We start from the raw sequence: 72089 nt of genomic DNA, 5'->3' as shown, positions 1-72089 counted from the left end.
TGACAAATCTTTGGGGCAAACAAAATGGTCTAATGTAAGGAAATATCTTAGCATATTCCAAAATGACATTTTTAGACCAAACATGTGTTCAATTGATTTGCCTTCTCCAGAGATCACTTTTGAATCCAGGCCCGCGATAAGTAGGAGGGCAGGCTCTCGCTGAAGGCCAGGCGGGTCAGCCGTGCTTCCGCTGGTATTTCCTGCGCTGCAGAGTCCCGTACCTAACTGTACAAATAGCTCCACATGGCATCCTGAGAGCGTGCCAGGGAATTTTATGATCACATGCCAAGTATGGTTGTCAGGTTCCACTCCACTGCTGTGTGTGTATGTGTGTGCTCATATGTGTGTGTGGCTGGAGCTAACTTCAGACTGAGTAATTACCATAATCCAAACAGGGCCTTTACCATCTTATTTGCATTCAGCCAGCAGTGCTGTTTTTATCAGCACCACTACTGAATTGTTGCAAAGTTTTAATTATCTTGACAACTCTCTATTTTTTTTTTTATCTGTTCCTGGTTTTGGGGTTTTTTTCTCCTACCCCCCTTGGGTTGTGTTTGGATTTCAGCAGTCACCCCCCTATGGCAGCAATCACATTTCACACTTTTTCTTCTTCTAGTACAATCCACAGTAACCACCTCAAAGGCTCCTCAGAGTGGGGACAGAGGCAGAGGGAGGTTGTCTTTACTAATTAATGCCTAATATTCTTCACAGCAAAATTCACTCCAAATGTCTCTTTTTAAATTGTATTTGAATCCCTGGTGTAACTTTACATATGTGTGTAGGCTTGCTGAACTGAAAGAAAACATTTCCTATGCAGAAAGCTACCGCCTTGCATATATGTTTGCCAGACTAGAGCTTTAGTTGTCATGTTTTCTGTATTTCCATAATCTTTTGATTTAGGATTAGTATAAAATGTATCATGTCACTTACATTTGCTCTTTCTCAAACACTCCGTATTTTCAGTATTTGAATGCAAACTTAGGCAGATTCAACCTTGAAATTAGACACCATTTTTTAGCAGTAAGGGTAATTAAACTCTGGAAGAGCTTGCCCAGGAAGGAGATGGACTCACCATAGCTTGGAGTCTTTAAAAAAAAGATTAGTCAACTTTCTGAAACACATGATTTAATCCAGCTTCTGGGGAAAGATTCCAGTGTATGCACACAGGAGGTCAGACGAGGCAGTCTCTGAAGTCCCTTTTGACTTCTGAGCCTGTTGGCCTAGAAATCTGGGTTCAGATATGTTTCGGTTCACATTTAAAGATCAGTTGTAACATCTATATACAGAAATTATCTCCTGGGAACATTAAGACAAAATATTATTCAAAAAGGTGTTGTCTGCTGAAGACAATTAGGTTTTGCTTGCTCAGTTTTCCATTGACTTTTGCTTTTATAAGTAGTTAAAAATCACAAATATTAATGCAGATTACCATACTCCAGTATGAGATCATTATGGAGGAATGGAAGGCTTTAAAGCCTAAAGATTCACAGAACAAATGAAAAAGTCATTTTTAGTCTGTTGGATTCTCAGGTGCAATAAAAGTTTTAAAAATAAACACCATTAATATTTTTCTAACTATAGAATACTATGATTGTATTTAGCTTCTCATCTCTTATGAAGTTTATGCATCAGATTCAATATAATTGCTACCAAATGGTATGGTGGTATTCTGTTATCCTGAAAGGTAAACAAATTTTGTTTAGCAGTTGTTAGACATTTGTTTCGCTGCAGTTTGGTCTTATGAACACCTTATCATTGTTTTCCCTTTAAAAGGAAAAAAAAATAAAGGTAAGAACCATTAGGGATTTCTCTTTAAATCCAGCAATCTATGCATACTCCTAAGAATCAATGCTCTGTAAGCTGTCTGGTGTTCTGCAATAAATTCTAGCTTTTATAGACTTTTGCTAGGCCAGGTAGCTGCTAATGCCATAGAAATTGATTATTTGTGGTGTTCTTATCACTGCTTAAAATATCTAATTGCTTTTTCTCCACAGATTTGGATTTGGCTTGCTTGATGATGGGCGATTAATGAAGGAAGCCCTAACTGGACAAATGTTAGTCTCCTGAGACAATGTGTTGTTGATAACAGGCCTGATTTGAGCAAGTTTAGTCGAATTCAATTTTAATAGTATTTAAAGGCACAAGCAGGACACATATCGCTGAGTTTTGGGCTGGTCTGTTTGGCTTTTAAGTCCGTTGTGCTGCCAAAGTTTATTCCCATTAAGTATTAAGCTTTGCAGAGCTGCAAAAACACATATGTCTCAGCTGTAGAGACACGTAATTTACCTCAGTACAGCAAGTTTTGTTCAAAATTCACCTTTTTCCTTTCATACTTATGCAGACTGGGGTATGTAGTTGACCACTGTATGACTGTTCCTGTGGAGGAATTATTGCACTCTGATTATTTTGAACCCTAAAAGTTATTGATTGAGGTAAAGAAGAGACAAGAACGTATTGCAATCAGTTCTCAATCTAGTGAGGACAGCCTTCTTTAAAGGCAGGTAATCCTTAGCCGAAAAGCTGTATGCAGTTGCTGCTGCTCCTGTAGGATTTTTCACATAGCTGCGCCTGCGTCATTTATGTGAAGTTAAATATGAACCACTTTCTACTGCACTACCAAATCAAGATAACCACCAAACAATAAGTCACTATCTTACTGGATCACTGCTTTGAGCATGAAATTCAGCTCACAGCTCAGTCACAGATCCAGCTGAGGAGAAAAGACATCTCCCATCCCACCAGAATACTGTACTCCAAGACATTTCCCTTCTTCATCAAGATGAAACAATGACATCTAAAGTCAGTAGAATCTAGAGTTCTTTCCTCCTTCCAAGAGCTCCCATTTTCTAGAGACAGGTAAACCAGAAGGAAGAAGGGTTTGCATTTATGCACCTTGTGCGCTTGCTAACCCCGGTGCCAGTCTTTCTTTCTATGTCCCCAAAAAGGGTTGTTAAAAGGAAGTCTAATGGCTAGCTCCCTGAAGGTCTAGGCATGGCACTCTGCATTGATTTTAAGCACCAGCCTGCAGAAGTGACTGCAGACACCTGTGTTTGTTGTCATTTAAACACTATGTGTGGAAAGGTGGAAATCTCAGAGTGGGAATCAAACTGGCTGCGCAGAGAAAGGCTCAAGCATGAGGACTGTGCTCCAGCAGGTACCTGTAATCATAGCCCCTTTTAGCAATGTGGCCCCAAGCTGGCTGGAGTCCTCTCCTCAGGCTGACACTAACAATATTTGATTCAAATAAATCGATAAATCCACTCTTACATTTTGCAGTATTATCACAATCATAGCAGTGATGCTGTAAGCCAATCTTTTACATAACTGCCTTGTAGGGGTTTAGGCAACGTTTCACATATGAGGACAAACTACAACTCTCCAGACCCAGGACTATTAGCCTTGTCACTTCTGCCTTGCAGGGACACCCCTTAGACACAATGTTCTGAATCAGAGTGTTCCCTCTCTGTTGGAGACATGCCACACTTCAAGAAGCAATTTAAGGTTTATTGGTCTAGTGAAAACAAAAGAGGTATCATAATTATTCTTTTTCTGCTATGGCAGTTAGAGAGCAGTTACCTAGGAGGAACCCATCTCACAAGCCAAGGCATGTCATCACTTATCTATTTTAGCCAGATTAATGTTAGTTAGACTATGCAAATGCCTCATTTTGTACAGCTATAGGTTAATACCTTCTGCATGTTTTCCAGGCATTTCTATTAAAAGGACAGGAATTCACTAGAAATGTTCAGTCCTGTGGAATGGCTGCTTCCCAAAGATGTCTCCTCCATGCAACCCTGCAGTGATTCTCCAGCAAAGCAATGGCTGGGAGTTACACCCCTGAGGAAGAGGGGCACTCTCCTTTTTCTCTGGGTCAATGTTCTCATATAAAAGGCACAGCAAGGAAAGCTCTTTCCCAATATTGTACATACTAGAGGCTCCTGCAGGTGTGATTAATTAGGCGTGATTAATTAAACCACAAATCATGACCTTTTTTTTCCTGTCACATTACTTATAAGCAAGGAGCAGTCCATGAAGTTAAATGGTATAGGATAGTACATTTTGAGGAAATAGAAATGAGTTGTGTTGCGTGTGGTCAGCCTATGGGATTTGCTGCTACAGGTGACCATCTGATAAATAGGGTTCCTTGGCTGGAAAGAGTAGTTGTTAATGCTATTACCATAATAGATGGAACCAATCCTATATTCCTGGGACTTTTGGGTGAACTGGGAAGGCAGAAGTGACTCCTACTTGGCTAATAAAGTAAGACCAAATGCTCCACATGCTGGGAAGTCAGGCAGGAATATTGTTCTCCACGGACAGCAGCACTGAACTATTAGCTTGATCTATGACTTGCCATTTCGTGGTTTGGCTGTTTGCTTATTTGTCTGTCTTCTTAATCCCTCCAGAAAATGCTATACTGGGTTTCTCTGTTGACTGAATGACTAGGCTTGGGCAGAAGATATAGCTGCCTTCTTCTTTGACGTTTATATCAAAATTGATTAACAATAATTCTTTTACAGAAAAAGATTGACAATAAGGAGTGGATGTTCATCTTTAATGAACAAAATTATCGTCTTTACCAAAGTGGGAACCAGCTAACTTTGATGGTGTGACTGACCACCTTCTTAGCAATAGCTGAGTGTTTGCTTCTTCTTGAAATGGTAAAGTAGTGCTGTTTCCATGAAGAGCCACCTGTTGTTCTAGTCATTTCTTTCTCTCCTTCGTATGATTTCTTGGGCCTTTCTCATTACTTGCAGTAGCAGGATGTGCTGGGTAGTATTTATGCAGTCAGAAATTCTAACTTAGAGCCTTTACAATCCTGTCAAGCATTCAGAATTATGTTTATATATTTTAATCCTTGTAAGGTAAGGAGTCCATTCATAATCTAATTGGTTTTGTTTATTGTTATGTTTGCCATTTTACAGAATAGCTCACTGGAAGGTGCCTACTCTATATTGTTCTCACTTCTTAATAAAACGCCTTACCTAAAAGATTCTTTCTTTTCTTTTTCAATTATGAAAATTCTTTCCTGATCTCATTAAGCCCCCAAAAAGATGAAGTGTTATTTTTCCTTTTTTATTTGTGACAATAAATTTAAGCACACCTGTGGCAAACTAATTACTATGTCATGGGGGGGGGGGGGGGGTAATACAGAGCAAGCCTGTTAACTGTGAATGCGAAGAGATGAAGTAAGCAGAAAAACAAAGAGAAGTGTGGAGAGCTTTGCTGCCATATTGTCTATGACACCATCAGCTCCTACCTTTAGGATTGATGAGTAAATAGGTACGTAACAGAGACACTATTATTCTACAAAGAAGGATATTTCAAATGAAATTTAGAAAATGTAAAAGGCTTGTAAACACATTCTCAGACACTTTATAATGGCAACATTATAGAGGGAGCTTCATTTGCTTGTCTTTTAATTTCAGATCCTTACAGTGGAACAATGTTATGCAGAGGTCTAAATAATAACGTCATTGATCTTAGCAAGTATTGCCATAGCACTAGTATTGCCATTTTCCTGATGAAAGAAACCACTCTGTTATACCAGTTAAAGATTCACGTTGTAGCCTTCATTTTTGTACTTAAACCAGATTTGGGCATTTCAGTGTTCATGCAAATTGCAGTGTCTTTCAGAGTTGTGCACTTTATAAGACACTTTGTTAATTACAGAGGTAATAGACATCATCACCTTTGTTTAACCATGAAAGTGCTGATTTTCAAATTACTTGAAGTTTTAATTATTGTGATTATAACTCAGTACTGCCTCCATGACATTTCACATACAGACATTACTTCAGTGTAAACCACTTAGGATAACAGAAATAAAGAGTTTTTTTTCTGTATATTCATAGTATACTGGAAATTGAGAGGCCAGGACTTCTTACAAAGACTATCCATTGCTTATTCCCCTCTGCAGACATCCATGCTACATTCCCTTCCTCCCTTACGTACCAGAGCAAGAAAATTGATTCAGTCACTAGCAGGGATTCAGTGGTCTTCTTTATCACACATAAGTTTTAGTGCTGCTCAAGAGTGACCTTGAAGAAGACATGAAGGATGTCTGGAATATGCTCTGTCTCCCATTCCTTCTTTTACCCAAGGCAAGGGAAATGCACTTGTCCCAGGGGCCATCATCCTTTCTTTCTTCAGGCCTGGCCCTGACGGACAAATATAGACATAAACTGGAGAGTTCAGTCTCTCTGAAATCTAGTCTGTTCGCATAAAATAGCCTTTGTCAACATTAAGTGCTGGCATTAAATGCCAGAAGTGGAGGAGTTTTGGAAATAGCAGTAAAAAGCCCCAGTAGATGAATCTGTACCTTGCAGAAAATTCTCTTCAAAAAGATACAGAAAGGGACTAAACAAGGGAGCAGGAGAAGCAAACACAGAGAGAAAGTAATGGCAAAAAAAGTCAAACATTAAATATTCCTTTTAACTGCTGTCAAAGATGGAGATTATACTTGACTAAACATCTGAATCCTCTACCACAAGTCAGGACTAAGGCCGACTTCATCTTTAATTTCAATGGTCTCTATAGAAAGGAGCCAGTCAGTTATTCTGTGTACTACCATCACTAATAGACCAAGCAGATGGTTTTGGTTTATTGCCTGAATGCTGAAATTTTTTACTGTAAATATATAAATAAGACATTCACTTGCCTTATACAAGTTCCTTATGTACTTTATAATAAACCATTTTGACAGAAAAATGTTGACCAGCCCTAGCCTAACGCCATTCAGACAATGAATTCAATACTGGCACAAATCCCATCCATTAATAAGTCAATGTTATTACATTTACTTTTACAATTTGAAGGATAAAGGCAAAAATGCAAGAGATGGAGCAATAAGAACCATGTGGTCCCTCCTTTCAAGGGTCTCATCCAGAGCCCGTTAAGTTAATGTACATACTCCCTTTGAATTTAATGAGCTTTGCATAAGTCAGAAATTATTGAAAATGAATAACAAGAAAAAGAACCACCCTGTTTACGTTTGTTGGATTATATCCATAATAAACTTGTAAAAAATGAAAACAGTAGAAAACGTTAAAGCATATCCAAATACTAACTTTATTTTAGAATTCAAGATGATATCGTTTCCTGATCTAACATAAGTATGTGATGTCACAAACATCAGATTTTTCCCAAATCTTTACTGAAAACATGCCGCTCCCCATCATCAAATACTTTATCTTGGTTTCTTCTTGTAGCTTTTCCTTCTAGAGATGCGCATCTTTGTGCAAGCAGTTATGAATATCAGGCAGCAGTCTGGAGCACACTACCACTTGGGACATCAAAGGATTACAGACTGCTCTCACAGGAACTGCTGGAAGGGAGATGGTGATGGGTCAGAAAAGTGTCCAGCCGAAGCAGAGAGCCTGAGAACACCCCAGTGATCAGAAGCAAGGCCAAACACCACTCTTACAAACAAAGATTTCAAAACTAAGTGAGATATTTCATTTCTGCAGTGAATTTTATCACAGATAAAATCAAGCATGCAAAAGGACTGTAATATTAAATCCGAATTCCCTATTTCAGCAAAAGGGAACAGAGGAAAAGACAGATGGAGTGATTTGCTGGGGCAGGAAGAGCTGTAGGTGGAACTAGATCCCCTGTCCTCTTCAGAGGCTGCCTTTTCCTGCTTGTGATGTGGAAGAAATATAGCCACTACCAGGCACCTGCAAAAGTCTTCCACCTGTTTTCATTCCAAGTGACAGAACCCAGAGGACTAAGTGCATGCTCCCCACTAGTCTGTAGGGAGCGTGGTGTAGCTGATGCAATTCCCAGCGACAGCACACCTGCAAGGTCTCATTGATCTGCTGCTTGGTGCTCTGAAAACTCAGAAATCTATTATCAGTGTGAGCATGTGCTTATTGCTCAGATTCCCTGCCTTTGCTCCCTATATGTACCTAATTGTACCAGTGTACGCATGCACACACACCTAAATATGCACACACATATGCATATATACAGGCATGCACACGCGGGTTATTAGGATGAGTGCATGTTAAAAGCTTTACATATTTTTTTTACAAAACTGCACATAAATAAAAGGAACGGACCTTCTCCATGAAACGTGAGCACAGAAACACTCGTAAGTGGCCAAGAGCTGCTAAATAATTAATCAATAGAGCAGTGTGGCAGTTTGAAATGTAAATGTGATGGATGAAGGTGTGATGCTTGTCATCAAGCAGAAAATGATGTGACTAGAATGGATAACCCACAGTACCTGCTAACCAGCAAAAGCTTGGACGCAAAGATGAAGTAGAGCCATCAGAAAGCAGCCTCGGCAACCCCTAATTCTTGCCTTTGACCCACAATTCACTTTCATGTCCCTGTCCCAGAAGAGATGTTTAAAAAAATGATGAAGAGAGATCTTGGGGTAGAAAAAGGGAGAGAAAAAAACCATCTGAAGAAATGCTACCTGACAAGGCTGCGGGCTACATTCTTGAGAACACCTTTCTTTTCTTTGTGTTCTCCTTCTCCTGTTAAATAAAAATGCAGCTCCTTTTTTCCCTTTCCTTTCTTCCAAAACTCTCCTGAGCCATTCCTGCAAGTGGTTCTGTGACTCGGGAGCTGACAACAGCCACATGCAAAGGAACAAAGAATGAGAGTGACAATTCAGAGTGCACGCAGGTGAGAAAGACACCTTTTACTTATCAAACTAGGCTGCAAAAAAATGCTCTTTTTACTCAACGAGCTAGAAATAGCGGTGATCTAACAAGGCACTGATCCAAATTCTGTATTTGTGCTGAGATGTAATGCTAACAGGATTTTTAGGTTGACTAGTAGTCTGTGGCCCCTCTGTTCAAATAAGGAAGCGTTCCTCCTATTTGGAAAGAGGAAAATCCATATAATTATTGTATATTACGTGACAGGAAAACGTATGTCACGATGGTAAGGGGTGACAGCAAACGCCCATCAAAAAATTTGTTTTCAGGGACTTCCTTTACCAGTCGTTGCATTCTCTCTGTGGGGAAATTCAACACGATGAGATTTCTGAGAGAAATTAACCTTTAAAAATAAAATTAAAAAAAAAGGATTCTTTATTTTCTTTTTTTTTAATAAAATTGTAAGCCTGCAAGTCAAATTTAAAAGTTAGATGGCTCTTTCTCCCTGCAAAAGAATCCTGTTTCTCAGTAAGTACCATTTAGCAGCTTGTCTTTTTTCACCTCTTACATTATCAAAAGCTTATTCTATTCAGAAAGTGAAAAATGCCATGGTTTAACATTAGATTTCCAAATGCCCCTAAATATACATTAGCAGATAACCCCTACAAAAAGTGAAAGCTACATATAGATATATAATAGTGCTTTGGGACACAAAATAGATGTTTTACCATTTCTTAGACATAAAAATCATACAAATACTATCTTAAAATCTTCTGGGGTTTTAAGACCTCTATACAGATGAAGAGGCATAAAGAAGTGGCAGATGTCCAGGTGAGCTAGCCAGTGTTTTCATACTACCCCAACTGATTATTTTTATGTGGGATTTTGCTGTGAGTTTGGATTGTTGTTTTTTTTAACCTCTATGTTGCAGTCATATGAGAGGCAGTGAGAAAACACATATTTATACAAAAATAAATGTGTTAAAATGAATTTTAGAAGTCAAGAGTTAGAGCTTACAATAAAATAGAATCCTAGTTGTCCCAGCTCCATATTAAATAACCTGTTTTTAGTCTGGGACAGGTTACAGCTGTAATACTATTGAAGGAAATCTTCCCTGTAAGTTGGCTACCTGGATAAGCTTTAAGCAGAGTGCCAACTGTCTATGTGTACAGGGAATCACCCCATGCTAGAAATATTTCCTATTTAGAATGACAAAACTGTGGGCCAACAGGTAATTCAGCCTGAATTTAATTTCTGGGGCATTTTAAGTTGTCTTTTCAGATTTGTACTTTAGGAGCTTTCTTCTAGCTCATGCCAAGGCCACTCCACTGCATATGTTTACTTTCATAGCAGGTACATTCATATTAATTTTTAGTCCTTTTGCATGCCTTCAGGAATGCAATATTATTGTCAGTAGGAATTACACCCTAGAATTTGGAGCAATCTGTGTACACTAGTCTGCGGGATGGAAGAATGATCCCACACCTTACATCTGGTGTGTTTCTGGTAGATGTTTGTCATTTTTGAAGTAGTAAAAAGGAGAATTTGGTCTACTGGATCAGAGACTGATGCTGAATACAAGCAATTATATTGCAGTAACGTAGCAGTATTTATTACTAGTAGAACTTCTATTCCCCCACAAACCACTGTAGAAGTGGAAAAGGTGCCATGCCAGGACTATGATGTCTCTAAGTTCATAGAAGTCTATTCCTGTACCTTCAGTCTGTCTCAACTACAGAGGGGCTTGTAATAAGGAAATGATAGATCAGTCTACAAATATGCAAGTCATCCCCAGCCTCTGGGAAGGAGAACCACACACTTAGGCCAGAGAGACTGTGATACACCCTGTCTTGTGCCCAGTCTGGAGGACCAGCTCACTAGGACTTGTGGGACATAACGCCACATGAGCCATGCACTGTGAAATATATAGTGCCCACATGTAATGTACAGGTGCCTGCCACCCTAGCAGTAGGAGCAGTGGTTCACCACACTAGGGATTGTACAGATACACTATCAACTAGCCACTAGTTTCTAATATAGAAATATAGAGGCATCAGCACAACTTTGCTTTCTTCCCCCTTTAAATTTGCTAGGTACATAGAGAAAAGGAACATAAATATTGTCCTAACAAAGGCAGATCTAAGAACCTGTGTACCTATGTCTTAACACCAACAGTAGCACCAGCAGCTGCTTACAGAAGAGGAGAATAGGGCAACCTCATAGCAGGGTGCCCCAGACCACTCTCCCAGCCTCCAGCAATTAGGAGCTTGGGGACTTCCAGAGCTAGAAAAATTTGCCTACCTTTCTGTAATGATGGTAGGTAAAATATGCAGCGATGACTCTCCCATACCAGCAAGGCTTTGTTTCACCTCAAGTGTTATGCCAAACTAGTGGTATATCATCATGAAGAATAACTGCATTTCCCTAGTTGATTTCCTATGGCACATTTGACTTAGATACTTTCTCAACACCCTCACAAATATGCCATAGATCTAAAGCACAATCTCCTTTTCAAAATGAATGAGTCTGATTACAGGCATATTCATTTTGTAAAAGGTACAAAAGGATACAAATGTGCCTTTCCATCTCACATAATGTCAAAGTAAGACCCTTTTGCCCTTTTACTTCAATCCCCGCAATTTGAAAATAAAAAAAATGACTTGATTATATGTTTTTTACCATTAAGTGTATAATTGCTTTTGTGTTTTGACATTTAATTCCTCTTACCAAAATACACGGCAGGAATTAAAAGTCAAATCTTTTGTGTATTTGATGTACAGATCCTTCCATGTATTTCAATGAGAGAAACAGAACAGTGAAACCTTACAACAGGTACAGTGAAGCTACATAAAAATGAAGTCACTTTATATACTGGAAATCTGACTGTGGCCCCAGTTCTGCCCTCCCTTTATCTAGGTCAGTGGCTTTTTGAAATCACTGGAAGGTATGAATGTGTCAAAACTGAGCAAAACCTGCAGAACTTGACCTTTAAAATAGAGCTGGGATTATACCATGCCCTCTTGGGCAGATTTTGAGATTATGGTCCAGTCTGAAAATTACTTTTGAAAGCTATAAGACAGGAGCTGGCCAGACACTCAAATGTGCTGGTCTGGCATGAGATGACAATAGTGAGGAACACAGGTCCCAGTAGGGAGGGCCAGGAGCAGCCAAGGCATCAGCCAGGGCATCAGCAGGATGCTCTAGCTGGCCCAAGGCCAGGAGGGTTTTAGCACTACGAGAGAAGTCGCACTCTGTGGACCAGTGAGAAGACATGGATGCGTGCAAGGGGACCTGGATGTTACCTGTAGATGTTTCGTGACCTTTTTTTGTCTCCCCTTTGTCTCAACTTTCCCCAGAAAGTTTTTTTCACCGCATGTACTGCCCTTCATTAAGGGCAGCATCCTTCTTTCCATTCTACTGCTTTACCAATCCTTTTCTCCTTATCTCCACTGCATCTCCCCCTCTCTTTTGCATATTTTTCATGTTTCTGCTTTTCTTCTCTTCTTCTATCTTCCTTTTCACTACCTCTGCCCTTTAACTGAATTCTTGCTCACCTCTTTCTTCTCTGTATGGCGTGCCAAATTCTTCATCTTTAATTTCTGTTCATAGTCATCCACAACCTACGTGCTGAGATTCTTCTGGCTGTATTTTCTCCCACTGGACACTCCACTGTGATTCATCCCCACCCAGTTAAGTCCTAAAGTGACTTGACCCTACAGCCATAGCTGAGATTAGATTACATAGTGTCCTGAGATTCACAGTTTTGCTAGACCACTCCCTGCAAAGTTTTCTGCAGTCTGGGAAGTAGAAGGTAGCAGGGGACTCAGGTGGACTGAGCTTTGAGAGGTTGAGCCGTGAATGGGAGTGGTAGGTAGTAAAGATAAATGAGAGATCAGGAATGCTCTTCCCAGTGTTAATATTCTCACCCACAAATTCTATCATACTTTTGCTATACCCATTAATAAAAACTGCTGCTCTAGGTGAATACACTCTTGGAGTAAGCTTCATGCTGTCTTTCTCTTTTTCCCAAAGCCAGGGATAATTTTTTTCCTTCTTTCATTTCAGGAAAGACACCTTCAACAAAAGTAAAGAGCAATGCATAAGGCAACCAAAAAGAGAAATGAAGGGGGCAGGAAACAGTTGCATCAGGAACAAGCCAGTCAGAGAGAGAGAGAGACAGCTGAGTATATCTCCACACAACAGTTGTAGTGTCACCATATCTCACAGAGACACACTTAGCTTTCCATAATGAAAGCAGCTTGCATTGCATGGGTGCCAAGTGCATGGATGCTAGAACTTGTCTCCCTTTGGCCATCACATACTTGCACTTTGCAGGGGGAAGGAGACAGCCTGGGGCTGCTGCAGCCCAGCCATGGCTTTCAAAGGCCTCCTTTCCCAGCATCCCTGCTGCATCCTACTGCTGACATGATTGTGAGCATGAAGCACTTCTCAGGTATGTGTTAAGCGTATGTTTATACCCACACACATGCATACACATGCATGCACTTGCACATTTTTCCCATCACTGTTTGCACACACAAAAATTGCAAATTAAAAATTAAAAGGGAATGTAAAGCCCACAACAAGTAAATCACATAATCGGCCGCAGCCCGTATCTTCAGGAGAGGCAGAAGGTAGGACTTGCAACAAGATAATGGAGTTTCTGCTATTTTGCTAAATGAGTAACTGCAAGTAATAAAAGTAGTAGATTTATACCTGTGTGACTCAGTCTTTAAAATCCCTTGATTAAAGCTTAAGGTCACACAACCAGAATATCTTGAGTTTGTTCTTGTGAGTAGCTATTTTACCCGCAAGGTGGGTGCCATTTGAAAAATCTGTATCTTTTGATACAGAGTATGTTTGCTCAAGGGCTCTGCTCCACTGTTTCAGGATGGTAATCAGCTCAAGATGCTTTAAAGTTAACCATTTGTTTTTAAAGTAATCATGCAAACCTGAAATGGGGAGGTTCGAGACAGGTGAAAATTACAACCCTCTTCCAGTTGAGGGTGATCAAAGCCTTCAACAGGTCACCTTGGATGTTACAGTTCTTCAGAACACACTTGCATACAGCCAAGAATATGAACTAATGCTACTCATGAGATTCTGTGTTCACACTGGTTACAGAATTGCTTTGGGGTCATTTATGCTGCCCTTTTAAATATTTTTTTTTATAGCAAGAATGTCAAACAACTACAGAATTTACTGCTGCTTAGTCTGAAAGGGAGCCGTTTCTCAGAATGGTGAACTTGGGGAAGATGTTTTCACTCAGCTGGAAGCTTTATGGGGCAAGATTTCATCCATGGCCCGGAAGTAAATGTCAGCTCACTTGAGATTTTGGAACTCAATGTGTGTTCAGACCCAAAAACCAGGTGATGAACCAGAACTTCAGACCCAGAAACCAAACATTTTCTGCTTCTGAGAGATTCGTTTGTTTTTATGTCTTCTCCATTTTTTCTCCTTTTTCTTTAATTTTGATGGATGATGTTTTGTTCTGCAGTGAGTTTTAATGCATGTCGTAGAGCAACAATTTCAATTGTTGGAAACAACAACAAAAAGCAATATTTCAATATTTCTCAAGAAAAGGCTTCAAAGGTTTCAGATCTTTTTAAAATGTTTCTGCTTTATTTTGACATGGCATAAAAGTTTTGTATGCATTCTCGCATCCGCTTTGTGACAGCTGTATTTAATGAGTGCAAAATGATCAGAAAAACATCCTTTACTGTGGGTTGCCATTGCCAGCAGATGACAGGGGAGAGGCAGTACTGTAATAATAGAAGCAATGAAGTAGTTCATACTACTACTGATGAGGTATTTCTAACTCAAATGTCTAAGTATGTCATTTGAAAATAATGCATTGGTCACATTACTTGATATTTTCTTGAGATTCAGTTTCTGAGTGCTTTTTGAAATAATACTGTGCAACCTTAGCCTCATGTCACGAAGTGGTTGGTTGTGACATATTACTTGTGGATAACACAGTTGGTTTCCCTAACATGAAGAAAAGGTCCTAGTCTAGTCTAAATACAGGCCTTTCCATCAAACTGATGCTAAGCATTAATTGCAGATCCACAGATACACTAGAAATGAAACATTACACAATACTTTTGCTTTCTATTTTATATACATATTTAATGTCAGAGTATTCTAGTCCAAATTAGAGACAGTATAAAAATAAATCTAAATGGATTTGAAAGGCAGGGTATTTCTTTTTTCAAAGCTTTGTCGTTCCTGACTTCCTCTGGTGACTGCTAGCTTATCATGCCTTTGTACAGGAGATCTAAGTATTTCACTCTCTCTTGTGTCTCCATATGGTACCATTTCCCAGATAGTCTTCCTTTGGTCACACGATGACAGTGAGAATGGATTGTCAAACTGGACCACTATGACAATTTACTCTGGGGGAAAAAATCCTGCTGGTGTTTAGAAGTTTTACTAGAAGTTATATGTGATTAACTTATCCTACTACTGACAAATAATTAGGTCAGCAATTAATTTCAAAATGCAAATGTGCTACAGGCCTTCATATTTTAAGAAATTCCCTTTGTCTTTAGTTTCTACTTGTTTTAAAGTCTAATGGATTTAGCTGGATAAAGGAAAATATTATGTTTTCTAATACTTTATTTACTAGGTTGAGTGGACTTTTTTTAGCAAATATTGACTGCAAATGTTTGTTCAGAAATTATCGTGTGTGATGCCATTTAGTGGAATAAGAAAACAGCAGAGTAATGATGAACCACTCATTTAAAAATATACATATTTTCACACTTCTACTGCAAAATATTTCTTTATCTTCATGGATTAGGGACAGAAAGGCAAACCAGAAGGTTGGGGGCAGACCATAGTAACAGTCATTAGTACCTGCTTAAGCAATCTAAGAAACCAGGGTACATCAGAAAGAAAAACATGCTTAATATTGCTACAAGTGTGGCTCAAAGAAACCTATCTACGAGCCTATCTGTCTATCTCAGGGACTTTATTATTAAACAAACACAGATTAAAGGCTCAGTCCTTCCCAAAGGAAGCTCAAGGGAGCTTTCTGTTGACTTTATGGGAGTGAGGCCCCTAAGTCTAAGTTTTCTGTGATTGAAATCATGCAATATTTTAGAAAACAGTAAAAATATGCAGCTGTAAACAAACTAGTCTGATATAAAATCTGAATGAATTTACATAATTGACAGACTTACATTAGAATTTCCTAACAGTTCACTTGCTTAATTGATTCAAGCCAAGGAGGAAAGCATCCACTCTTGAATTGTGTGAGAGTTTTCTTACAAAATTTTTACTGACCTTAAGATGAAACTTTAAACAGATCATGACAAGCCATATTTAACATGCTTAGCTATGCAAGATGCTTTGAATGGAATAACAATAAAGAAAATTAAAAGTCAAGATTCTTTTTGTTCATCTTTTGTGCAAAATTCTATTTTTGCACCTTCTAGTTAAATTAATATTTTAAATAATTATGTGAGGGGAAAATAAATCCAGGAAAAAATAACAGAAAGATAAAACTAAACATTGCTTTTTCAGGAGATTTTCATTTTGGAATGAAAACCAAAAAGAGAATTGTATGGGGCCAAAATTACGTGTCTCACCTACACAGAAAAAGCTTGGTTTCCAGTCTCCTCCAATTATGCCTGAGACACTCTTTCCATCTTAAGCAACATTTGAAGAAGGTTTCACCAGTTGGGAGCTGGCAACACAAGACTGAAGCTTCATTTTGAATATGGGATAATGTTTTTTTCCCCAGAGCTGTGGGAGAGAAAATCACATATAGCTGGATATGGGAGGGCTAAGCTGTTAGTAGCTGTACAGACAGAATTTCTTTTGTAAGATACAGGCAATGTTCATGCAGGTCAGCTGAGCACTGGCATGGGCCCTGTTAAAGCACCACATTTGAAGAAAGATGTCTTCAAGACAGTCCGTAGGAGAGGAATGGGAACAATCAGAAGTTTGGGAAACATGACCTGCAAGAAACCTGAACTGGGGTGATTTCTTCTCAAGAAGAAGAGAATGAGTGGACATAATAACAAAGACTTCAAATGTGAAAGAGCCTTCTGCAAAGAGGCAGGGAAGAGTTTACGTTTCAGGTCTACAGTGAAATGACAGAAGGTAACAACCCTACATTGAAACAAAGGAGATTCAGGTCTGATGTTGGCAAAGACTTTCTCACAGTGAAGATACTGAAGCTGCAGAAGGGATTGTCTGTGGAGTATCTGGAGTTCCCCTCACTGAAGACCATTGACAATAAGCTGAGCAAACAGCTTTCCAAAATAATGTGAACATAGGTTCTGGCTGAAAGCAATCCCTTAGCAGTTACTATGTTGATATTTTTAACTGACTTTAAGAAGCTGATGGAACTCCTACATTTGTGGTAGTAAAAAATAAACTTCAAAATTAATCAAGGACAAGAAACATACTATGAATGCCTAGCACAGCTGCCATTAGTGAGAGCAATTGCAGATGGCATTTATCTGCAGAAACAGGACAGATAGATAGAATGGTCTGCATCATCAACGGTGAGCTTACTAAAATAAAAAAATTGAACTTTCAGTAATCAGTAAGATGGCATTAAATATTATTAAAAAAAAAAAGGAAGTCAATATGACAGAACTTTATAATGGAATTTGTGGTTTATTCAACAGCTTGTAGGATCAAAGTCACTGTGAGTGTGACCAAGCAGAGAGGTATGAGGCAAAGCAATCTCAGATTCTGGCCCAAAGTTGGTATAATAGCAATTTGACAAAGGTACACAGAACAGAACTGGAATAATGAAAGTTTAAGTGAGAATGATTATTTCTTCCAGGTAGTATCTGTTTATTTGGCAAATAAAAGAAAAGCAAGCAAACAAACAAAAAAAACCCCAACACATTAATAGAGCCCTTCACTCTTAAATTTGAAAAACCTAATAAATGTCTCATAGGTCATATTGTCTAAAAAATAAATCCTTCAAATCCAAGTGATCTCCGGAGTCATCTGCAAAAACATTAAAGTACATACCAAACTAGAAGGAATTTTAAAATACTGTCACACTCTGAAATTAGGACATTTCATGATATTTTATTAATGCATTTGTATTTGTTTACATTGAAGCAATAACAATAAATATTCTAGCTGTTTTACAAAAGCCTTCTGCTGACTTCCTTTCCCTTGGTTGCTCGTCTGCTATCATTCTCTTTGTCTCAAACAGGGAACAATACATCCCACCTCTCGCAGTCTCTCTCGTTCTGTCATCCTTGGGAACAGAGGGATTTTCCTCATCCTGTAAAATGGTGACTGAGGATTGCCTTGTGAGGATCAGAAGGGCATTCCCTTGAGATTGCCAGGCAATGGCCCAGGCCTCGCAAGTATTTGTTCTTCCTGTCATACATTCTGAAGGACAAAATCCCAGGGAAATCAGTTGGGAGTTTTAATGTGGACTTTAAAGGCCAGATATGCCTAAGAATATAAAGGTGATTAAGAAATTATTCTACTGAAATGTTGCTAGCAATCTGGGACTTTTCTTTGAATGAGAAACCAAAGTTAAGAATGCCTTGCTTTGTTTTTCATAAATATCGGATGACAAATCTTAACCTTTTCTTATAACCTAAGCCACATTTGACATACCACTGCAAATGGTTGTTTCCAACTTTGGGTAAACTTGTTATGCTAAACCCTCCCAGTGGTGTCATTTGGATCCCAAATACAGTTTTGAAGTTGGACTGACTCTTCTTTTATGTGGTTTCAACTCCAGTAAGATTTGATCCTGCGCATGTAAACAGTGGTTCAAGAACTGTCTTTTTAAATAAGTGGAATTCACAAGCTTTACAAATAAGTTTGACTTTATAAGCTTCTGGAGAAAAAAAAAGGAAAAAGTCTGATCTAACATTCTGCTTTGTTAAAGATTTTTCATCATCATAGTATGGCAATGTAAAAGGTCTCTATTTTATATAACATGGCAGAGGCAGACTCCACAGACTGTGTGTTGTCATCTCGAAGTATGTATCCCACCTGAAACAAACAGCAGGCCCAAGAGCTTTCTTTGGGTGCCTCCCAGCCTCTTGGGCCCTAGGTGCTTGACGTCGCTTTGTTTCAGGGTCCAAATCTCCAAAAAGAAAGAAGCAGACACAGACTCCAAAGCACGCCCTGCCTTTCAGAACATGCTCTCAGCAGAGTAAGGAGCAAAGAAGGAGCTTATCACTCTTGAAAAGCCCCTTCAGCACTCAATAAAACCCACTGTAAGCATCATAGCCACTTGCTGGCATCAGCATCAATTTTATAACTATTACTGAGGGTGCTGAAGTGTAACAGAGAGAAGATGCCTTACATCAGATTGGACCCTACTTTTTTGAGGAATAATATAACCATAAACAAGAGCCAACCAGCAAAGAAGCAAAATCAGAGAAACAAAGGGGAATTCATTACTTCGAATTCAAGTACACTGGTTTGGGAAAGTAGGCAAGGGGAGCAGCTCCTTTTCCTTCAGAAAACACATACTGCAGCATCTTCATCCTCATCACAAATAAGTATGAAACAGAGAGAGCAATTACTTTAGTGCTGCTCTTTTCCTTACTGCCCAAGCCAGCCACCCATGACAAGAGAGCCAGTTAGAGAATCCTAACTGGCAAAAGGAAAAACAAAACAAAACAAAGAAAGGAAGAAAGAAAGGAAGAAAGGAAGAAAGAAAGGAAGAAAGGAAGAAAGAAAGCAATAAATAAAAAGAAAGAAAAGAAGGAAGGAAGGAAGGAAGGAAGGAAGGAGGGAAGGAAGGAAGGAGGGAAGGAAGGAAGGAAGGAAGGAAGGAAGGAAGGAAGGAAGGAAGGAAGGAAGGAAGGAAGGAAGGAAGGAAGGAAGGAAGGAAGGAAGGAAGGAAGGAAGGAAGGAAGGAAGGAAGGAAGGAAGGAAGGAAGGAAGGAAGGAAGGAAGGAAGGAAAAGAAAAAGAAAGAAAGAAAGAAAGAAAGAAAGAAAGAAAGAAAGAAAGAAAGAAAGAAAGAAAGAAAGAAAGAAAGAAAGAAAGAAAGAAAGAAAGAAAGAAAGAAAGAAAGAAAGAAAGAAAGAAAGAAAGAAAGAAAGAAAGAAAGAAAGAAAGAAAGAAAGAAAGAAAGAAAGAAAGAAAGAAAGAAAGAAAGAAAGAAAGAAAGAAAGAAAGAAAGAAAGAAAGAAAGAAAGAAAGAAAGAAAGAAAGAAAGAAAGAAAGAAAGAAAGAAAGAAAGAAAGAAAGAAAGAAGAAAGAAAGAAAGAAAGAAAGAAAGAAAGAAAGAAAGAAAGAAAGAAAGAAAGAAAGAAAGAAAGAAAGAAAGAAAGAAAGAAAGAAAGAAAGAAAGAAAGAAAGAAAGAAAGAAAGAAAGAGAAAGAAAAAGAAAGAAAGGAAGAAAGAAAGAAAAAAGGAAACCCAAATCTCACACTCTCCAGCTGCAGGCATCATGGAAAAGTGCCTCAGGCCCCACACATGTGACTTCACAGCAAAACCTAGAGCCAGCCCTGAGGGGTCTGGTACACAGAGTGAAGTAATGTGTCTGTGATTAGCACGTGTGAAAATTAGAAACCCTCTTGTTTTAAGAAGGTGGGTTATCTACCGAGCCTGTTCTACAATTCTTTCAACTGTAATGTGATGAACAAAGGCTATCTGTAGAAGATGCAGTATTTCTCTACTGAGTCTATGTCACTTAGAGCTTTTTATGCTAGACTGGTTTTAAAAACTTCAATTTAAACCAACATGAAAGGTCCTTAAACAGTAAATAGCATATTATATCAAAAACAAATAGATTAAAAAGTGAACATCCATAGCCAGTATATTTCTTTCCAGAAGAGTTTCACTTTCCACACTAACTAAAACTGTAAGACTGGCAGATCTGGGCCAGAGGTTTGTAATGGGCCTTTTACATTTTTTTTCTTCCCTCTCCAGTGATAAATAATCAGTTTTAGAGAACTGATAAAAAGAGACAAGAATGAAAAGTGAGTATGACACATTTATGAGAAGGATTTTTCATCTATTTCTTAAATACAGCACCTTTATTCCAGATTGTATTAAAAAAAGAGACGGGAGAGCCACCCAATTTATGTTGTGCTGCAGTAGTGAATACATATGAATATATGGAGCATAGCCTGAGAGAGCCAGAAAATTCACCAAAAATTTCCTGACAACTTGAAAAAAGTTATGTTATCGTTCAAGAGTCGTTTATTTAAAAGAGCAAAGTAAAACCCAGGCCACACGACAGAGGCAGCCAAGGATAACAACACATTGTTTCCAGACAAACCCCCATCAAAGACATATGACTGCAGACTCTGAAGTCAGAATATCTTCATATTTTAAATTTCTATGAGCACTTTCAAGAAAAGCTGGAGTTCCGCTATAGGATTTCCTACACACTTTCCTCTACTGATTGATAACAAGAAGTAGCATTAGCAGTATTTTTTCCCCATCATTCCACTGAAGCTAATGGAGTAGAGGATTTGTTACTTGATCTAATGGCAATAGCTTTCCAATAGACATGCACAGAATCATTGATTAGTTTGTCCTCTCCTTGTTTGCGTTAGAACACTGTTCAATTTACACCAATTAAAGAATGCTTGGTTTGTGTATTGAAGAATAATTAAGGGATGGAATTCCCTATAGGCTACTAAAAATGACATCTGACTGGAATGGTGATTACAGCATGAAGGCAGCATTAGTATTTAAATAGTTTGACTGTTATATAAAATCATTACAGCACCTTACCATGAAAAAGAGCATTAGTTAATTTTGCCTATAACAAAATTAGTTGTATGTATTTGCCTGGTCACTTTAAGTAAATTTGACAAGGCTAATCTTACAGCACGCGTTCCAGGTTTGGTGTAAGGAGCAGACAGAGCACTGTTTAAAGCAATCATTTTGATAGATATGTGTATAATCTTCAACCAAAATACAAATATGCACCAATGAATAGCAGAGGTTTGCCAGAGATTCTTAAATCAAATTTAAACATTAAAAACACATTGGTTGCTGAAACTGAAAATCCAAGGGTAACTGGCATGTTAATTATACAACAATCATGGTTTCACAAACTGTAAATACACAAGAAATCCCTACTTGGCCACCTCTGTGTTTCTGCAACTTTTATCACCCTTTCCAGCACTACATAAAACAAGGCATCAAGAAAAGCAAAGGGGCACAGCGGAAGGAGACATCCTTGCAAATAGGACTCCTCCATGAAATATCTCAAAGAATTAAAAATATTGGAGTAGCCTAACACATCCATGTAACACTTCTTTAGAGAAGCTTGTTTTTTCTTTAAGTACAAGGTGGAGGAGAGATTCATTCTTGAAAATACCTTTGAGGAAGGAGGGTTTTTTATCCCCTAACTTTCTCCTATGTATATTAAATTCTATCATCTCCTCACCTTGATTATAGTATCTACAGTAATGATCTATTCAAAACATGACAGTAGCATTACTGTAGCATAAACTGCTTGGGGCCACTCCTGGAGTGTATTTACCTTTCCATAGTCTACTTAAATAGAGTGTGTTTGTTTTACTAAACTTAGATACAGTAGTATGTTTTAGAAGGTCATCCTCCTGCTTCAAGACCTCACATTGCAGCTACTATCCTTCCTATGAGAATTTATGCAGTTCCGCTTGAAGGTTGTCAACACCCTCTTTAATTCATTAAAGGGTTCTCTGTGAAGGAACATAAGACTTTTCTATTTAAGCCTCTAAGGGGTATAAGACTTATTAGCATGTCTATATTGTGTAATGAACGACTGTGTTAAAGATGCCTGAGATCCCGAGCCCAGGTTCCAAATGAGGTGATACATCTGCACAGCACAATATACCCTTATTTGAGAGGCCCAGCACCCCTGGCCAATCTGCAACACCTCTTTACAGATCAAACTAGTCTTTGGTGCCGTGCTGGTCTCATGACCATGCCTGCTTCTGCAGGTTACTTATGGATATCTTCACCACATCGTATTCCAGTGAATGTATCTTCCCTAAAATTAGGTCTGGGACAGTGCACTTCATCACAGAGTACAAACACTGATTTTCCATGGGATTTTGTTCCAACATTTAAAAAGTTTTCTGTTCTAGCTTTTGTTTTCATTTGCATAAGTAATTCTCACTTCTGTACCAGACCTCCTGTTGGGATCTCCTACTATAATCTGTCCGGCTAGACCTTGGGCTTTGAGGAGTGAGACTAACGCTTCCTTTCAATGAATAATCTTCTTTTGCTGCAGGGCTGATATGAGGGTGTATTCTTCCCTCCACCCATGAGAAGAATGTCCATTAATTTCAATAGAAACTCTCCATGCAGAAAAGGGAGAACTGTGCCCTGGGGAACATTCGTGGAAGATTAATGGTGAGGAGAGAAAAGTGATACAGTACAGGCAGAACAAAATCAGAACCCACCACACAAATAAAACCAGACAAGGGTTCATTTTTTAAAAGTCAGTCAGAACAGCAGGAAGGCTTTGAAAAAATCAGGGCTGTTTCAGTGCACTTTTGCATACATTGGCTTTCAGGATACATGAATAGAAACCTAACAGTAACTCCTTTTTCATACCTCCTTTCACAGGTCTCACTGGCAAAGAAGGATTTAGCACTTAATTCCTGTACTTTTATGTGGCAAATTAAGAATTTGCACCTTAAAAGGAAATTGCTTTTCAAACTCCCATAAATTCTGGATTTTATTTTTTTAAATGGTGGAAAACATTCCCCGCCTTCATCCCAACACATAATAAATATCACTCTCTATTACTTCTCTTCAGAAAGGTGTAGGAAAGTAGACTTGGCCAAAGAGAGTTGTTTATCATTCCTTCTGAGGAGATGCTAAAGGTCTAGAGTGCGTCTTTTACCACTTTGTCTCCTTGGCCTTTTTTATTTCAAATTCAAACATTGCTCTTTTCACTAAAATCAAGTGCCTGTTGAGGAAAATACTGAACTTGAGGCTTGGTCATTTGATGAAGTAGGGCCTGCTGGTACTAAATAACCCTTACTAAATTTGGAATATGCATAGAGTTGCGATGTTTTTTATTTTTCAGCTTAAAATCAGCTAAAAGTAAAATCCATCCACCATTTTTGCTATCATTTTAGATAATGACTGGTTGGTTTGCAACTGCACTGAGATGGAAGGAGGTTGGTGAAGCAGACAGACTGACACAGCACTAGAGCATATGGTAGACAGTGGCTAGTGACTCTCCAGGAGGAAGCACTGAAGGTGTGGATGGTTCTGCTGCCTCCAACACAAAGCCCTTTCTTTGGGGGACTTGAAGGTGAGGTATTGTCCACCAGAGTGGGACAAAGGACACAGTCAAACCACCTCTAAAGTACTTTTCTTCATGAAGACAAGACTGAAAGACAAGGAAGTGCAACGCAGAAGAAGCGTGAAGCGTACACTCACAACACAGCACTATGCTGGCAACTGTGGCTGTCAGCAAAACACCCCATTTCTGACTGTTGACACCCAAGTGAAGATAAGCTTACAAAAAAGTTAGTACGTACCTTCATTTATTTTTCTGTTATTTCTGGCCTGGTTTCTTCCTCTACACACTTCCTAGCACAACAAAAGGTCTACAGGTCTTGGGATGGCACTGTTTTTTCTCATTTAATCTGTGAGGCACCATAAAAAACAATCAATGATAATGAAGCATGCTCTGAATTTGTCTAAGCACAAGTGACTCTAATACTAACATGTGAATTTAGTAAAGTTAGTCTGTAGAGAAGAGATAAATTACAGCAGCAATTGAAGTTGAATGTGATAGAGAAATCCAACCAACAGAAGACTGTCTGGAAACAATTATTCAGAAAGCTGCTGACCCTCTATTTCTTTAAAGAGTTAAATATTTGGATCTGTTAACTGGCAGCCGCAATAATAGGCATATGCTCTAATCTTTGATCCATAGCTGAATTTTCAACTCTTTGTATGAGAAACAGATCACATAGATTTTCATATTTTTCAGGATCTATAGGGAGAAAAAGGAGACTAAAAAATGCTTTTCCAAGATGCCACTTTGAGATCACATGATTGTCATGGGTCCCCTCAAGCACACTAATGTTCAGAGCCAGTTGCAAGACTCACAGATTTTATAAATGGCTCTAAACTGTGACATTCACATATGAAATTTAATAAAAATTCCTCCTAGAACAGAGAATTACAAGCTAAAGTTGTGTCGTAGCTCTTCAGGAGTATGTACATTTGTCATTAAGATATCTTTTCCACATCCAAATTTGTGTGAGAACTTTCCTAAAATCTGAAAGACTCCAGGGGTGATAGATAAATCAGGAAAATTTTTGTGAGCAAATGAGGAACTGTTGTCTGGACTCAAATGCATGAGCAAGTAATAGATTTCTGCCAAGGTCCTGACATGATCTTAGCTTTGGCAAAATTTTTCAGTGCTGATGAATTTCTGCAGACACAAGATAACCATGAACCACACAATGGGTAGAAGGGATGTTAACCAAATAATTCTGTTTGTGTTCAAGGTTCATTTCTTGCAAATCTGTGTTTTCTACACCAGCTGAAAGATGTTTTCTAATCACTCATTTTGTATCAAAATTCATGCCTATGCCACAGGAGATTTCTTCCACTTGGTAGTGTTCCCTCAGAAAATAGCTCCTACTGACAGAAGTGAGCAGTATATTGAATATCGTGAAGTAAAGAGGTAATCATCCCTGCAAATATTCTCAATTATGGGATGTTTCAACATAGTTTTTACTTGATTTGAAAAGAACCCCCGTTACTTTACAATAAGCTTTCTCTCTTGGTTCACCTACACAACACCGATACCCTCAAAGAAGGTGATGATAGTGATTGTTATTTGCTTATGGATATTTCTCATACATAAGAAACAAAAATACGGATTATTGTGTGGGACTGCAGATATGTGCAAGGAAGGCAATGCAAAAGCACTCTCCCAAAAAAATCCATCCTGTCTAGCTTTCTTATAGTTCCATGCAGTAAATCATATAGGGACATGGGTGAATGGTTGAGAAGATAGACTAGAAGCCTGATTGACACAGGAGGCAGTGATCCTGGGCACTATCTGCCCTATCCTGTGGGAAGGTAAGACTTTGTAGAGTCACGGCAAAAATCCCATGAAAAGGAGAGGAAAGTGGTGCACATTCTTGGTTAAACTGTAGTAAAATGGTGAGGTGATACAATAGTATTCAGAATGCTTCTTTTGAGAATGACCAGATCATTGACAGGTGAACCAGAACCCGAGGCAGCAAAAATGACTTCAGTATCTTAAAGATGGAGGAAGGTACTAGCAAAAGAGAACAGCAGACAGGTTTTAATGAGAAAAAATAATTGCCAATGCAAAGTTTTGAGAAGGGACCAGCCTGTCACCCACACACACATTCCACAGGTCAAGCAAACTTAAAATGGAACCCAAAACCCAAAGCTAAGGTTGCTATGTTTTGCACCTTGCTAACATCATTAGGGATAACAGATAGTCTTCTGTCACCAGAAGGGCCATGTTACTGGCTTTTCAAATTCTAGAAGCCTGATGAAAATAAAGGGCCAAGATTTGCCTTGCTGCTTTGTTAGGATTGTTGTCTTCCTTTTACTAACATGAACAGATACTTTTCTTTTTGTGTTTTGTATACCTTTGAGTGTCCTGTCCTAAAGGTTTCTGAAAGATATCTATCTCTCAGAAACTTATTTATTGGCGTTTGTGTAACTTGCTTGTTTTGTGAGAAGGCAAGGTGCAAAAATGGGGAAATAGAACTTGCCTTAAGTCTTGCATAGTATGGTCTTAATTACTTCACTTAGTTAATGCTAACCATATTTTATAAATATCCATGCATTATATTTGTTCTGCCCACTGAGATCATACTTTCAAACTTATTTGAAAATGTATTGTAATATGTTCTGTCAATGTAATATTATAATAATACAAAACTGGTTATATCGGGTAGAAGAAACATCTTAAAAATTGTATCTACAGTTTATTCTCTGTATCTTAACTTTGTACTGCACTACAAGGCCATTTGCTGAGATTTTGATCATGTACTGTTAAGTTGGATCTTAGCATATCACTGCGTTCAGTCAAAATATGGAAACATAAAATGAGAACACCTATAGTTGATGAAAATTAGACCAAGAAAGTAGCATTTTTCTTTACATCATGTAAAGCAGAAAATTTGAATTTCAGTAGAAACAGATTAGAAGTGAGATATTTGGGAGGCATTGTCATTATTGTGGACTACAGGAAAAGAAAAAATATACATCAAATCAGAATAGTACAAGATTAAATTAAAAATGTCAATGAACCAAGACATTAACAATGGGATAACATCACCTTAGTGATTTGATCTAAGGCAATTGCCCACATTTCTTCTGCAGTCAAGAGAGAGAAAGAGAGATTCCACCAGCAACAGAGACCTATTTTACTTTGGACATCTGAGATACCATCTTAAAACAGACACATGAAATACCTGATCAAAGTGAGGTTCCATCTACAACAGACAGAGAAAGAAGAATCACCTGAGATTAGATAGCTAATTGTGAGATAGCTATAGCAAGTCGTAATGAACCCTGCTTTGTATATGAATTTCCAAACTTTGGGATATTAAGGACCTAATTTCTTTCTAAGTTTTTTTTCTTTATTTAAACTGATGTGCTGTGTGCGACCATGTCCATTTGTATTTAACATAGATTTCATAGGCTGAACTCTGGCAGCTCTGGAATTATGGATCTTGAGACATATTTAACATCAACTTAGAAAGGTTAGGAAGTTCAGGCTCTTTTATCTGTTCCCAAAAGCCAATGAGCAAGTAGAGCTGTTTGGTATTAGATATTTCTTCTTCACTTGAAATAAGAAATTTAGAGAAATAGGATACCCATCACACTTTCTGAAACCTAGGACAACCTCAACAACAGCAGAAAGACTTTTATCATTGATGGATGAAGCCATGGAACTAATTTCAGATATAGTTTCCGTATCTGTGCCTTCAGCAATTATAGTTAATGTCGATCTCATATCTATCCCATATGAAAGGGAAGTTTATCCATATCCCAAATCAGGTATATGTATCTTTAGTGACCATAATACAAATTAAGCTAGTGTCTAGGGTCTGATTCTATTAAAACACCAGGTAACGGTCATTAATGTTCATTGAAATAAGTTTTATCTCACAAAGCTCAGTAGTGTTTGCAAACACGTTTCATAGAGCTGAACTTCTTTTGAAACATCTGGACTGAAGGCCAGATACGGTGTCCAGAGACTAAAACAGGACACAGAGATATTTGCCCCATTTCTGGTGTCCTAGTTCTGTCCTTCACAATCATTAAAGATTAGATTGGCCATAGGGAACTTTCTGTCTTCCTTAAAACAGAAAGGGGGTGGGAAGAAACAGAAATAGATATACAGAGGAACAAGTGGAAAAGAGAAAGGATTGCTGCAGCCCTCTGACTTCCCTTTATCAGAAGTAAGAGAGTAAAGGGCTCTTCAGTCTTGGCTGAGGGCCAGGCCATGGGCTAGGATATGGGCCCCCTCCTCCTATATTGTGGTGCTGAGCACTTGCCTGTCCCTTTGCCATAACATACCAGGTGGTTGCTTGCCATAGTGCTGGAAGAGGGGGCTCTTGCACGACCAGCTTTTCACCTGAATGTCTTCCTAGCAACAGTGCCAGTTTGGATTTGGACAGTGAGGATTTAACCCACCTGTGACAGATGTAGTGCAGAGGAATGGCACTGGGCTTAATAAAACAGACAAATAGGATGTGAAGAGTGACTGCAGTCATATGCAGAAATATCCTTCAGTAGAACAGAAAGAGAACACCAGCTGAAAGCCAAGCCTCACGTGCTGGCAAATATAAATCTTAGGCTGGATGATGCACCAAAACGCCCCAGAGATCCCCGCAAAACCGTACAAAGTGGGTCAGGAGAAGAGTGCAACAAGCCAACAGAGGAGTTAAATGAATCTCTTGCATTATGTCTGCTGCTGAGAGTCATGTAGAAATTCCTGTGCCAAAGGCACTTTGCAAAGAAAATCAGAGTGTGGCCTTTATACAGATTGAAGTCTCTAAGGAGGAAGTTGTAGAGTAACTTGAGAAACTCAAGTGCAGTAAATCACCGCAACCGGATGGTGTTCATCTGGGAGTTCTGAGGGGAAATAAAGTGAAAAAAAAGCCAAGATACTGACAAGGGGATGGCTTCTTCCCTCAGAAAATGCAGCAGCACAAGAAAGCTAGGAAGCCCTATTATGTTGCCTGTCTTCAAAAAGAGATCAGCAAAATCCTGAGAATTGCAGAGCTTTGAAGTTTACCACAGTTTTAGAGAGCCCAAGAAACCAGTTCTGAACAGCAGCTCAATAGAGAGTTTGTTGGACAGGAACACCCTATGATGGTGCTCTTCCGTCTCTCAAACCACTGAGGCTGTTACAAGGGGGAAAAGTACCGCCCTGTAGGACTGAAGTACCTTGAGAAAACAGTGGAGTGGCCTTCAGAGGGAGAGTGGGATAACAGGCATTTCTCAGATGAAGGTGACCAAGTGATCCAAAGGTTCAAAAGATTTTGCAGAGGTCACCTATAAGCAATTGTCATAGATGACATTAAGAAATAAAACTGTGAAAAGCATCTTTAAGGTTATTTGTTCCTAGAGGAAATGAATATGAGAAGCATTTCTCTTTTTAGTGAGTGAAAAGGTGAACACCCAGTACAAGGTATTAAGACTGGTGTCATAACAAATAAACGAGTCTGAATCCCAAACCCTAATGCATTCAAATCAGCATATCCAGAATCCACCCCAAGATCTGGATCCAAGTCACACATGTGTTTCCCATCTTAAAAGAGGACAAATCAGTTCCTGAACTCCTTGAGCTGAGGTTTGACTACGCCGTACCCAAAGACTATTGCTCCAGCCTACATGACAGTTACGTACAACATAGTGGGGGCGGGAGGAGTGCATGTGTACACATAGCATGCAAAGGAAGCAATTAAATGTAAACTCAAAACAATTTGAAAAGTGATTCACGGCAGAAAGAGCTCTGATGTAGAGATTACATTACATGAGCATTTGCTCTTGATATTAACTTGATGCATCTAGCTGAAAGGGCAGAAGATTATAAATAATAGGACAGTGGGAATTTTGCTGGGTTTGGTGAGCCCACTTACAAGCAAACATTTCCAATTATTTTTCTTTCAGTTCCTACAGGCCCAGTGCACTAAAGGCAAAGTTACATCAGTTTTAATTCACTCTATCTCTTTTGAATTCATTAGATTTTGAAAGCTTTCAAAGTAAGTCAGGGGTAGGAATTAGACAAAATATAGAAAGTGGGACATTTCTGACTGGCTGGTATGTTTTTAGTGTCTAAAAAAGAAAGCTTTTTTTTTTTTCTTTTTTTTAAGCAACCTGTAGGAGGGCTTCTAAAAATAGATATTTACATTTACATACTAGGACAGATCCTCAGCTGCCATGAAGCATTATTGCTTCATATTGCTTCATCTTCTTGAACAGAGGTAACCCTGACCACCACAGCTGAGAACCCGCCTCTCGCAAATGTACATATATATGTGAAATATGTCTAGGATTCTGTATTTTTCTGAGTGTATAGAAACTGCTTCTTCATCCAGGTGCTTTTGCCTGTGCTCTAAGTTGTGGGTGTTAAAAGCTCCTCTGTTTTTAACTGGGGGTGGTATCTTCAGGGAAGCAGGGTGAGGAGGAAGAGTGAAGTGCATGGAGAAGGCCGCATGCACAAGGGAACCAGCATGACCAGAGAATCCCAGAGAAGAAGGTGGAGGAGAGAAACAGGAACAAAGATTATATCCCATATAACCGTGCTGTGGTCTAAGGGCATTATGTCATGACAGCAACTGAAAACCAAGCAGTATCTGTATTCAGAGGAGCAGGGAGTTAAACTGTGACTGAGCAGCAGCCATGACTTTTGGAAAACACCTCAGGTGTTTCTTGCTAAATGGCAAGAATAGCAGGAGAACTGTCATTGATAGCAAGGTGGAGAAAAAGCCCTTCTGCACTCAGCTGTGCTGTTGCTGGATTCATGTAACACAAGACAGCGTACATGTCACACCAGATAGTGCTAAGAGGTGCCAAAAGCCACTTTCACTCTTTCCCCCTCAGTATCTCCCTGTGTGAGAGTCGGGTGAATACCAATGTGGAACAACTATGTGTTGCTGCATGTTTCTGCCCACACAGTGGGACCCTGGTAGTGATTTAGACAGTACTGGACTCTGGACACATAATGTACACAGAATATCCATAATAAATAATAATTACCACAGTAGGGGGCAGCAGCCAGCTGTGGAGGAAAAGTAGGGCCAGCTGCTGGAAGAGATGTTAGGCGCTGGCTGAGCATGCAAGCTGGGCACTGGGGAGGGCGAGAGGGCCATGGCTGAGAGCCAGTGGCAGCTTACTGCCAAGAAGAGGGAGATAAAAGCACAAAAGCGGTTCACCAGAGGGAGCTGCTCCTGGCCACCCCTCAGCAATCGGTAGCGGCCCTGATCCAGGAGAGAAGGCTGATGGCAAACAGGAGCACCGCCAGCCAGAGTGCGTGGCCCACACTACTCACATGTACCATGCTGGAGCTAACAGGACGGGTATCAGTAAGCTAAGCAAGCCTTCTGTAGGGAAGTAGACCTGCACAAGCCTTCTGGTTTCCAAGAGACACATATCTCCTCCAGAAATGAGCACAGTCTCATCCTGTTCCCCTCAACATCTCCCTAGAGGCACCTCCAGCTGAAGCCAGGTCAATACTCCTAAAATGAGTCAGCTCCCCAGGAGACTCATAGGCACCTGGTCAATGCTTTTCCGAAGCACCTTGATGCCCAGGTCTCCTTGATTTCATCTGTAGAGAAGTTTCCAGGCAGTTCTGAAGATCCCTAAACAGCAGCATTTTTAGCTGCCTGAATTCCTGTGAAGGTATGATACTTATCATTTGGGGTCCCCAGGTGATATGGTAAATGAAAAACTATTTTGGACACCCTGCACACAATTAGTAGTCCAGTGCTACATCTAAAATTTATCACAGATTTAAAATATTTTTCTAACCACCCTGAAACGTCATTTCTAAGACCAAATCAGTTAGCCAGCCTAATTTTCACAAGGTTATTCGTGGCATGCTCCCCACATACTGGCTTCTCAGCAAAGTCAATAGCGTCCCAGGGTAAACTCCTCTATTTGCCCCGTATGGAATACATAACTATTTCACCAGCACAGCATAACAATTAATTAGCGCATGTTCTATGCAGTAATTATAACAATGTGGCACATTTCACTTAAATTTAGCTTAGTGAAATTTAGCTTTACTTATATTCATGTCTTATATTCAAGCTTGCTTTCTGGGCCTTTTTATGTTTCACTGAGTTCAAATGCAAATAGATAAACTCTGTTTACACTTCCTTGCAAAGGAGGAACATGTTTATTTCCAGATTCTATACTCATCCACCAGAAAAAGTCACACAGGACAACTGAAGTATTTTTCTGCTGTGTTCCTAGTTGGCTGAGCATAGTGGCTGTGATGTGGGTGACATTAAAGGGAAGCCACTTTTCCTCCATTTCTCAATACAGAGGCTGAGGGAGTTAATTTGTCTCAGCAAAAAGAAACAGCTACTGTCTGGATACTGTGGGTTATATAGTCCACAGGAGAGAGAAGAACTCAATAGAACACAATCTCAGGCAAATAGGGCATGGTATCAGGGAGAAACATCCATCATTTTTGCAGGTAGTAGCCAAGAATATTCCATTTCTGAGCTCAAATGCAAATTCACAGGCAACAAAGAGCCTATGTTGAACATATATACAGTTCAAACATAACCAGATTCTTTCTGAAAAACTTTAATCTGAATATCTGACCTTAAGAACCAGCCTCAGTTAAGTGCTGGCAAGCACCAAGATTTGGAAGGAAGTTAGGGGTGTTGCACTATTTTGAAAGCTCTGTTTTGAACCAGCTGTCATTACGAATGTCTGCTGGTACCCCGTCTTAGCATACAGCCTGTCGCTGTCGAGCATAATGGGAACGAGCCAATGGAGTGTATTGAGCTATGCTTTCTTGCATGTCTTTATAGTTCAAATTACCCCTTCACACAGCCATAACAGGTAATCTTTGAATTTATTTCTGCCACATTCTAATTGCTTCCATTTATTTTGTGTATATGTCTATGTGTGTTTGTATATACATATATGCATATTTATATGCACACATGTACATTTGGACATCATTATTAAATGTAAGTTTGCATATTGTCACAGATTATTGCTATGCTCACCACAGATTCTTAGAGTAGCTGGCTTTATTATACAATAAAACAACAGTGGAAAATTAATGCCTTCTTTAGAATAAATAAGAAACACAGGACTCATTATACCATATACGTTTAATGGTTTGGACATCCCAGTGCCCACATGAAAACAAGGAAACATATATTGCAATAGGCAGTATAATTATTTCAGCAAGGAACATCCATCCCACACTCCTAGAAATATGAGATTCAGCATCACGAGATCCTAGCATTATGTCATCAGCTGCATGAGTTTCACAGCTTATCTTTCTGATTTTATGTTACAGGAGTAAACTCCAACAAAAATGTATAACACTGCCAATTTAACAGCACATTTATGTTAATACTATCTGTAATGATTTCAAGAAGGTGAAGATTAACGTTTCTGTACATGTGTTCACTTATGTGCATATATGCATACACATACATACACATATAAATGCATGCATGTATGTGTGCACTATGTATATAAACTGTCTTTAGAGATGCCATTGTTTTAAAAGGTTGATTCCGAGTTAAACTTTCCATACAGTTGACCAATTTAAAGAAGCTTCTGCTACTACACGGAAGACTGAGCTAGGTGATATCATTAAGCATTATCAGATGAGGCTGCAGGTAGCTGAAACGTTCCTTAATGAAAATTTAAAGAGAGCAGATTAAAATTATATTCCTCCAATCCAACAGAACACAAAGGTAAAGACATTCAATTACAACCAAGATCTCAGTTAGCACTAAAGGGGTGTTGTTTGTTGATCAGAATTTATTGCCTGAAGTGAACAGCCAAGCTTGTGACTATGTTTATAATTACTTTCTACAATGTACCCTTCTAACACTCAGATACAGTTATGGAAGATGGCATTTTCCTTAATTTTTAGCCTGTGATGTCCATGACCAAGAGTTAGAAAATCTCAACAACAGTAACAAAGGTTTTTTTTATCTGTGCTACTTTCATCTCCTAATATTGTGAGAAATAAAACAAATCTATAATGACATGTATTTGTGGGGTTTTTGACTACTATGTTAACTGTTTTAACAGGGTTTTGTTGGCCAACAGAATAAGTGGCACAAGGGAAGTGGTTTGAGCAGGATACTTACTACCTGTGTGTCTGCCCAGACTGCTGGCAGCTTTCCCTAGGCACATCAGGGGTTTTCAGTGAGAAGACATTGAGGGTGCTCAGCTCTATACTGAATCTGTCATTAGTTCAGAGAAATGCATCACATCTTTAAAATCTCAGAACTAAAAAAGATACTGACAGGCAGGAGTGTGACAAGAGGAAAGAAGGAATAACCAGGAGACTGAAAGGACTGATGTGTTAGGGAAGATTATACGATCTAAATAGCTACGGGTTGGCATTATGCTAACTAAACACAGCAGTTAAAAGATACTGGAAGAAAATTGCATCAGTGAAGGAAAATAAGGAGTTTGCAAAGGGATGTAACTAGAAGAAATATGATGATGTTAAGAAAGGTAAAAAAAACCTTTTGACGACAATATACTCTAGACAGCACAGCCTATCCCTGGGGACATGGCATCACTTAGGACATTTAATCTATGCACACAAAACAACCGAAAATATGCCATAGGAAACAATCTCATGGTATCAGGGAACTGTACTGGATGACCTAAAAGGTACATTGCTAATTTGTGTTCACCTGTTACCTGTGATTTTCCTTGCTTGTATGGCCAACTCGTTGTTACTTGTGTGTATTTGGTTTCTCTGGGCCAAATCCAACTCATGCTGCAGTCAGCAGAAGTTTCCAACAGGAGCAATAGGACTTCAACGTCTTTTCCATGTCCTCGCTATTCTAAAATGAAAAAAACAAAACAAAACCAAAAAACCCAAACACACCAAACCATTCTACAAGAACTATTGTTGTATATTGTATGAATGTATATGAAATTAAACCAGATTGGTCCCTTAATATTTCTTGGATATTTAAACCTGTGTTTAGCCTTTGAGATATCCCAGGTAATGTGCATTTGCTTTCATACAGTGAAGCCAAAATGTTTGCTAGGGAAGAAACTTACAGTTCATCTAAAAATACCTTCTGATGAAAAACTGCTTTGGTCACAGAAGAATGAAGAAGATTCTCTACACTAAAATGAATATATATATAAAACACAGAAATGGCAGAGCTTTTTCTATTTCTAAAGCAGTAATGCAACTAATGAAAGAAGCAAACAATGAATTCTGAACTCATGACTGTAGTTTTCAAAGAGTTTTACTTAATATCTGAGTGTATATGCTCAAACGGTGCTTAAATTCCAGCTCAGTTGCAGGTAGGGAATCACTATGTTGTGGCAGCTCAGTGTCGGCCCCTTGAGAGGCACAGATTTCTGTGTAAGTGGGGCTGAATGTTCAGGGGTCAGGGCTGTGTGCTGGTGTTGTCCATATATCTAACAGCAAGTATTGCAAATCTTTAGAACAGTGTTTCTTGAAAATACTAAACAGACTTTTTGGTAGCCAGTATTGAGCCTGTGGCTATACTGCTTCAGGCTGTAATCTTGTCAGCTTTTACAACATAAGTAGGGTCAGGAAGGGTCAGCACTTGGATTGGTAACTCTAAGGAAAGGCAGTAGCTGCAGGAAGTGTCTTAGGCAATAAGAATAGATGTAACTGTTTTCCCTGAGCTTTTTTTAATATCCTGATGAAGGTGTAACACACAGCTGTGACACAAAAGTGAGATCCTCACCCTCTGCAGTCATCAAGCACTTCATTTTCAAAAGGGTCGTCCCTTGGCCTGGCATGGAGGTGTGTGGTGCAATAAACAGGAGACCACAGAACTCAGGTACTGCTTGTATGTGCGCGTGGTCCCCGTTGTAATGTAAACGCATGGTCCTAGCATGTTTCATCAGGAAGGGGTCACAGGTGAATGACGTTTCTGACATCTTTGGGAATGCTGGCAACTCCAGTTAAGTCTTTTGTTTTGTTTATAAAACAAAAAAGTCTATTAAGCCAAGACCTTGTGCACCAACTTTCAGCCTCATGCATTTCTACAGAAAGCATAGAAGGCTTGATAATTAAATCCTTGCCCAATGGTCTACATTGCCAAGAATTTTAAATTGTAAGTTAACCAATTTCTCTTCTAAAGTTCAAACAATAAATAAAATTCTATGTGAAAAATGGAGCCTTTTATTCCTTTGTCAAAATCTGATCAGAGTAAACTACAGATGTTAAAAGGTACTGTAGTTCAAAGAATTAAAAAGAATCTTATGGGGTTTGTACGAAGAAAAGAGTTTTAGAGAATAATATGGAAAATATTATAATGCTATTATATAAATCAGTGGCACATCCTTACTTTGAATACTGTCTTCAAATTTGGACACCTCAACCCTGAAAAAAAGAAAGTAGAAATAGAACAAGTCCAGAGAATGGTGATAAAAATGATAAAAGCCAAAAGAGTGGGAAATTTCTTGAGAATAAAGAACACAAGCACCAGCTTCTCTCTCAGGGAAGTTGTGCCTTCATGGAACTGCAAATTCTACATGAACCCTCTCCATAAACTTGGAACAAGTGCTGTTGCCTGGGATAATCTAGAAGATGTCCTTGGACCCTAACAGTTTTTCTGGAAGGCTTTGAGCCCTTGCATGAAGCAGACATTGATGATATTTTGTTAGTGTACCCTGTTATCCTTAGAGGACTTGTTGCCACTGGAGGCCAATGTGATGTATGGGCAGCAGACCTGACACAGAGCTACATATTATTTGTTTGCTGACTATATCCTAATCTGTTTTTTCAGCCTCAGTTTTAGAAACTTTGCTTTTCCATGCCTTTTTTTTTTTTTTTTCAGACTTTGGATGAGTTTTTCAGAAAAGCATAGGTGATTCAGAGGTACAAATCCATTGACTTGCTTGACAATTTTTCCAGTTAAATCACGCAGCTCCCACAAAAATGTGCCATTTGTCTATTCAAATAGCTTCAGTCCTGAAGGGCTTGCACAGTCTCCCTCACTTTGTGCAATGGGATCCCCAGGCTTCGTCAGAGCTCTACTTAAGCATGACTATAATATAAACAACATTTCGCCCTCGTGATCTTCCAACCTAATTAGCAGCAAAGGAAAAAAAAAACCAAACCTTTCCTACCCTGCAAGGTGAAACGAAGAGGTATCAAATTTCAAACGGATAAGAGGTATTGTTTTTCCAAACAATGTGCAGTTAATTAATGGAACTTGCTGCTGCTCAGATAGTACTGAGAAAAACAGCATCATATTTGTAAGTAAGGAGGTGTTTTAGGCATAAAAGCAAATCTTCACACAAAGTTCAGATTGGGTTCAATTCCATAGCATGTATTATGCAGAAGATCAGATTAGATGATAATAATGGTTGCTCCTAGCCTTAAAAAAATCTGTGAGAGTTTTACTAGCTGCTATTATGTAATAATGCCTAATCATCCCAGCAGTTCTTGGCATATGCCTGTCAATAGACAGGGTTAGGAAGGCATTTTCATCCATAGTCAACTCTTACACTGTTAAAGACACAGTGGGGAGGGAAAGCCTCATTTCATATTGTCTGTTATTGGCCTCTGTCAAAGTAAAGGCATTTTAGGATTGATCAGTGCCAGCGACCACTAAGAAGCAGCCAAGCAGGAGTACTACTACCCTCAGAGTCAGGGTGGAGCACCATTGAACATGTATCTATGGGAACTGAGGGACTGTCTAACTTACAATGGATCATCAGGGTAGGTATGGATGCCTACCCTGGGCCTTCAGAGGATGAGGAAAGACTAGGAAGCTTTTCAAACTGGTGCCTGTTCACATCTCTTTCTAGAGCTGAACAAATTGGTTTTTCCCCAGTCCTGTGTGGGAACCCTGAAAGCAGCAATCACATTCATGCTAACATGGTGTGTCTTAAGCCCCGTCTACAGATCAGGAAAAAGCAGACCAAGATCAGTAATGTCTTGGGTGAAAGAGGTCTGGAGGAAAGTGTGGAAAACAAAGGCTCAATGACTGCAACTAGCCTTATCTTTTGATCTGGATGGCAGCACACCCTGGAGTCCTAGTCCATTACCCCGACCAGCATCCCTTCAGAGTGTCCCCTGTCCCTGTTTAAACCTAGACCCACCTACAGAGACATCCTCAACTGCCCATGGCTCAATTATACCTCTGAATATCAGAAGCACAGCAATGTTCCCCATGGGCAGGTGTACTCTGCAGTGCCTCTGTCATTCTTTTCTACTTCAGATATCCTCACATAGGGGCAGAGACCGAGAGATCTCATTTGTCCTAAGAAATGTTACCTTATTGTGGTGACGTATGATAGATATCTGATCCATCTCTGAACCGTTAAAAAGTTGTCAGTGCTAACATGGTACCATGAAAATAGAGGCCCTTTTCTTCATGACTGCACTTACCTACAACTTCAGATATATTGCAGTCCCCACAAGAAATCAGGGGGGATGTCTTCTAGGGAATAGCTGTGCTGGAGTCATTTCAGTTATGGGAAGTTTTTTCAGTCTTGTGGGTTGGAAAAGCTCTTTACTGAGGAAAAGAAAAGAAAAAATATTAAAAGGAGCAAACCACTTACACTAGCAGTTTTACACCAGCAATCTGTACTTTTGTATAAAGACAGAGCACACGCATACAGTAAGCACAAAATACACAAGCAATTGTGATTCCAGGATGTTTGTAATGGCAAGTTAGATTGTAAATTATTTCTTGGGGGGGGAGAAAGCACAGTGGAAATAATGTATACTATTCATAAAAATGATTGTCCTGTTCACTTGTATACCTCTGCAATTTATTCTGTAACAGCTTTTTACTTCAAAAAATCACTAGCTAATGACATCTCAAACTTAAAAAAATCCACTTATTCACAACCCTGTCCCTGAGGGAATTCCCGCGTGTTATCAGAATTTTTTCCAAAGATCATTAACAGATATTACAAACCAATTGAAACTGAGTATTTTCTTTGCAAATTACTTTTAACTTTAGAGCTATTGAAAAAAGACATTGAGTGATTTAATTTACTTAATCTGTCTACAGATTGCATCTATGTGCATATCCTGTGATTGCATTTCCAACAAAAAGCATATATAACTATCCTTAATAGAGATATTTTTCTAAATTATCGTATAAGATCAGTAAGATCTCTGAAGATATTAATGTTTACTTTTTCATTTAGAAAATTGCACTTGGGAAAGAAATGGGCACGCTTATTCTGTTGTTATCTTAGAAACAATAACACACCATAATACTTATTTTACCTGCTATTTTAATTAAAACTCCAATAATCACCAGGTCTGTATATCCTTTGAGGATATGTTCTGCTGATTTTTCTGAAAAATCACTGTATTTTCATTAGGCTGTGAAGCCAGTATTTTAGAAACCCCTTACACAGCAATGAGTATACCTAACGAAATCCTCTATCTTGCACCAATCCAAAACACCGAAGCATACAGGAAGCTAATTCAGCAGAGGAGGGCTGGAGAAGGTATCTTATTCTCCACACTACTGCTTTAAACTCCTTCCAGAGAACCTTATGTGTATCAGCACCACTTCTGCAGGAAGTAAGGAAAATATCTTCCCCCATCAATACTTAGCTTATAGCTTCCTGAGTAGGGTTCCTGCTCTCTTCACAGATAAGAGATCCTTAGGGCTTGGACCCCCTGAAGCTCAGGTGGTCTTTGCATGTATTTACTTTGAATGACAGTGAAGGCAGCTGCTGTACTTTGTGTACTGCTCAGTCCTGAGCACGTGTTACACATGCTCTGCCAGTTTGTTCTTTGTAGACATGGGGGCAAAGCAGTGCATAGTTTAATGAGGCAAATCTGGAGTAGCTACTGAGAAGTTCAGCTGTGCTGAGCTGGTGACTCTCTGAACAGGGGGCATTAGCAGAAGAAAGATTTTAGATGTCTTAAGATCTTTAATTCAGAAAAAATGGGGGTGGTGAACTTGGAAGAGTGTGGACTGGGGTCCTGGACTTTGACATCTACGTTCCACATAAGTCTCAGTCATCTCCTTTTCTGGCTTTGGGCCCAGAAATGGCTATTTAGAGAAACAGATTTGTCACAGCAAATAGGTGACTAGACCTCTTTTCACATCTTGCTTAAAATGGTGGGAGAAGTGTGAAGAAAGGGTGACAGAGGTCTTGCAGGTGGTGGTTACTGTTGCACCTCCTTCAGATATTCTGCATCATCCCATCAGCTGGATCAGAGGCCTGGGACCAGCCTATAGACCTCTCCATTCCCAGTACCACTTAACCCTCAATTTTCTGCTGTTTCTCTTTCATGGGTTACCCCAAAAGGCTCTCACAGTGAAAAGACTTTTTTTCCCAGTGCACCAAAAAGCATAGGGTCAGTTAACTTGAGCTAATTTTGAAACTGCACCAGAAGCTAAAATGATTACTCCCTGAGCTACCTGAGATCCAGGTTTGTCCTGTGAACGTTGAGAGACCAGAAACCTTTTCAAAGGTCCCACACCATTAACTTGGCAGCTTTTTCCCCCCCCACCATCCCATGGTGGTGGGTGGGCATGAGAAAGGAGATGGTGTGGCTACTATTGAGCAAGGAGTATCTGCACAGGTTACTGGCTTGGTTTTAACCCACACTGCACTCAGTTAAATGCAGAGGGAGGATGGCAAGTTGTTCCTTCTCCTGGTAAAGGTACAGCCTCTCAAATGTGTCATGTTTCTGCTCTTCATTCACCCTGATGACCTGCTCAAGATACTTCCCTGGTCATAGTCCAAACCCCTAGTTTACATCCATAATAGTGCTGTGGGTGTCAGTAGCAGCCACTGTGAAATCCTACTGCTTTTTAGGATGCCCTCTTTTTAGAAGTGTCTCCCCCACCCTTCTGTCACACACGTGCAACTGGCACTGCAGTGTCAGTTCAGAAGGTGCACCCAGAAAGCCAGAGCCCAAATACATTTGACAGTGGCTTTCTCTTTGCACTAACAGTACAATCTCTCATGCATACCCAACTTCAGGAATGAATTCAGTTCAGTGCTGGAGCATCCTCCGCTCTTGCATTCCTGCCTTCCCCCCTCCCAGGTGCCTTGTGTGGCTTGTATTTCAATGCAACCAGCCTTTCCATGCTCTGGGGCTCCATCTGCATTGGGACTCGTGGCAGGAGCCATCACCATGCTTCTGTCAGGGGTGACCTGGACTTTCCACCTGCCTTCAACTGCCAAACTGGCACAGTTCCACCTGCCGTGGCGGCTGAGCGCCTCTGTTGCCACTCAACCCGGGACATCTCCATGGAGTCTGATAACACGTCTGCTAATTAATGCCAGTTGTGATCACTGGTCAGATCCTCAGCTGGGATAAATTGACACGGTTCCATTTAAGCCTGTGACAATTAGTGACAACTTTGAGCTGACCTGGTGGTTTTCTTTATAAAATGGGTATACGTCTTGCTGAAAGCGAATAAACCCCACCAACTAATTGCATATAAACTACCAAACAATCAGAAAATGAAAGTATTGTCAGTAACTCCCAGCCTGGGCCAAATTACAATTGTGACAAAGAAGTGATAGCCCCAGATATATTAACAACTCTCTGAGCTACCCAAGCTCCTTATGATAAAAATAATTAATAATAATAGATGTTCTTCTGGATACATTCACCTTTCTGTAAGGAAAGCCTAATGAGTCTGTCTTTTGAAAAAGAGACTATCAGGAAATTCAAATGTGATTCTATTAACATGTAAGAAAAGCTTTTTACATTTTAACAATTGAACAGATCAAATCTATTCTTGAATTCAATTTTCAAGTCTTATAAGCAACACCAGTAAGTGCAAAGGAGCAGTCCAAGAACTTTCTCACGATTCTTTTTCTGCCATTTGTCAAAATTTTATTTCAATCAATACTTTCACTGTGTTAAGTCGTCTCACGAGTCCTCTCAACCAGAGTAAGCAGGGCTGTAGTAGGTACTAAATCCTAAGGAGAGGCAAATAAGGCACTTCTGGAAGTAAAGCAAAAGTTTGATAGGAGCTGGTGATATTATTATAATTTCTTATTTGTTAAGCACTGACAATATGCTCAGTTCTGCTGATTAAGTTCTTCTGAGCAAGTTCTACTGATTAGCTTATAAGGACAACACACTGTACTACAAAGAAGATATGTGACAGCTATCAAGACTTTTGCTTTCAAGGCTCACTTAGCAAAACAATTACATGCCAGTTATGCAGGTTTTATGAAAAAAAAAGAGAAAATGCATAAACTGAGTAAATATCATGACTTTTGTGTTCGCTAATTTTCCTACTCCAGATCTCTCGTTTCAGTACTGTCTGACAACCTCAAAGTTACATCGAGATTTGAGGAAGATCTAAAGCCTCATCGCTGCTTATATTCAGTTTTTAAAATCATGCTATATTAAAGGCAAGCACACAGGTTGTATTGTTAGGATCTGCCTTTGGATTTGGGGATTACTCCCCGGGAAGCGCAAAGATGGCTGAATGGGGCCATCTCTGTCTGTCCTGAAACAGACAAAAATCCAAGTAACTTCAGATTCATATGCACATTTCCTTCATGCCACAACATAGATCGAACAGTTAGCCAGTCTCCACTCATACAGTGGAGACCTGGTCTTAGAAAGACTTTTGGGGGTACAGGTTCCAAAAGGGAGCATCTTCCCTATCCTACTAGGCCCTTGCTAAGCTGATGAGGTTGTTTCTCTAGTGGACTTATCGTTAAGTCTCTCCACCCTGAGCTATGGGCACATTTTTGCAGAGCATCTAGCAGTTGGGATGTTATGCTGGTCTACAGTCATTGCAGCAATTCTGTTCCTGAGAGACCAGGTGAACTTTCTGCCTGTTTTACATCTACTTTAGCATGTAAAGGTATCACAGCTTTTTCCTCCACCCTTACCCTCAGATCATTTACGTACAGTTTACCTTGAGGGTGGCAGATTCCCAAAACCAGGCATTTGGTGGCAAAATAATATAAATACATCTGTGTGTACACAGCAGGGGATAGGACTGAGGACTGCTCTAAGAACCACCGGCCAAATTTGCATGTCAGAAGGGTGCCAAACAGACATTGTCCCTTGCCCTAGCCAGGCAACACCTAGGCTTTCTAACTGCAGCACTTCCAGAGCTCCAGCTGTGCAGATGTTCTTAGAAGAAAAACTCCCTTTTGTCTGCTGCTATCCTCTATACTGCACAGTTCCCTAAATCCCGCCAGTGCGCTGCTTTTTTTTTTTCTGTAGCTGACAGAGAGAAGTGAGTTCTTATATAAATCCTTTGTGCGAAGATCAAACTGCGTGCATGTAGAACTATTATTTTTTTAGGGGAAAATCTGCCCTAAAATAATCATTCCATGTTATCCCTGCAGAGCATCTGCACTGCCTTTTAAAATGCATCCAAGGCCACCCTCAAGAACAGACAACACTGGCAGACAGCGGTCTGCTCCTGAAGTCTCCATGCATGTGGGGAGGGCAGAGCATGGGCAGGCCGGGGCAGGATCAGGGTCAGGAGCAATGCAGCTGGAAGGGGCCGTAATCTGAGTTGCTCCTTGCAGACAATGTCAGCCTTTGTACTGAGAAAAACTTGTGGGGCAACGCAGGAACCGGACCGGGGCATGTGAAAAAGGTGTTTCTTTACCTAGCCAGCTTGGACTCCCCAAGCATCCAGCTGGCAGAGCCTGGGGTTTCAGTCCAATCTTGTAAGTTAACGTTAGTTTACTAACAGAGAGAGGAGTGGAGCATTTGGTTGAGAAAACATAGGCTTTCATTCATAAACTCAGAAACGCTTGTAATGGAGAGGAGAATCAGCAAAAACAATCAACTGATTACAGTACTATTGGGAAATTCTTGAAAAAAAAATATAAAGACTAAAGAAGAAAGTCCCTAACTGGCAGATTTAGGATCAAGTTCGGTGTGGCTTGGTGTTTAACTATTAAACTATTTGATTACCAACAAGAAAAATTACCAGATGCTAGTATAGTGAAGCCCCCATGTGTGACACCAAGAAGTAGCACAACTCGCTGTAGCAGCTTATGTTTGGGAAAGCCTTCCTCCCTCCTTCTTTTGCTCTTTCTCTTCTTTCTCCCTTCCTGTGTTCCTGATTTGCTTGAATACAATACATATGGGTTTTACAGCCAGCCCTAATTTTCCCAGAAGGTACAGCCCTTAAAAAGCAGCACAGGCTCTTTTACTCAGCACCATAAAAACGGACTTGCGCTCCACTGTGACCATCCAAAAGATGGATGAACCAATTCCATTAAAATAAAAACATTCTACTAATGCCCTTCCTCAGCAAAGTTTCTGCCAGAACCAGAACTAAACCCTAACCTATCCTTTATTAAAGTGGAGAAAAATCAACTTCCTTTTATTCCCCCATTCATTTTCTGCTGCTGTGATTTTTTGAATTTTAGGCAAGTCCATGACCAAGAGCTGCAGGGCCAAAAGGGGCTGGATGTGCTGTTTTCCTGGCCCAAATGGAAGCAGGAAATACTAAACATCTTGCAAGGAAGCCTGTTCTCATCAGGATTATAGCCCAGCTTTTTCCATCAAAAGCAGTGAAGATGGTACAGACACAGTTCAGAAATGCATCCAAGCATATGGAAGTATATCTACACTAATCCTCCTTTTGAGCTTCATCCAGCACTAAATCAGAGCCACACCGGACAGAGGAATAATGCAATAACTTGTGAAAAAGCATGGCTCCTCCTTATTAGGATGGGAAAAATTAAATAACATGACTCACTTTTCTCCTTAAAAACTGTTGGAGGAATGTTAACAGCACAAAGTCAGGTACCTTATTTTTCCTGCCCTGTGGCCATACATCCCCAAGCACCACAGGCTACATGTGCAGGGCAGTCATCACTGGGACAGCACCTGCAGCCTCGGAAAAGTACCAGGATAAGTGCAAGAGTGACAACACTCACCTGCGAAGCTGTGAAAACATCTCTTTGCAGGGTTAACCCACACAGTGCTCATCACGCTGTGACCACAACCACTGCCTTAAGATGTCCCCTGAAAGCATCACTACCAGAGGTCTGGGGATGGAAGCGTGCACAGCCTTATTTTCCCAGCCAGAACACAGAGTGCTCTGTCTGTGGGAGGAAAAGGGCTTTTCTGAGCTCATCAGAGGACAAGAGGGCCCTATGGCTCTGGCGAGGCCCAAAGGGTGTGCCATCGGCACTGGCTCGGACGTGGGAGCAGAATAGGCAGCACAGTGACATTGCACTCTTCATCACGGGCTCTAGCCTCACCTACTTAAAGCAAAAGCAACAGAGAAAGCTGCAAGATGAGACCTGCACCAAGTGCTTGAGATGCTCGAGCAGCAGTAGCACATGCTGAACAGGGCTTGGGTCCTTCATTGTTCTGTCTCCTATGCCCAAGGGAAAAAGAGAATTTTCTAACAAGTGCAACTGTGCTCCGCAGCCTCCAAACACTGCTTTCTGGACCTCAGACAGGGGACAGAAAGAAGGGCTTTCAGCAGAGCTTGCTGCTGGAGTGCTGATGGGTTAGGGAGCTTAAAAAGAGCTGTCAGCTGACAAAACAAGGTGGGTAGTTATGGATACAAGTTAGGAGAGTGACAGGAAAAAATAAATACAGCTCCACGCACACAAGCACATACACGTGCAGAGCCAGCCTACCGCTTGCAAACAGACTATTATTTCCACACATAAACAGCTTCAAACTAGAATTTTCTTGATCACATTTATTGCCCATTCCTGATTAAAACTGGAAGAAATCATATTTATCTCTTTTCTTAAAAAAAGAAATTATTATATGACCCAGTGGAAAACCCTCTAAAACATCCAGTTCTTCAAAATCACTGACCAGAATCTCATCTGGCATAACTCAGGCTTGTTATCATAGGATCAGAGAAGCACAGAATGGTTTGGGTTGGAAAGGATCTTAAAGACCATCCAGTTCAAACACCTCTGCCATGGGCATAGGCACCTTCCACTAGACCAGGTTGCTCCAAGCCCTGTCCAGCCTGGCCTTGAACACTGCCAGGGATGGGGCAGCCACAGCTTCTCTGGGCAACCTGTGCCAGGGCCTCATCACCCTCATAGTAAAAATTTCTTCTTAATATCTAATCTAAATTGATCCTCTTTCGTTTTAAAGCTATATAAACATCTACACAGCAGAGCATCTTTACCCTAGCTTAATATCTGCCCCATATGTTGTTTCTTTAGAACAACTTGTCTTCCCCCTTGGTTTTTTTTCAACACATGCATCTGGTTTAAGGTGACTTTTCCTTTCCCAGCATATGGAGCTGAATGATTATGATGATTTACATTTATTTTAAATCACAACCTATTAAATGGAAAAATAAATGCTAATATGTTGATATGGTTTACTTCTGAATGAATTATTGATATGAATTAGTAGTTGCAGCTATCATAATTACTGTTTATTAAATAAATATATTTTGAATTAGAGACACACTTGATTAAGAAATCACTTTTTTGTCTGAAAATTGTGTCCCTGCTGCTAGTATAAGAAATACCTCACATTAAATAAAAAAAAAAAATGTTGGTGAAATTATTCTATTTTTTTATCTATTCCTTTGCTCTGTGAACTTGGCAGCACTTTGTGCATATTCCCTTTCACTGCTTCTCTCCTCTAATCAGTTAAGTGAGGCTCTTTCCCCTCTGTTGTTTGTGTGGATCTGTCACATAGCACCTAGAGACACAAAAAAAACATTTTAAATAGGAAAATGCAAAACACAAAAAAATAAAGGATTGAGGATCAGATACCTGAAACTCCTCTCAACATTTTCTTTTAAGCTGAACACACTTCATATTAATGGTGACTCTTTAACATAAATAATGATCTAATGAAATAAATATGAATTCGAAAGAATCATAAAAAGAATTTTACATTTAAGAATGCCATCTGTGTAACACTTAGCCTAACAATGAAATCATTTTGGTGCCAAAACAGCTCACTCCTCTTCCAGCACAAGTTACAGGGTAATGGTTTTGCAGAACAGCATAAAAGTCTGAGTCCAATCACAGGAGGAACACCTGGGTTCAAACGCAGACAATGAATCTCTCACATGAGTTTTGAACTAGCCCCTGCTAATGTTTCCACCTCAAGCCATCACAAATTTTTCATGTGGCTGATGATTTTTATCAGAAGGAAATTTTGATATCTGAGGGGAAGATTTTGCGGGTCAGTGTGGAGGTATCTTGCAACAACTATTGCATTGATTCTCTGCTTTCCCACTGTGGAAAACTGCCCTGAAATCCAGAACCCGTTTTGTCAGACTGAAAAGCATAGGACTCAGAAACAAGACCACCTTTATATGTATCTGTAGTGGATAAAGCACTTAGGACTTAACACCAGATTAATGTCAGCCCTTACAACTGGCGTCCTAAGGCTCAGGGCTCTCTGGGCATGCAGTTGGAAGACCTGCATCACAGGATGGAGATGCTGTTTCATGATCTGGGAAGCCAAGCTCCCGCCTTGTGCGAGGCGGCGCAGCAGAGCCATGCCGAACACAATGGAGATTGTTTGTTTATACCAGCCGAAGAGAAGGGAACATATTTGTTTTGAGTGAGTTGTGTTAGAATACATATTGTTTTATATGCCCAGGCCTCATTACGCTGTGCTAGTCTTCAATATGGATCAGATCCTAAAACTGCTCGGCATACTGAAATAAATGTGAGCTCTACCCACAGAACATCTCCAGACTTAGGCCTCACGTCTATCAATGTCATCTCAAAAAAAAAACAAATGTTCAAAAAAGAAAAACAACAAAAGTATCTTAGAGACGGTGGAGGATGCTCACGTGCGGGAGATGCCATTCAAGGGGATGCTGAGGAATTACTTGGAGAGATAGAAATCCATGAAACAAGGCTGGAGAACAGAGTGGGCCTGAAAGAAAAGGAAAGATAATTAAGGTTCACTGAAAGAAATATGACTTGTACCACTTAGGTTTGTAATTTAGGAGTTATTCTGAAACCAAGAGGAAATTCTTCCTTCACATCAGCGATGTGGCTGCATTAACATCTCTCCAGGCAAAGGTGGCTGCAACCCATATTTTGTTTAAAGATATATAATCATGAGAGCATCCACAGAGGAAGAGTTAAAACACTGTTCAATAAACAACCTGAAGTGCAGTACACTGTATTCATATAAGGGAAGGTATGAGCCAACAGAGAGAGATGTTCAGCTGCAATCAAAGAGGATCTGAGCCTAACTGAGTGCTCACATGACAGTTGGGATCATTTCGGATCCCTTCCAATGAAGATAAAATAGCATCAAAAGCAAGGAGGCTTTTTTTCTTTCTTTTAAGGATGAAAACACAACATCATTAGTCAAATTTAGTCTGAACTTCACCCTCCTCATGTTGATTTGTACTCAGGTTGAGTAAACATATCTTTCCATCAAGGTAAATAAATGTAAAAGCCTATCAGTAACTTAATTGACTAAAGAAGGATGCAGTGCGGGGTGTAACACTGTTTTTGACTGTAATGTTGAAGTTAACGACCTCTCAAAAACACCCATTATACAGCTTGGCAGAAAAAAAATCTGTTTCCTCTTGAAAATTTGCTAATACAATTTCAAACATTTTCAATCATTTTTTTCTTAGTGTTGGGTAGGGGGTGGAAACCTTCGAGGACAATTTTCCAGGAGGCCTAATGTAAAATGGAGTTTGAGAAGCTGTCTTTTGCAGGCCTGCATGCCACAGATAAATTCAGCTTGAGAGAAGCAGAGAGTCCGCAGTAAGGGCAGAAGTTACACAGCATGGGGGAAATATTTCCAAATGAAAATGGCCATGGTACTGAGCATAGTCATTCTCTGGGGTGGATGGAGGGCTCAGCCTGTGGATGTGAGGAGGAAGCCTAATCTCAGATGCGTAGCACACACCTAGAGACATCTGTGAATGTGCCCTCCTCTGTCCTTGCACACCTAGTGCCCCGGATTGAGAAGACCCACGGGAGAAAACAGTTGCCATTAAAATGAAGCCATTTAATAGAGGTGCAGGCAAAATCAGCTCTCTGGTGAGAGGACAGCGAGGGAAAAGGGTATGCCATGAATCTGAGATTGAAATCTGGCTTACGGTGGGCGGGCAGGCAGAGTGCAGAGGCACAGCTGCCAGACTGACATGATGGATCAGAAAAGCTACTAAGGAGCTGCAAGAGTCCAGGCAATTGAAACAAAGTAAAATGGGAAAAGGCAATAGGTCAGACCATCTTTACAATCTACCAATTAAACAATCATCCACTTCCAAGAGCGTACAGTGTCCTAAGCAGTAGACATCCCAGCACGTGATTGATACCATGATGGAGGAACAAGCTTACCAACAGGAATTAATAATAATAATTACTAGGAGCACTAATAATTTTGGATAGGTTGTTCTGTAGCGAGCCCCTCTGAGGAAATATCATGGTTGGGCATTTTGGCTTAATTCTATAGTCCCATATCAGCTTTACTCAGCCCACTGGAAAACAAGGGTGTGTTCACAATTGTCTATTATGTGGGAGGCTTTTACCAAAATCTCACTCTCCTTCATTCAAAATCTCAGTCTCCTTCTCCATGGTGAGTGCCACAGAGTCGGCTTCAGCTGCTTTCTCCAAAACCCAAAGCTTTCAGAAACGCTCATTTCTGCTGGCATCACTCAACAGCTCATTGTTAGAATTTGTTCTCATTGGCATGCATGAGCTGAGACTGATGTATGGGGCAATCCAGAGTGACAGCCTTCAGCCCCAAAAGTGGATACCTGCTTCACTTAGAGTCCGGGGACTCACACTTGACTGAGAAGGATATATGCAAAAATTATCTTTCCTCTCTCATTTGCCTGTGTAAAGCCTAAGCGTCTTCATCCAAATTAGCAATCAGGCAAACTGTGCATGCAGAAATCTGCACTTGTACAAACTGTGCATTTTTTTGTAACATTCCAAGATTAAATATCTTGACAAAAGATGAAAACCCTTTAACAAATCTGCCCCTAGAGAAAAGTAACATTTTTTTTATTCCATTTACTGTCAAATGACATAAAGTATAGCTGAACACAGGCCTATAGGTTGATTTGTTGCTTTAAATAATGTCACTAACATCCAGATATCAATGTGATGGTGCAGAAAAAAAAGTTCACATTGAGCTAGATTCAATTACAGACCTAGAAATTGAAATTAAGTCTGATGCTACATGCTTAATTCATGTTTGTGTGACTGAGAAAGGGAGTATCTGGTTTACCTTGAATTTCCTGCCTTAGGGTGGTGAAAACATGACCCATCACTTTAATTAAAAAATAGTTTTCAAATGCAGCTTAAGTGGTATTGCATTGGCAGGAGGACACAAACACTTTTTTGTCTTCGATGTGTTATGTGATATAAAGGAAGCTGTTCAACGTCTTTTTCCTCGATTCCTGGATAGGTCTTACAGTTCTCGTTGAAGAATAGGAATAAATAGAATGACCTCTCATAATGAGGAAAAAAAAAGGTTCTTCTTTAATCAAAAAATCAAACATTTGCCCCTCAAAACCCATAATTATCTTCTGACCACATAGTTTGAAACAAGTGCATATTGGCAATTGTCACACATGTTAAACCAGTCTATACTTATCTCATTTGGGTATTACACCCAGTATGGTATGCTCACGTTTAATACCCTAAATTACTGTATCATATCAGTGGACTTTCTACCAGCACACATTTGACTACTGATTTCACATATGGGGCTGGGACTAACTTTTCTCCTAATATGGTAATGGCACAGGCACTATTTAAATGATTCCTGAGCCTTGTAAATATACACCAGATGTATCTTTTGTAAATGTTACATTTTTCAACATCTCAGCATTTGTGAATAGTTGAAAGCGATGCCAGCCATGCTTTAATGGGGCACGGAAGCAAGCTGCATTCAAAGAAATGGCACACCATTGCAATAGTCAAAATTACAAGTGCTGTCAAAATGCTACATTTTCACTTTATGGATTAGCCCCAGGTAAAGCAGGTCTCCATATCATACTGTCATACATGCCTGTTTCACATGCCTGTTTCAGCTGATGTTTGCCCACGTGGGCACAGAGAGAGGGATGTGGAGCTCCCAGGGCTGCCCCTGGGAAGGAGAAAGTCAGAGCCCCAGAGAACCAGATGTACCCCCCAGCCACCCGGATGGGCCAAGGTAGAGCAGGAAGGGATGTGGCTGCTGCTGCTCCCACTGCTGTGGTCACCATCTATTGCCAAGAGGAAATGACAGGGATACACACACTTTCCCAGGGCTAGGGAGGAAGCAACGTGCACTTTTTCTACCGGCACTGATGTTTGAGGCTATGATAAATTTTCTTGTGGCACAGGCTCCTGCTGCTTGGTCCTTCCTCGTTGCAGAGGTAACTCAGCACAGAGAGAGGGACCTCTCCTGGAGTGCATGGTGATTTCATTCAGCTGTAAGAAGCAGCCACCTCCTGGGTTTTCCTGGACCACTTTTTTCCCCGAGGCTTTTCCTGGCTTTTCCGTGTCACCACAGAAATCTCACAGACGACCCAGGAACATATGTGTGACAAGCCATGGAAAATGTCCTCTCCATACTTCCTACCTCACGGCACTTACCCTACCCACCACCACCGCTTCCCGACTGTCCCGATGTTCTCCCTGTTAGTACCAGGCAGTAAAAGGAGCCGTCAGAAAATCAGCCATCACATTTGCCTGAAAATGCACTTTTCCTTTGCAAGATTTGCCCCTAAGCTGTCCCACAGATTAGAAGAAAGGCCTTTATGCTTTTGCACAGTTACTATTATTTGCAAGGCATAGTGCTTTTGCTTGGTGAATTTTGTGCTGGAGTTCCGCAGTGTGCCTCAGTCCAGCAAATCAACTAAAATCAAAGCTAGGTGACACATGACAATAAACTTAGAACAGAGTAGATGTAATGCCCCACTACAAGTATTATTTCCAAGTTCACAGGCTTGCAAATTAAAATGTCCCTGGATCGCTGCCATAAGAAAGAACATTAAAAAACAGGGGAAGAGGTCTGGGCATCTGTTAGAAGCATCTAATATATACCAAATGTGTATGCTGATCTTCTTAGATATATGTGTTGTTGAAATATAGCCTACAACTAATGTAAAAGCAGAAATATTTTAATTGTATTTTTCCATTTGATATTCAAATGAAAAAAAAATCTTATTAAACACAACACTTGGCTTTGCTATTTTAATAAAAAATAAGTTGTTGAGGAAAAGAAAAGCAAAACTACTGATTCCTTTCCTTATGATGATCAAATGAGCCTTTCATGTTTGTATCTTATACTTCACTTTTTAGCATTTTGAGGCAAATAGCAGATATCAAAACTTAGTAAATAATCAAAGACTTACTCAGTTTTTCCAAACTGTCATGCCGCTTATCTTGTAATAACTGATCTCTTAGGTAGCATAAGCTATTTAATTGCTACTGAAGATTATTTGAATGAAAAAAAGAGACGACATTCTCCCTTACCCCTCAAAAAAACAAAACTATATTCTTCAAAAAGACACATGCAGACAGATAGATTCTGATCTCTTCTACACACTCACAAGTGCAATAGCTAATTTTACAAGATTTGATAGGAGCTGCATATCTGAGATTACACCCTGTCCTCCTGACTGCATATTCCACATGGAAAATGGCTTAATTTGGAAATAAATTTCATTGCTGATAAATCCAGCAACATAGTCTGTGGGCATCCAAAGAACCAAAGCTATTGAATCATTTTAAAAAGCAGCTAAGTATGCACAGCAACTGTATTTTAAAGGGACTTTTCACAGTGTTGGCAAAGTGCGTATTCATGTATCCCCTCTGACATGATAGACTGTAATGGCTTCGGTCTGTCATGTCAACCATCTGCATATTAAACAGTCCCTAAGTACACATTGACACAGCAGACCCTAATAGCTCTGAAGCCGTAACAATCTATTGAGTCAATAATATGCATGTTAAAGAGCATCTCCTGCACTTCCATCAATATATTTTATCTTTTCCTTAATTTGTATCTTCTTTTCATATGTATATGTGGAGTTAAGGTTTTAGGAACCTTTATCCTTTAACGTGCTGCCACAGATGTGAAACATGTGGCACAGAAAGGCATATGCAGTAGCAAAATGCTTCCCTAGTATCTGGGCCAGATCTTAAAATGAGCACTGTAATATTTTTATGCTGGCAGCACACGTTCTTCCAGATAAGGTGGAAATAGCCCCTCTTTTCTGCTGGGCCTTATCCGGTGCTGGTGAAAAGCCCAGGAAAGATTCCTGATAATTTCAAAGGGTTTGGATGGAGCCCAGTGTGATGCTACTCATTTCCTATTATACATTTCCTTCTAATTAAATGAAATAGGTCACAAGGGGAAAATGAAACAAAAGACGAATGTATTTACTTACAGCAATATCAACCCCCCCAAAAAAGACAATCAGAAACAAGAGAAAAGAGAGTCAAAATACACTGATTCTTCATTAGCTTGAAATTACGTCTGGTACCACAGTCTTAATTCATTCCTGTGTGATCCCGAGATCTTTTGTACCATGGGAGAGGGAGGCTGTTATTTAAGCATAAGAAAATGGTGACTTAACTTCTTTTGTCTAAATAGCCACAGAGAAAAAGCTTAATTTGCTTTTACCCCAACTTCACATCACTGTACCGTGGTGTGATCCTCTCACACCCTGATATAAGACTTCCCCATCTTCTTCCACTCGTGTTGCTTTCTGTAAGCATCGCAATTTGGCTCACACTTTTAAGTGAAACCAAAATGCAGTTTGTGTTTCCAAAAGGCTGACCCAGGGACAGGGAGGCCACCTGACCCTATCAGCAGATCTTACTGGCCTGAATTCCCCTCTCCTTTCCACTAATTTGACACCAATGCATCTTTGAAGCACATACGGATTTATTCCAGCATATTCTTAATCAACTTTCACACCAGTAAGGGCGGAATCCTAGTACTCTACCGGCTGCTTTCCAGGAGTGTGCAATTCGTCCTCCCTCTGCCTTGCATCATTTCATGTCCCCAGGCACACCAGCCCAGCCCATCTAATTCTGTGACCCGCTTCAAGACAGCATCCCCTAACATCATGACAAGCACTGAAGGCACCTGCCCTCTATTAAGCCTTCACAACTTTCTTCTTGTAGCCAGCAGGTTTTTTCTTCCCAATACAATGGCAGGGAAGTCAATCAGATGCCCACCTGCTTGCCCAGGAATTTACCCAGGTCTTCAAAGCCTTGGAGTAGTGCATCCACCTCATCCTACATGCCACCGTGTGTGTTTTCAGGACAGAACTTTCTGAACAGCAGGTAACGCAGTGCTCACATGCACACAGTGTTCATTATTTGAGCTTATCCACTGAAGATCTAGCAATCACATTTGGATTTGGGCAGGAGATTTTTTTTTCTAAATGAAAAATCTATTGAAAAAAATCAAAGCAAATGAACAAAAGCTAAAGGATAGGTGCCGTAAAAAAAAAGATAAAAGTCACTGAAAGTCCTGCTATCTACATTGCCAGTATTTCCTTTAGCTGAGGGAGTCAGCCCAAGTGGAGCTCTGGAAGGGTTTATTTCTGAGGGAAATGGTTCTTTGCCAGATCCCTTCTGTGATGCTGCAGTTCATTACCAAATAATAGATGAAGCTCAGTCCTCTCTCTGCAATAATATGGGTACAGCTTTGCCCCTTTGAGGAAAATGTGTCCTCCCTGGACTGTCTAAGGAGCTCTCATTTTCTATTCACTCTAGTCAATGCTGGTACTCTCTGTGTAGCACCAAGTCCCATAGCCAGGGCCAGTCCAGCCCTGGGGAAAGTAGGAATGTCACACAGCAATGACACAGCAGCTCTGGACCATATATGACACCCGCCTGATCATCTGTCTCTTCCATTTGCACTTAATGAGCCCCGCAAGCCTCTTTTCCTGTACTTACCAGAGTTACCAAGCAATGGCAAAGGAGGAGGAGGGCTGTTGGCCACGCAGCCAGAAAGAGAGTCCTTTAACACAAATCCTCTGCACTGAGGATTACCTGGCTGGGTAACACTCGGTCCAGGCAGCCAGCACTTCCAGGAATTGTTCCACTGATTTATGAGGAGAGGTCGCCCAGTTCAACCCTACGTCACAGTAACTGTTACCAGCTCCAGGCAAAACAAGAGTCACCAGCCTCAGTCAGTAAACGAGCCAGATATGGAAGGGCGATGAAGAGAGGGAGAATGAAAGAAACACAATACCACAGGCAGGGTGCTCCTTGACCCCCTAGCAACCACCTGATGAACACTGCAAGTGCAAGGTGGGCTCACCAAGAAGGGCCTTGCTTCCTCCACCTTATGCCCCTCTTGTGTAAGCCCATCCCACAGCCAGCTCCATCTGAGCCTGCCCCAGGCTGGACTGATCTTGAGCCCACCAAAGTCAAAGGAAAGATTCCCAATGACTTCAGTGATGAGGGCCCCATACCCTCAGGCAAATGTGGGAGAGCAAAATGTGGGCAGGGCTATGATTTCACTGCCTGTGTGCATAGGATGTCTTCTTCCCCACATGAAGGAAGGCTGGCCACCCTTCCCACTTCTTTGGTTCTCAGTGTTCAACACTGCACCTGGAGTTATCTTCCATTTACCAGGGAGCTGATTTAAGTGTCTGACTCAGTCACATATGTTTGGCTCCCCTATCCAGAGTAAGATTTGGCCTACTAGCTGTGAAAACAGCTTATATCACATGTGCTGCAAAGCCTAGCCAGAACAGGCTGAATAAAGGATGAAGTTTAATCATGGAAATGTTGACCTACAAATAGAGAACAAAATGTTAAACCACATGGTATAGGGTGCTGCACGCCCCAAATATCAAGGAGAGAAAGAAGAATTGAACACATTTGGAAAGTAAAGCTCACTGTTTGGGGTTTGGGGCTGTTTTTTTTTCTTTCCCTTTCTGCAGATTCAGAGAGTCAGACCCACACTGTTCCCGCTCGCAATGACACCCTAGCATCTGAAGAACAACAAGACACCCACCACAAAATGCTGCTGTTGGCTGGCACCGTCTAAAGTGGTGGGATTGGTGAGGGAGGTGAGACTGCCAAAGGAAGGCGAGTGGGGGTGTCACAGCCAGTGGGACCCGGCCACCAGCGTGACTCAGGTCTATGGGACCTGTGCAAACTGGGGTGAGGTAAACGTGAAGGGGATGAACGCCCCTTTCATCTCTCGTCCTTGAAAGCTAGCTGTGGGTTACCTCTAGCAGCTTGGGGGGGGGGGGCTCTGTCATTATTTTCACACCACCTTCCAGCTGGGGTGTTCTCACCTTTGTGGGTTTCACACAAAGAAGGGCAGCTTTTTTGGCAGAGAATCCGTTTCCATTTTTAATCACAACCATCACACAAACAGTTCATCTCACAGGACGTGAAAACTTTCTCATAGGCTTTATTTAACATCATTTGGGGGGTTGCAAAAGACGAAGAATTTTTTAAATCAACAACAGTCTTGCTTTTCAATAACTTGCAGGCTTTGTCTTTAGGTACGCTGCATTTTAGACAAACATAGTTAAGAGCAGCCGACCAGACCTTACTGACTGACAACTGTTTCTTTACAGGATTTCTGTGTGCCAAGGAGCTGGACAGTAATATCCATTTGGTATTCATGGAAAGTACTTGCAGAACAATAATGACAATAATTGCTTCTGATTCTTGTGTTTACAACATTGCCAAAGTATCATTAGAGCCTTATTTATAGATAATAATGCTTATCAATCACACATATTTGAATTTTGGAATGTATTAGATTAATATTCTTTTGTAACTTGGTTCTGCACTAATGCTATGAAAAGCACTTTCTGAATGCAGCCCACTAGGAAGGGCTCACCGCAAAAAAGTAAAAGCATCCAAGCCATCTGCAGGTGAGGGACAAAGGGCATACCTCTTCCTCAGCAGGCAAAACGCTGGAGCCGGACACGCAATTCCCAGAAGCAGATCCTTTGGACTAAAATCGGGGGCGAGCTCCTGAAAAAAAAATAGCGTGAAAGGTGTGATAGTAGTGTCGTGCTTGAGCTTGCTTTTTGATGCTCTAAGGAAGGGTTTGCTTTCTACTGATTTATAAAGAAACTGGTTTTGGGGGTGAAGAAAAGGTCCATCTATCATCCCACTCTTTAACACCCTATTCTATCTACTCCATGGGTGAGTTTAGTCTGGACCTCAGGATTCCTCATTAGTTAAGAGGTGGGTAATGAGAAATATAGCACAAAAATCACTCCTAATTTTGGTTATTAAATAATTCCAGCTTTTCTGTATCGATGTCTGCTGCAATTCAATAGCAGGAAAATGAATTTTTAAAAATTACAGTTATAACAAGCAAAAATGTCACCCAAATCTAAATATCAACTGCCATATATTCATATTCTTCTTTGTCTCCCTGTAGCCCATTACAATGCTGAAAAATAAACCAAAGCAACTGCAGTACCAAACTCCAATTTTTGGAGTGTGGCCAGCTCCATAAATTTGTGTTTAAACAAATAAAATCCATAACAGTGTAGTATGTCTTTCATTATTATTTTTTCCCCTTGCAATGGTTCTCCAAGCAAATGTAAAGAGGCTCTGTCGGTTTAGGGACCATATTTCCGTCTGCCTTTTTTTTTCCCTTTTACCCGCTGCTGATGTAACTACTATAAATGTCAGAAATTAGAGAAACTGGGAAGGGGGAGTGTGAGTGGGGTTGTATTTTATTCTGTGTGTCCATTTTGTGGTTTTTATGGCATTCCCTGCACAGTCAGGATAACCTGTTCCTCAATGTCACAGCCCCCATTGTCTCTAGGGATCTTTCACAGTGGCAGAAAAAAGAAATAATTAAAACTCAGAAGCTTTAAATTGCAAAGAACACTTGTGGCTTTGCTGCAACTCCCCCAAACTGCCTCTACCCGATATATTTTAATAGACAAAATTACAAAGTGATGGTGCCCCCTTAAAACGTGTTTCGTCCATTAATATTCTAGCGTGCTTCGCTTACTTTGTTTATAAAACGCCAGTATTGAGGTTTCCCAGGAATTTCAAAACTATCAAGACAGCCAGTGCTGAGCCCAACCCAATCATTTCTAGATGAAGACAGGACCTGAAATAAAATTAAAACCTCGCACTGCAGTTAGACATTAAACCAAAGAGCAAAGTTGAAACCAGGATGCAGAGGGGAGCCCCATCCTTACGGGTTCGGCACAAAAAAGAGGGCCTCCGCTCCCGCCCGAGTACCCCAGCTCCTGCTGGGGCTATGGGGCCAGCCTGTCCCTGGTTTTGCTGGAAGGAGGGTCCCCCAGCTTCACCTACCACTTGCAGGCAAAAAAACTATGCCTCCGAGCATGGGCACCAGGGGTGCACAGAGCTTCAGGCTGGACCCCTTTCCCACTTTTGTCTCAACACCATCAGGAAAAATGGATCCCAAAACTTGGTGGTGCTGCACCGAGAGGACTTTGATAACCAGTCACAGGTTTTGGTTCCCTTGCTTCTCCTCATCTGAAGAGGAGCCCATAACCCAGGTGAATGCGACCTTCTACAGGGTTCACCAGAGCAGAGGTGTTTACGGCATATTCTCCTCTCTCCAGCCATTGGCTGCTCCTGAAAATATTTGTTATATTTTCCTTAGGTTTCAGCACATCACAGTGGAGAAAGCTGTCCCTATAACAGGTCTTTAAAATTTATGTCTTATTCTTTCCTAACAGTCTTAAGAAATAGCTGGAAGGGTTCACTACTAAGATCCTAATTTCAGAAAGTCAAAACGTGAGCATTTAAAATCATAATTCACCCTATGCAGATTCCAGACTTCTTATTTTCTTAATTGAGCAATGAACAATAATTTCTATTATTAATGTCTGTTTTTTTCAGGGTGGTAGTGTTTCAACCGTTTCTCCTGCCTCTCTGAGGGAAAAGGCAAAGAGTTATCACATGGGGAAAGGTAGATTTATGTTTTATATTCGTAGGGCTGATGCTAAACCTATACAAAGATAAAAACAGAAATTTCCAGTGATAGTATTTTGCTTTTTTTTTTCCGCTTTGCTTTTTTTTTTCAGCCAGAGGTACCAGAAGTCAGATTTCTGGGCCCACATTTGAGTTCCTAAAGAAAAGTGGCCACATTTTTTATATAATACTGACTTTTCACAGTTCTCACTGAAGTCAAATGAAGGCGTAAACACCCAATGCCCTTGAAAAATAGTCCCTTTCCTGAAGTACCCCTTTCCTACACCTGTATGAACCCCCAGTATGACAAGGCTAGCCCTCCTGCACAAAATAAGTAAATGACCCTACAAACCCTGCTAACATATCCCATCCATTTCAGCACAAGTTTGAGCATGAAGAATCAGGTCTCAAGAAAATCCACTCAATGACCAGTAAAAACACCTTCCTAAAGTTAAATGGGGTTAATACAGGCTACATTTTTGGATTTCTAGATATGGGACATGAAAATTGAGACAGCTAAGTTTCAGGTAACTTGTTCGCTAATTGTATCTCAGTGGTCACAAAACATTAAAAATGAACATTCAACTGGAAAAGATCTAAACAGAGAGAGTTTCAAACCTGTATTTTTGTCATACCTTTTTATTTGCTATATTTCTCACTAGAACAATATTATTCTGTTTGTATTTAGTGTTAGGTTTATCATCAAATAGCTATTCTTTCTGCTATCAGATTGCGTGACTTTGTATATTTATCCCTCCAGACGCATGGCAGGAACATTTCTTTTCCTTATTTTTATATCATCTACAGCAACTAAAATTTGGAATTTGCAGTTTCACATCATCTTCATAGAACTCTAAGACACAAGCAGGAATACAAACAAAAACATACCTTTTCATCAAGCAACCTGCTAACCAAAAGGAGAAAGAAAATAATCGCATATTTCTAAATAGTCCTGTAGGATTCATATACTTTTACTATGTGCTATGTATTGTATAGTTCCTCCCTCTGTTGTGACATCTCTGATTACTTTAAAAAAAAACTTTCAAAAACGTTAAGGCACAAACCTTTGTATGGAGTACTTTTAGTATGCTTTTTATTCTGACAAGGTTAATAATTATCCTATAAGCATGACACAGTGTTTTAAAATGTTGTTTCTGCTATGAGCTAGCATTGTGCATATGGGTATAAATGTGGAAAGAAAGGTTATTTCACAGTAGAGAAATGTATATTTAAACAAATTGTGATAAAATGGTGAAACTGTTTAAAGAGGAAAAGTTGAGGGGTTTCTTCCCCATCACAGTTATTCTGAACCCAAAATACCAGTAGCCAATTTCAGAAGGGCACTGACATTTGTAATGAAAACACGAGCTACTGAAATTAGTCTGAGATAATTGAGAGAATAATAGCAAATGTCCCAGGGCTTTGGGCAAAAGTGGCCAGAAAGAGATCCGCTGTGTGGCAGGTGTCAAGCGTGTCCCCCCATCACCAACAACCTGCCTTCTTTTGTGGCACCTGTGACTAGCTCCTAGTGGGAAACAGGTTATGGACTAACCATGCTTTGTGCTGTCCATCAGTAAGACAGCCCCTAAGTGCTTACAGTCCTCATGACAGCCTTAGTCTTCCCTAGAGCATGCAAGTGCTCTTTTCACAAGCTCATACACACCCAGCACTTCCCAATGGTGCAAAGACACCTTTTTTTTGCCCAACTGTTCAAAATGCCCAGTCATATGTATTCTGTGTACCATATGTAGCGACTACCATTGGGGCTGGCCTGGTTGGCCGGAGCCAAGCTGGGTAGGATCTAACCTTTAGAAGGCTTAGGCACTAGGACAAGGTCAATGTGGCCCTCAGACCTAACTCCATCCACACCAAACAAATGCAAAAATAATCTCTCAGCTGATATGAAGGTCTCATGGAGGTACAGAGGGTCAGATCCTGCTCATTCCAAGGAGGCAAACCTCTGGATGGCTTCAATGAACAGGACAAGCAGGATTTAACTCATCTTAAGGGGCACAAGATTTGTCTTCCAGAGGCTGAGCTGTACCAGCTTGTTGAAGCAGGGCAGTGTCAAACACTGGAGTCAACAGGCTGTGTACTGAGGAGTTAACCAAGGGCTACGCTTTCTCCCTACTAAAACTAACTGCAAGGCAGGCGGTGGTACTGCAATTTGCCCGAGCTTTCATGCTGGGCTTCAACCCTGCTACCTGCTTTCTACTAACCTTCCTTGCAGGAGTAATTTTTAAATCATGTAATGCCAAGTGCCAGAGGGCTCGCTTTTTACAACATCAAGTTGAATCGCATCAACTCCCATTCTAAATTTAAAATATGATTGCATTACTTCACTTTATACTTTTTATAAAGGTCCCGTTGTGGTGAAGTTTCACAAGGTATAAAAGCCCAGGCAGGTATGATGGGCCATATCAATTCATTTCATCTCATTAATCAGCTGCTTAAAAATGTTTTCCTTGCAGCACAGCAGAAAAATAAAATAAATGTTCTTTTTTATCACTTCCCAAATTAAATTCATATTCCATAATGACCATATTTCATGTGCAAAATAACAAAATATGCTTACATACTTGACTTCACTTCTTTAGTGAATTGCTTCATTTGTAAAATGTTGCATATGAAATTGGAGCCTAAAATGAATTACTTGTTTTTTCTTGATATGAAACCTTGTTTAAGTTCACAGCAATTTTAAATATGATACATTTAAAATATTAATATTTCCCATATATTATTCACTGACTTTCAGGTTTCATCTCAAGTTAGTGGCACTTCATATTTCAAAGGAAGGAGTGTTTCTTTTTTTTTTCAGTACTAATGTTCTATTAATTCACTTTGTAATATCATTCTGGTTCAGACAAATGAAATTGCACTAAATTGCTTATGCCAAGAATCTTGCTAAAGTAGTTGGCATTATATAAAATTCCATATTCCATTACTATTTTATACATGTTTATCTCTGTAGCATCTTTTTAGGCATAATTCATAGCCCTGCTTCGTTAGCTCTCGAAAGACAAATATAAGCACAAATATTTTTACGCTGAGATGGGGGTGTATGTAGATATTTACAGTGAAGCCTGTAACTTACGGGACTTTTGCAAGGCACTAGATGCAAACTCCCAGTGAACTACCTTAACAGCTTTTCCTTTATGAACGTTCTTATTTTGAGTAGCTTTCCCTCCCAGAATGTATTTCACCACACACGTGTATAAACACACATGCACGCACACATACACGCTTGTGAAAAATAAACGTGTGTGCAGGCAGAAATACTCAAAATGCCTCATATGCATATTATGCAACGTATGCCATTCATGTAACCATTATATATATAAATAAAATTCATTTTATAGATGCTAACAAAAGATGGGAAGGAAGTCCTTAACAGACCTATAAAGGCCTAAACATAGATGGACCCTTCATCACATCCAAAGAACTGAAAGAACTGTGGATATAAACCAGAATTTTTTTATATGACCACGTATCTTTTATAAGCTTTCCATAAAGTCCACATGGCCAGATAACTATTTCCAGAGATGTGGATGGAACTTACACCTGGACAGGCTGGAAATCTTTAATGAGTAAAACAGCATTTAACCCTATGAAATGCCTTTCAGGAGTGAAGTATTATAAAGTGCTGGAGCAAGAGTAGCAAACAGCAGCAAAATCACCTGTAAATAGTAAGGAACTATAAATATACCTCAGTATTTCCACAGACGACTTTCTCTAATAGTCATCAAAAACAGATGCTTGGGAGCTAGAAATCCAACTCCAAGGAATGCAGATTAACACGTTTATATGAATTTATAGTCTGTGCCTTAAAGTTTAAGTTTGTAACATTGTTAATAACATATGCTCCTTTTGCAGTTCCCAGTGTTTGCTCTCTGCAATTTGCAAAATAAGATATTTTTTTCTCTCTAAATTTTATGAAAAAAAAAACAACACTGAAATTTGCAAAATAACTGATGCAAATCCCTGTCACTTGTGAACACAATGAAATTATACACAGAAGAGCAAATACAGGAGAGATTCCTCCTCAGAAACAGAAATGAATTCCCTGTTCCTATACAATCCTCAAACGCCAGGATTTTGAAATATGAATTAGACCTCAAATGCAAATTAACCTCGGAAGGGGGGGAGAGGGTAAAAAAGAAAAAACAAATCTGAGAGACATACCAAGTCAAACGCTCCTTTTTCTGCCTATCTCGTCCTCAATGGTAAAATAGGCTAAACAAAACAAGTGCACATCATCAAGACAGAGCCAATTAAGGACAGGAAAGCGGGGAAGGTTAGGGTAAGGAGGGGAGGAAGGCACCTTACTGAGCGCACGGGGAGTGGGAGAGCAGTATTCCCCCACACCTACCTTACGGGGGCTCAAAGGAAGACAACCGGGGTAAATTGGAACCAGCTTTGATTTTTGTCATCCGGTTGCACCCGGGATGCGGGAGAAAAGGCGGGGGGGGGGGGGGGGGGAAGGAATCGGTCTGGGAGGGAGTGGAAGGGAGATAAAAAAGAAGGGGGATATACCGAGCGAGGGTGCCAAACGGTATGCAAATGAATGGGTTTTTTGGGGGATGGTGGGTGGGGTGCGGGCTCTTTTAGGATAAGAGGGGAGTAGAGGAAAGGAGGCACCGTCAGTGGCGGGGTGAGTGGGTCCCCACCCGCACGCTCCGCACACGCGTGGGGGAAGCCGAGTGGAGTCTTGCGGGGAAGGGCGGGAGCCCCGTCGAGGGGAGCGGGGCAGCGCTGCCGGCTGTTGGGGGGAGGAAGCGTACGGAGGAGCGCGGAGCCGCCGCTACGCCGTGTCGGCGGCGGGCAGGAGCGGGCGGGGTGCGGAGGCTTCCCCTTCCCGGGAGCGGGGGTGCTCCAAATGGGGGGTGGGGGGGGAGGTGAGGGGCCGCTCCCTCTACCCCTCCTTCATTCATCGCCTCCCCCCAGCCCCCCTCCCCCGCTGCTCCCCCCGGCCCGGCTGCCTCACCGCTCCCGGCGGCTCCCCGCTTGGAAATGGAGACCGGCAACTCTCACCAGAGCTCACCAGCATCCCACGGTCCTGAAGAAGGAGTTTGGGGCGTCGGGGGGAAGCGGTCGGGGGGGGGGGGGGTGTTTGAGAGTGACGGTGAGGCGAGGAGGAGGAGGAAGGAAGAAGGCTGGGAAGAAGGGGGTGGGGGGAGACGGCGCTCCTGAAATGGAGCCAGCCCAAACGGGAGACGATGCTGGAGCAGGGGCTGCGTCATTTCGGGGCTGTGAGAGGGCTCAGCTTCCCCCCTCTCCCTGCTCACAGGCAGGAGGGGCAGGACAGGGCCCTCTCCGCAAGCCCCCGGGGAAGGGACAGGCAGGAAAACCCCACTCCAGGAGAAAGGATAAGCCACCTTCGGTCTGCCTAGCGATTCCAGGAAATAAAGGGCAGGGAGAGGCGTGCGGGGTCGCTGGGCAGGACCGGTCACGGTCACGAGTGGAGGTCCTCGGAGGGGCCGGCTCCCGCGGGGGGAAACGGAGTGTCACGGCCGGATGGGCTGCCGGGAGGGCGGGGGTAGGAAGAATGATCGGCATTTATAACTGCGGGGGAAGCTCGCAGCCTTTCAAAGAGTTTCATCTGGGTGAGTGGAAATGCCTTCTGCCCCTTTCACTTTTGGAAGTGCAGCGGTCTTTTAGAGGGAGGAAGCAATTTATTATTTTTTCCCTGCTGGACAGTGGGTCTCTTTGAGCTTACTGTCATGTCCTACGGCTGCAATTACAAACAAACTTTCCTTCTGCAGAGAGGAAGTAGCTGAGACTGAGGGTCTGAAGCTAGCGAGTGGCCAGCAGCTACCCCAGCCTTCACTGGCCCTTGCCAAGAAGCAACGGGAGGCAGTGGCCTGGCCCTGCGCAGAGGGGCTGTGGGTGCAGCACTGTGCATGTCCAAGGCAGAATAACGGCCTGGGAACACCTTTCCTTGTTTCAATTATACCCGCCTGGTCCAAGGCAGCTTCCTTTTGAAGCTCGTCCTCTCAGAAGCTTTCTAACCACAGCTTCAGATGTTCATGTGAATGTATTATTTTATTATTGTTATTATTTCCCTACCAGCCCATGGTATCAGCTTTAAAAAGTAAAGCTGCTCGTAGTGGGGCTGAGATCGCAGGTGCCACCACAGAGGCCCATGGTAAGCATCACTAAAAAGCAAGAGAAAACAGAGTCCCCAGGCAAGACTACAGTGCTGGTACACAACCATGTACAGCCTCATTCCAGCCTTCTACAGCACCTGCCACAGCAAAAGTGGCCAATGCAATGTCCTTAAAACACTGACCATGGTCATTATTATTATGTGCATGCAGATTTTTGCTTATTTAATGACTCTGCATTTGTGTGTATGCAATACAAGTGTGCTTGCACACACATATCTATGTGTACGTATATATTCAATAGTGATGAGCCTGTTAAACTGAGCAGTGATTTCTCTACTACAGATAGCTGTATAATACACACGCATAGCAATGATACCTAAGGTGTTTGGGGGTGGGGATGCATAATATCTTATAAATTTGAAGTTTTTATCAGGCAGAGCAGATTACTTTAAGCGTTCAATTTCTCAGCGATCCAATTTTATTAGGATTTACTATCATTTGTGCTGCACACCCCTGGGGAAATAATGCTTTGATTAATGTAATCCTGGGCTGGGATCTGCCACATGCCCCTCTCCCAAGAGAAGGGCCCTGTTTGACAAACAAAAACAGAGCAGCAACTATTGCAATCTGCACTCACCTTTCAAAAGCACACAGATCCACAGGCACACACACACACAAAATATAACCCCCGCCTCCCCCCGACCCTAAGTACAATAACAGCATCTCAAAACAATGTGAGATTATTCATTTGCACACAATGCCTCTGATTCAGTGTGGGCTGTACAGTCCAGCCCTCAACTGCACAGAGCCAGCCCAAAAAGGATCCTGCTCTGTCCCCCACTGAGAAGCTGAAGCATCTCTGGGAAGCTCAATGCCTCTCTGTATTTCAGGCTCTCCTTGGGCTCACAACATTTCTGCCTCTTTGTTTCCCACTGCAGGCCTTGACGCAAACCGATTCCAAGTCTGCTCCTTCAACCCACCGGCAGCCCAGGGGCCCGAGAAGCTGGCTGTCCCTGCGAGGCTCCCTGGCACCCACCTGGGGGAACATGTTCCTCCTTAAACGGGCCCTGGTAAGTGAATCACAGCCAGCTACTCCGCTCAGCTCACAGGAAGAGGGTAGGGGGGACACCCATAAAACAACCTCAAACAGAAAGTCATGTCACATACATTTTTAAAGAGAAGAAAGAAAGTATTCCTCCGCCTTTGGGGGTTCCTTGGGTTTGAGCAGCTTTGTTCCAGCCACCACCACCACCCCCACCCCACCCCCCCCCATCCCTTCTGTTTGTGTCACAGGCTGGCAGGAACAATAGCGTTTAAACAGGAATAAACATGCCCAGAGCCCAGCCCCGAAGAAAGCTTTCTCTTCCTTTACATCCCTAGGTGAACTGACCGGTGCTTCCCCTTTTCCTCCTCCTCACCTCTCCCCCTTAAAATGACTCCCAGCAGCTTAAATAGCAGTTTAATGTTGATTTTCTCCCTCCTATTTTTCCCTTCCTGTTCCCCCTCCCCGCAACAAAGCGGGTCCCACTGCGCCTGAGAAGGACACCCAGTCCCCAGAAAGAGGGCTCTGGCCGCACTTGAGACACTTTATTCCAAGTCCGAATTAATAAATCCAGGGGAGGAAGGAGGGGAGGGAGGGATCTCCAAGCTGGAGATGAGAAGGGATGCGGTTTGCGCAGGGGTTTTCAATAAGATGCTGCTTTCTTCTTCGTGTTTACCCACTGACCCCCAGTACGGTGACTCAGCGATTACCGAGCACTGGGTGTCTAGGGGGGAGGGCTTCCCCCCCTTACTCCTCCTTTTCTTTCCTGATGAAAAACGTTGCAATTACATTTCTGCATGCTGATCTGAGAGTTCAAATAACCAGCCTTAACCGCGTTATCAGGCGCTTGATAAAGAAGGAAGGAGGGGTGAAGGGGAGAGAGGAACAAATCTAGGCGTATGTACGTCTGAGCTTACGTATACCTATATATCCGTACAGTTACATATGTAGATAGATACATGTTTAAATGAAAGACTGCTAGAAGAAGAGATCGGCTGTTGTTCGGCCTGAGTCCCTGCAACCGAGCAGTTGAGGGAAGAGCCTCAGTTTAAAACAGCAGCAACCAAACGAGGGAAGGAGGAGATAGAGTCGCAAATCACTCCTGGGAAAAGTCATTTGGACCCAGTCTCTGGGTTTTCCCAGGACAAACTGACTCTCCTGCCGGACTTGATCCAGTTTTCCCGCTCCCTCCTCCCACCCCGGTGGGGGATCCATCCCTATTTCGCATTTTGCCTGCCTGGCAGTGGCTCCCTCTCCCCTCGCGCCCCGCCTGGGCGGGCGTTTTCTGACACCGCTGCGCGCCCGCGGCCAGCTTCGCGCTCGCGGAAAGGCCGGCAGAGGAGGGGAGGCCGCTGGGTGGTGGCGGGGCCCCCGCCGGTATTTCGGGTCCCCGCCTTTACCCTCCCCCTTTTTCCCCCCTCCCCCCTCCGATCCCCCCCCCAGCTCTTCGCTAGCGGCAAGAAATTGTTTCAGAAGTCGGGCGGCGGGACTGAATTCCGAGAGGGAAAGAGGGAATAAATGCGAGAAGATGATGAATAAAGTTAACTTTTGACTGTAGGAGTCATGATGGAGTTGAGCGAAGCGGCAGGGAAATATGTCATTTAATCCCAGGGCTACCGTAAGTCCCTTTTATCAAACATCGTGATGCTGGAATTATACTGCTGTAAAAGCGACTGAGTACTTAGAAGTATCCAGCATCAGGCACAAATACAGAGATGGGAGGAACGGGTGTAAAACGAACGCGCCTACAAACTAACCACACGACCATGAAAAGCCCAAGCGGATTAGATAAATATAAATAGGTGTGCCTTAAAAAAAAAAAGAAAAAGCCCGGTAAAACTGGAGCTGCTGCATTCACGCAACGAGAACAGAGAGCGTGTGCGTGTTTGTGTGCAATGCCAAAAAGAGCAGCCTTAAGGTTGACCTACTGCAATCTGCACTGAGCTCCTCAGACAATAGCCAAGTTCAAATGTCAAAAAATCTAATAATAAAAACCAGACCTGCCAAACTGCACGAACTGTTTCCTGGTGTATCACAATTATTCACCCTCTTATCCACTAAGAGACTGCCAGTCCTTATGCACCTAAAAGAAAAATCTATGAAATGCATATGGATCTTTCTTCCCCCCCCCCCCCCCCCCTTTCTTTTTTTTCATGTGTGAAACGCTATTGAGATGGCAAGCACGCAAATCGGGATGATATCATGTTTAATAAAAGCGGGGATAAGGTTTTCACAGTCTCCTTTAAAAGGCTCCAACTTGTAAATCCCCTTTTTACGTCGCTACATGCACAATAATTCTTATAAATAAAAATCTACATGTTCAAGAAGCTGGATTGGAACTATATAGCCCTCTGATTTTAACATCGGTGGGAGCATTAGCTTTCCATCATACGTAATGTGTCTCCGTTGAGCTCAAGACAACAGATAGATTCTTCCATTCATTTGGCAACTTTCCTTACAGTCCGTGAGAGGTGAACGCCGAGCATGACACCTCGGGAAATACCAGAATTATGCGGCTGGGAAGCAAAGGACCCCGGATTTAACAGCTCTCCCGCTTTGCAAGGGCGGTTCTGTGTTATTGTCCTAATTTCTTACAGAACCCGAGGTGCTCTGTTATACTCAAAAGAAAAAATAAGATTCCGAGTGAAGCCTTCAGAATAAAAGGTGCGGAGAGATGATCCGCCTGCCTATTGTGTCCCGTTATTATCGCCAGCCTTTAAAAGTAACCCATGTGTTTTGCTCTTTCCTCCAGGCTGGTTAGTGTAACATTCCCGGGGCAGCTACCACCCGGCTCCTATGAACTACAGTGGGGGGAAGCTTGAGAAACCCCGGGCAGATCCCATTAGCCAAGGCGGCTGCGGCTCTGGAAGCCAGTCAACTTCGCTCTTCCAGCTGACTGCTGGATTATGCCCGGATGAGTTTTACATATAGCAGGCTGTATACGGAGTATGTCTTTATGTTTAACATTTTAATTTGGGCATGCTAATTAGACATTCGGTCCCCACGGTTATATCAGTAGATACCTAATCATTTCCCACTAGAAGTAAAGGAATACTCAAGACGGTAAACACTCTACTTTCTTTCCCTAGCTCAGCTACAGCATCGCTTCTTACATCCCTCTTCCAGAGGCGTCCCTTCGAACAAAATAGGCATTTATTAAATGAAAGGGAGCGGGGGGGGGGGGGGGGGGGGGAATGGAAAAAAATTGCTCCCTGTAGCACTCTTACAATTGAGGTGCGGAGACCCGGCAATCCTGGCCGATCCAGGCTTTTTGGAGGTCAGGCAGCAAAGTAGTTCGAGCTTTGCCGAGTTAACTTGTTGCTCTATTTAGCCTGAAGTTTTTGCTGGTCGCTTGCGGTACCCCGAAGCTGCTGACTGAGGGAGGCACAGCGCAGGGAGCTGCGCTTCGAACTTTGGTGCTATTAAAAATACAACGCAGGGCACACTTGGGGGGACTGGGGGGTGAGGGGAGGCAGAGGGAACCGGGGGGGAGGAAATCCGCTTTGTCCCAAAACCGAGCTGATGGACTTTGCGGGGTCTCTTCCAACTCAAAAACCCACCCGCTGATGAGGCGAGGGAAATGTTCACTTAACTACGGCAAATCTCGAGTAAGCGACCACGTTTCTGAGAAGAATTGCGCTCTGGAAATGTGTTTTACTAGTCTGGAATATTGCTAGTGCTTATTTCGCCAAACGTGGTAGGTGGAAAGTTTTGTTCATGTAAATATCTCAATCTTTTTCCCGCACGGTCAATACAGACGGAGACTCGACTCCGTTTTCCAAACGAAGACCCACAAACACTTTAAATGAAAAGTTTATGTTCGTGTAGGTCGTTTCCTCTCTTCAATTTCTTTTCTCTCCCCCCCCCCATCATTTTTTTTTTTCCCCATCTTTTTCTGTATGTGTGTGTAAGTGTTAGGTTTTTAGGCGGGGAGCTCATCTTGCCAGGATCTATCATATTTATGGGCTGTGTGATTTCCAGGGCTCCAATTGGTCTTTCCTTTATGGAGGCAAGGAATAAAACTTTCCCAGTCGGACGGAAACTGCTGGGGCTCCAGAGGAGGGGAACAAAGTGGCTTCAATTCTCCCCTCAGCCCCGGGGCCACCTCTTCCCACCTCCCGCTCCGGGGGCTGCCGGGGACATTCCCCCTCCCCCCCTTGCAGGTGCGCTAGGGGATGCTGCAGCCACGCTTGTCCGTGTGCCCAGCATCGTACCGTGTTTAGGGAGGAATACCGCAAGAAAAACTAAATTTCTCCTTCCTACCCACTCTTGCAGCCACTTAGGAGGGAAACGGAGGAAAGAAGAGGGCGCCTGGGGTAAGGGACTGAGCCTACGTGTGTTTGGAAAGGGACAGAGAGCCGGAGCGGTGCCGAGTTGCGGCCGCCGTCGATGTGTGTCGGTTTTAGTTGAGGTTGGTGTCCGCGAGTGTCCCGGGCGGCGACAACGTGTGCCCGGTGTGCGGCCGGTGCAGGCAGGGCGGGAAACAGGGGGGGCGACGCTGGCACTCACAGGTAGAGAAGTTTGGGGGGAAACATAGAAGGAGGGGCCACCTTGGGGGTGGGCAGAGAAAAAGAAAGAAAATAAAAAAAAAGCTACTTTTCGATGTTTAATACTGTGATTAAATATTAAATGATGTAAAAAAAAACACAAACAAAACGAGTTGCTTTACAGCACCCTCAGGGGCTTAAGTGCCTTACGTGGGACAAAAAAACCCAGCCAAACCTGCGTGGCACCTCAGGCTCTCCCCAGCTTCCATGCCCGTGCCTGTGTTTAATGAGCTGCTCTCGCTCCTTCGCAGGCCCCGGGTCGGTTGGAGGCATCGCACCAACCGGACCACTTTTGGGGCGGCCTTTTAATGGGCAGCAACCTCCCTCATCTCCTTTCCCACCCCGATTCCCCCAGCCCGCAGTTCCTATACACTCCACTCGGCTACCGCCTTGCCGGCCCCGGGAATTTTGGGGCTCTCCTCTCCCGGCCGTGGTGCCTGGGGGGAATTGGGGAGCAAAGGCCTGGACTGGAGGACAACCAAACCTGCCCCCCTTACTCCCCTTCCCAGGACGGGCCGGGGGGGGGGGGGGGGGTGGTGTAGAGACGGACGAGGCCGTCCATGGCGCCCCCTGGCGGTCGTCAGTCGCCTGACGTAGCGCTCCGAAAGTTGATTTTGTTCAGCAAGCCGTAGCGTATAAAATTAACGACAGCCAATAAAAATTAGCTTACATGTTTCAACCGTAAAAGTCCAAACCAAAATAAAGCTAGTTTTAGTGAAGCTAAGGAGCTGTGCTTTGGCCCCGTTCTCCCTTGGCTTGAACCGAGGTCCTTTTATCTAAAGCCCAGTGCACAAACATATAGCTTAATGTGACTAGTGTTCTTCCTTTTATTTCTTTCTCTATGGCAACCAATATGTTCTGCTCAGAAATGTTCCCCCATCAAGGAAACAAATGATCTTGAGGGAGCAGCTCTATACGGCATCTGTTCCGATGGAGCACACAGAGTTAACCCCAGTCAAAAGAGACGCTGGGCACGTCAACAAGAAGTGGAAAATGAGCGATTCTTCTCCCCCACCCCCCCACCCCCCAGTTGAAACCTATACCTCCCTAGTTTTACAAGCCATTTTATTGATTTGACTATCGACCGTTTCCAAAGAAGTAACTAATTCTAGGAAATTACAATGATCACCAGGCATTGTGTATCCAAAAGAGCAGCAACGGGGGAAGGGGGGGGGGGGGGGGGGTTGGAAAAAAAAAATTGTATGCAAATACCACTGCAAAATTAAAATAAATGAAAGTCACGTAATGGGATATTTAAGCCTCAGTAAAGTTTTCAGGAGCGGTATCTGGCCTAGTAATTTAATCCTACATTATTTATCACATTATTTATCACACTGACCCAAACGCTATAAAAGAGTTTCAGATCATTAGCCCGCACCTCTCAATTAGACGGGGTTCGGGGAACGCGGAGAGACAAGCGGGGCTGTCAGGAGAGAGAAACCGAGTGAGATCGGGTCTGTAATCCCCCAGCCCCAGCCTCCTCGGAGAATAAAATGAAGGGATGTCCTGGTTAGTTTTGATTGATTACACTCTTTCTGATGGACTTTCACTACAGAGCTCTAGATGTTGTGCTTAACCGGCTGTTCCCTAGTTACAATATTAACCCTCTCCGTGCACCCGCCACTCCGCATCTTCCCCGGCCTTCACCCCAGCCCCGTTCCCGGCCCTCGGCACCGGCCCCGGCAGCAGGTGCCCGGGTCACCGAGCACCGGCCCCGGCACCCCCCCCCCCCCCCCCCCCGAGAAGCAGCGTTTGCAAACATCCCGCACATCTGCCTCTCCTCTGCTTTACAAATCTGTCATATTTTCGAGAGATTTCCCTTCCCTCCATCA

General features: G+C 41.6%; 1 protein-coding gene and 2 long non-coding RNA genes across 14 annotated transcripts in view; 2 read left to right on the top strand and 1 right to left on the bottom strand.

Moving 5' to 3' along the window:
* Nucleotides 1-7697, top strand: part of LOC133272477 (uncharacterized) — a 165377-nt gene extending 157680 nt beyond the window's left edge. Inside the window, exons 5-7 of the long non-coding RNA XR_009744447.1 lie at nt 5155-5283; nt 7212-7447; nt 7546-7697. This is a non-coding gene — a long non-coding RNA (uncharacterized LOC133272477). The remainder of the gene's footprint in view (nt 1-5154; nt 5284-7211; nt 7448-7545) is intronic.
* Nucleotides 7698-33528: 25831 nt separating this feature from the next.
* On the bottom strand, nt 33529-63705 carry LOC133272476 (uncharacterized). Of its 7 annotated transcripts, none has more exons than XR_009744439.1 (7): nt 63546-63705; nt 62744-62794; nt 56541-56623; nt 47488-47573; nt 38151-38277; nt 36100-36134; nt 33529-34605 (listed from the first exon to the last, which is right to left on the bottom strand). It is a non-coding gene; the product is annotated as an uncharacterized LOC133272476 (long non-coding RNA). The 7 variants fall into 7 exon arrangements; XR_009744440.1 differs by lacking the exon at nt 36100-36134 and having other exon boundaries at nt 33529-33990; nt 34453-34605; XR_009744438.1 differs by lacking the exon at nt 36100-36134.
* Nucleotides 62866-70198, top strand: LOC133272475 (collagen alpha-2(VIII) chain-like). 6 transcript variants are annotated; one of them, XR_009744433.1, is made up of 5 exons: nt 63518-63614; nt 64631-64819; nt 65607-65738; nt 68172-68374; nt 68463-70198. XR_009744433.1 is itself a non-coding variant. In XM_061459609.1 (3 exons), the coding sequence occupies exons 1-2, from the start codon at nt 63753-63755 to the stop codon at nt 65726-65728; spliced, it is 534 nt and encodes a 177-aa protein (XP_061315593.1). In that variant the 5' UTR covers nt 63690-63752; the 3' UTR covers nt 65729-65738; nt 68172-68451. The 6 variants fall into 6 exon arrangements, 1 of the variants encoding a protein (XP_061315593.1); XR_009744436.1 differs by lacking the exons at nt 63518-63614; nt 64631-64819 and adding an exon at nt 62866-62960; XR_009744437.1 differs by lacking the exons at nt 63518-63614; nt 64631-64819 and adding an exon at nt 63042-63113.
* The last annotated feature ends 1891 nt before the right edge of the window (nt 70199-72089 follow it).

This window comes from Pezoporus flaviventris, unplaced genomic scaffold (genome assembly GCF_033815535.1).
Source record: "Pezoporus flaviventris isolate CSIRO_AGI_PZ_B2104156 unplaced genomic scaffold, CSIRO_AGI_Pfla_v1 ptg000030l, whole genome shotgun sequence".
In the NCBI taxonomy this organism is placed as follows: Eukaryota; Metazoa; Chordata; class Aves; order Psittaciformes; family Psittacidae; genus Pezoporus; species Pezoporus flaviventris.
This window is presented reverse-complemented; position numbering and strand designations above follow the sequence as displayed.

Excerpts from the sequence above, each read along its gene's own strand:
- LOC133272475 (XM_061459609.1), top strand. The coding sequence starts at position 63,753 with ATGGAGCCAGCCCAAACGGGAGACGATGCTGGAGCAGGGGCTGCGTCA. Across the intron at positions 64,165-65,606 it reads TTTCAAAGAGTTTCATCTGG|GCCTTGACGCAAACCGATTC; the intron begins GTGAGTGGAAAT and ends TTCCCACTGCAG.